This window comes from Rhinichthys klamathensis, unplaced genomic scaffold (assembly GCF_029890125.1).
Source record: "Rhinichthys klamathensis goyatoka isolate OS25496 unplaced genomic scaffold, OSU_Roscu_1.1 h1tg000530l_1, whole genome shotgun sequence".
In the NCBI taxonomy this organism is placed as follows: domain Eukaryota; kingdom Metazoa; phylum Chordata; class Actinopteri; order Cypriniformes; family Leuciscidae; genus Rhinichthys; species Rhinichthys klamathensis.
The window spans coordinates 554,425-626,513 of record NW_026607006.1 but is presented as its reverse complement, the minus strand read 5'-3'; the positions used below and the strand labels follow the sequence as shown (position 1 = coordinate 626,513).

Sequence of the window (72,089 nt, the reverse complement as noted above, 5' to 3'; positions counted from 1 at the left end):
TGGTTTGTTTTGTGTGCTTTGTGGTTTATTCCTGTTTGCCTTGTGTGTATGGTTAAACCTAGATCTTGTTGTGATATTATTGATCTTTCTAGCTCTAGTGTATCATTTTCCCTTTTTCCCTTCCAGTCTTGTTCTAGTTAGTTTTAGTCTTTTGTTTTTCCTCTTTTGATTTTATTTCTACTCTAGATTATCATTCTACTTTAAATTATCATTGTAGTTCTCTGTCAGTTTATTCTTTTGTTTTATTTTTGGATTGCAAGTTTCAGTAACTTTATTCCTAGTTTTCTTTTGTTTTGCTTCACTAGTCATAGTTCTGTTTCAGTCTTTATTTTCATATTTCCTATTAATTATTATATTGTCTTGCCCTGTTATCTTGTGTCTTGTCTTGTTCATTGTGAGTCTTGTGTTTGTCCCTTCCCTGCATCCTGAGAATTCCTGACCACTGACATTCACTGCATTGCAGCTAGACTGGTGCTACAGCGAAGAGATCAAGGCTCTGGTTCATTGTGTTCCTGCCTGGTCTTCCTCACCATCATTCCATCTGGTGCTGCCTCTACTTCTGCACTCTACAAGCCCGTTTTCACCTAGGACTGATTTCAGTGGTCACCCTCCTTGCCTGTCATCGTGTCGTCAGCCCTACTCTTCGAACTGTTTCACACCTCACTCTCCTTGTTGTGCCCTGTCTACAGTCTTGTTAATAAAACTCCCCTTCACAGCTATTCTGCGCCTGGGTCCTCTTTCAGATTCTGACAGTACCTGACAGATCATGTCCACAAATATGCAGAGGATTACATATATATACGTACTCTGCAGTGATTTCGGAAAGGATGCATCCGTGTGTTCATGGCCCATTAGGCCATCCTTAAAAATATTCTTGTTTGCCGTAACCCGACCGACCCTGTCAATTTAGGACCGACCCAATTTTTTTATTTTTTTTCCCTTTTAGTCCGACCGACTTGCCGGTTGTAAACTTGCATTAAGACCGACCGATTTTTTTTTTTTTTTTTACTCCTCAAACAACTAATACAAATGCAATCAAATATCAATTATATTATAGTAAGTATTGTGAATATAAATTGCATAGGCTACGTTCTTTCGTTTAAATAAAAACCCGTGGCGTCATCTATGATGATTGTTTACACCATTGGTTTACGCATGTCACACTATGGTCTGTGCGTTCGCTTCGTTTCATTCACGGTCAATGGTTCGCGCTCGGTGATGATGGCTGCGGCGCGGCTGCTTGTGAAATACGTCTGTATGAGCCTGCTCATCACGATATGGCCGCCGCGAACGCGCGTCACACAGCAACGGCAGGCTCTGACAAACACACATAAGTATGGGAAGCCAAACACACCGAAAGTGGGACGAAACGGCACGGTGTTACAGAGTTCGCGCAGCGCGGACATGTAATCTGTGCGGCTCAATGGACCGAGACGCGACAGACTCGACAGCGCAGGGAGGAAGTGTTTGCTTGCGCGACCTAATCTCACCAGCGCCGCGCTGACCAATAAAACAGCACATCCCATACCGAAATGTACTAAATTACACTAAAGAAAATCGACCATTCCGTAATGTCAGGACTACTTAATATAGTTTCTACAATGCGCCTAGCCATTTGACCTCACTGATTTCCGTTAATAATAGCAGATGTTTATGGGTCCAATTTAAACGAATAGTGCCAAATGCGCTGTTTTATTGGTCGGCGCGGCGCTGGTGAGATTAGTCATTTTAATTTATTTGTTTCCCTCTGAAAATCCACTCTTTTTCCCCAAATGAATGCAGCTGGAATTAATGCAATAAACATGTTTTTTGACAAAGATTTCAAATTGTTTGTTGTCTATAACCTATTGTCTATTCCATTGAACTTTGAAAAAAAAAATATATAGAGCTACCTACCGACCCCCTTTTTTTTTTTTTTTGCTGTTACTGCAAACCAAAATATTTTTAAGGATGGCCTTACCGAGACGAGAGTGAGCATTTAGAATACTACGATTTAAAATGTATGTTTCAATGGAAGGAATTACCCGTGCTGGAAGAAATTTTTTCTAAAATACATAAGCTTTTTCAATGGTCCGACGCTTATGAGAGGTACAAAAATATCAAAGTCAAACTGTTTCACCCTGAATGGTGCACGCCCAGCAGGAGGGGTGTTCATATAGCTCCTCCCACACTCTACAAACATTAAATACCTCCCCATTCTGACAGTCTGGCTCACACTCACAACATGTCTCAGGAAGATGTCACCTCATCATACTCACCTCTTGGAACTATTGATGGATACCCACCAATAGGATTATCACCGGTTTTGGGGCTATCAGATGCATCGAATGGATGTACACAGAGAAACATCGACTGGCTGAATAAATTTTGTACAGATTTTGGATACCACAACCTTGCATTCCTCACAAGTCATGGTTCTGGTGCATCCTCTGCGGCTCCACCCCCAGCAGTCTGCGAGAGCCCTGGCGTCACGTCCGGTGACGAACCGGATGCGTGTATAGGAGATGTCGGTCATAGGATTATTAAGGCGGTTGTAGCCGTCATATTGGAATTTTTAATAGACAAGCGGATGAAGCAAGCATGCGACGGATGCACTGTGGATCATCCGTCCCAGACAAGACATTCCTGTTTATTTGAGCCGTGTCCCTATTACTTCTATGGATGTTTTGACGAGATCAGACAGGAGGTCCTCAGGCATGGGTTAAAAAATATCCTGGCGCATGCTCTGACTCTGTATGGAACTACTCCGCACCTGCAAAGAATCCAGGGGTCTATCGAGACGATTTTGTTCGAACTCCGGGATGAGATGTACATCGTGGAACACCTAGGATCTATCAGACAGAAACTTGTGGATGAAAGTTGCGAGGAGATTATCTACTCTGCTGTCGATAAGTGGAAACTCATCGCAGTCGAAAAACCTGAGTCTACCGCTGTGTGAAAATGTGGAATCTCTGCACATCCTGGATCACCAAGTATTTCTTTAAATTGCATGTTAAACACGGGGTATCAAGTCTGCTCTACAAGATTATCGATGATAATCATGCAATAAATGCCAACGCGACTATGGATGATACAGGTCTAGCGAAATTAATGAGTCATATGAACACTGCACGCAAGTCATCGAGCGACTGGAATAACATGGTGAACATATCCGTCAGCCATAACTGCAATCCGTACACGACTGTCAAAAACATTCTCGAACTAATGCCTGAATGTCAGAACTCTCTTAGAATAGGAAACTATTGTATGTTTTTGTGCGTATGTAACTGATGTCTGCAGATTGTTAAGAAAGAGGGGGGCGGATGCCCCCCAAATTATTGACCTGCTACTTGAACACATTCTGGAGAGAAATTTTGAAATGTGTGTGAAATTTATTTAGCTGTTTGGATGATCGACATATAATTCATTATGTATGCTTGTAACCGCTGTGTTTTGTTTTTTTATTCCCCCCCCCCCCCCAAAAAAAATTTTAAATAAATGAATGTATGGTTTGTAAAATTAATTAGTAAATCCTGGGGAAAAAAATTTATGTTTTTTGTAAAAATTTATTGATATTCCTGAAATAAAAAAATGTACACGAAAACATATGCAAAAAATCCTTCATTGTTTGATGATATATACATGCGTGTGATTGCAAAAAAAATAAAAATCTTGACAACTTCGCCACCTGACTCATTATTCTCTGAAAACTCACAGTGACGACATGGCTAATCAGGATCTTATGAAAAAGATTTACTATGACCCTGCAAATTCCGGTGCTTTGGGGGGTAAAAACAGATTAAAACAGGCTGTTTTACAGGAATACGGTGTAAAATTATCTGATAAAGAGGTGACCGAATGGCTTTCAAGTCAGGACACATACACGCTCCATCGAACGGCACCAATAAAATATAAGCGGAACCGCGTAGTGGTGTATGGGAAAGACCAGCAATTTCAGATGGATTTAGTTGATATGATCTCTTTCTCTAAACACAATCAGGGTATTAAATATATAATTACGGTTATAGATGTTTTTAGTAAGTACGCATGGACCAGACCTTTGAAAAATAAGACTGGACCGGAAGTGGTTAAAGCTTTTACGTCTATTTTGAGAGAGGGCCGGAGACCAGTCAAGTTACAGACAGATAAGGGTACAGAATTTTTTAATAAACATTTTCAGCAGCTGATAAAAAAATATAACATACATCATTTTGCAACAGCCAGCGATTTAAAAGCGAGTGTGGTCGAAAGATTTAATAGAACTTTAAAAGGACGAATGTGGCGTTATTTGACAGCTGTAAATTCCAAACGCTACTGTGACATATTGCAAGACCTGACAGAAGGGTATAATTCAAGCTACCACAAATCAATTAAAATGAGACCAGTGGATGTGAATAAAGAAAATGAAAATGTGGTGTTTAATAATTTATATGGGAAAAAACGTAAAGAGACTAGTTTAAATTCTCGATTGGAGACGTTGTACGAGTATCTAAAACCCGTAATATTTTCGCAAAGGGGTACGAACAGAATTATACTGAAGAATACTTCACCATAACGGCATGTATACCCCGAAATCCGGTCGTGTATCGGATACAGGACTATGATGGGAACTTGATTCAAGGTTGTTTTTATGAACAAGAATTACAGAGGATTATAGTTAGTAATAATTCGGCTTTCAAAGTTGAAAAAATACTGGACAAGCAACGTCGTGGAAAAGTCATGTACGTTCTCGTCAAGTGGCTTGGGACCCGTATGAGAAAGGGGCGTGGTCATGGCATAAAGAAAAGTAGGAGCGTCACCAAAAAACGCTCAGTCGCAAAAATCAAAAGAAGAACTCGTGTGAAGCGTGTGAAAAGAACCACAAAATTAAAAAGACGAGTCAATACTATATTCAAAAAAAAAAAAAAAAAACATGTCTCTGTTACATTGCATGTCTGACGAATGCGTTAAATCCGAGCTGGATCTGTTTACCGTCCCTTTGACACAAACAGCTATTGAGAAGAACACTTACATCGAATACCCACCGATTTCTGCTATTTTTGATTTATCTCCGATTGAATTCTTCATAGCGGGGACGGGTGAAGATTACACAGATTTGAATAACACATTATTATTTACCCGTGTCAAAATAACTATGCCGGTATTTTAAGCTCCAGTGACGGTTCTCAACTACCCGGCAGCGACAATCTTCTCACAGGTTGATGTGTCTTTGGCAGAGCCGGACAGTAACGGAGTACATTTACTTGAGTACAGTACTTAAGTACAATTTTGAGGGATCTGTACTTTACACGAGTATCATTTTTGGGGAGTACTCATGACTTTACTCAAGCATAGGTTAAATTGGGGCGGAGCGCATCGGAGCGCAGCTCCGCCTCCTTGGGTCCACAACACACCCTGCCGGAGCTCAGCTCCGTCTCCTTCAGCACCAAATATATAATTTTCGTTGAGTGTATAATGAAAGTTATGAAATAATTGGCTAATATTAACTCGAATTTGGGGCTGCAATGATTCGCCCATCGCAACGATGACCTTCTCGTCTGAGCTGCTTCAGCACTCACCCGCTCGTCAATGTCAAAATATTTGAGTCCAATCAAAGCAAGTGAGATTTATGTTCACAGAAGCGCAGGCCAAACGCGAATTCCAACGCGACGCTTCACGCTTCAGTTAACGGGCATACCGTGCGAGATAAGATGCAAGTAATCTAAACAGCTGTTTGTCGATAAAAGTTTTAAATGATCGACAGAAATACTCATTTTGATCAAAGACAGTGGATACTATAAGCTCAATTTAACAACACAAGCACCCTATTAAATATATTGCCATTATTATTGTAATATATTTGTATAACGTTACCTCGAATGTGTTCGACTTTTCACTGTTTGTATCACTCCGCTTGTTCGTGTTTGCGCAACTTGCATCTTAAGCCAGAAGGGGGCGACAAGTGACTGTCTTTATGAGTGAACAATTGAACCATTGATTAAATGAACAGATTAGCTAGTCCAAAAATATTGATTAATTTAGGAAAGAAAAGTAGCTGAAACTGATCTTTGATGCTCATACTAATTGCTCATATGCCTCTGGGCACAGAATGATTGAATTGGCGTTTGTTTGAAATGTAACATCTACAAAATATGTTCCCGTTTAGAATGTGTGATTGATTGTGTATTGTCAACAATATTCATAAACATTCTGCATTTCCATTTTATAGTGTGGATCACTCATTGCGACATTTGAACTGATTCTCATGTTAAAGAATCTGTTATCTGATAAAATAGGCCTACTTCATGCTGACCACTGACATGCTTTTAGTAGCCTACTGTTGTCCTTTTTTTTTTTTTTTTTGGCCTTCAAAACACCTTAAAATGGACACGTTGAGATCAGGAAAACCACAATTTTCTTGGGGGGGGGGGGGGGGGGGCATGCCCCCAAACCCACCTAGCAAGATAATTTTTGGGAACTTTTATTTATAAAACCGCCCATACGGCCCTTCGTGTCGGTGTGATTAAATCAAACAACAAATTGCCAAAGAAATTGGCCCTGATTCTTTTAAATAAACATTTTTTTCTTGTTTTTAAAAGATATTTGCCAAACAATATTTTCAAACATGTTCAAATTCATACATTTCCTGAGGGTGAAATCCGTTGCTGTCTGTTAACATTAAAGGTAAAAAATAAAAAATAAAAAAAGTGAATTGTAAAGTATTTCTGTTTGTTTAAATACGTACTCAACCCTACCTTACACATTAATACTGGAAAAGGAGCCTCTTTGGTGTAAAAACACATTAAGTCATTTTACGGCGCGATTTTGATTAATGACCATTCACCGTAAATAAGGGCTCCCCCTCCCTATAAAAGCCAATTTAACCACTGTACTCAAGTACATTTGAGAGGCAAATATTGTACTCTTTACTCCAATACATTTCTATCCATAACCGTGAGTACCCGAGTAAAAAAAAAAAAAAAAAGTAAAGAAAAATCTCGGAAACCCTCAATTTGTTGTTTCCCTCTCAAACGTGATTGGATTGTGCAGGCGCCACTGATTGGGACAGCCTATCAGCAATCACTTTCAGCTTTCCGCCAAAGTCAACTCCATGGTCAGAATTTATATTACACATTAATGTAAGCCAAGCATTTGGTTTGATGTTCTTGAGTATGTGGTGTGTTTAACACAGTCAGGTTCAAATAGTGGCAGTGGCGTAGCCACGAGGGATTTCTGATTTCTTAAAAACAAAACTTTAGGAGGCAAAATATATTTTTACTGATTATGTGAATTACACTGCGCAAACCAAAGTAGGCTACTACCCAGCGAATGAAGAAGGGTTGGCGCTCAGTCTCCACAGTACATAAAATATTAATTTTGTTTATTTTATTTTTCGGGTTTGCATTTATGAGGAAAAAACAATGTTATGGACGTGTTCTCCATTACGGACGTGAGCGCTCTGGAAGCGGCATGAAAAATGCTTTAAAACTTTCACAGAGACCTCAAACAGAAAACACAAAACCTTTCTTTAACCTGAATTTCGTTTTGCATTAATTGTATCTTAATTTGAATCAATGTTTCATCAACCAATTGCCTGGGTTTAATAAATAAGAAGTAAATAGCAGACGATAGATAAGAAACGGAGGCGCCGGCACGTGAACTGGATCTCGCCTCATAAATGAACCGAAACACAGTGTATAATCTAGCCTACTTGCCTCTCACAGACATGTCTACTTTTAAACAGAAAAATTAAAAACGAAAGAAAACAGACTACAGACTGCTCTCTGCTTATGTAATCCGTATGAAATGTGCATTTCTCTCTGGCGCGTTCACTACTGAAGATCGCGAGTCAGCATCGTCAACTTCATCTAGCCGACACTGACAAAGAAAACACTTGTTTATTAACAAACAATTAAAATATCTCCTTGCTATATTTTACATATTCATAATCATTCCTTTTGCCAGTTCTTTGTGACAGCTTTTAGGTGCTTTATTGGCAGCGCCACCCTTACATGTGGTGTGTGTGTGTGTGTGTGTGTGTGTGTGTTGTCCCCGCATTTAAAGATGGGACCCCCAAAAAATGTAATTAAATTAAATAAAGCAACATGGTAAAAAGATGAAAATGACTTGATTTTACTTTCAATTCCTTTTACATTCTCCAAGGTATTAACATTAACATTTTTCATAACTCCATGTAGGACGTTTCTGTGCATAAATGTAAGCACTGTGGCAGTAGATTAGTAAAGCAATATTTAGAAAATCTACTCTTGTACTCTTGATACTCAAGTACTTTTAAAAACAAGTACTTTAGTACTTTTACTTAAGTAGACATCTGAATGTAGTACTTTTACTTGTACTTGAGTAAAATTTAGCAAGGGGTATCTGTACTTTTACTCAAGTAACAAAGCTCTGTACTCTGTCCGCCTCTGGTCTTTGGGGGACCGTCTAGTTTCACAACCGTCCAGCACTTTCCCTTATAGATGTATTATCGAAACGCTCGATAATTATGGGAGAGACGCGTTAGAAAGCAACTTTTCAGCAGGCCTCTTTTTTAAGGATACGGCCGGGAGTATGGATTCGACAATTCCTGGAGCCGGTAACGAAGGTTTGACAAAAAGAGCCGCGTTCACCAATGCCAGTAATGTGGTGGAGTTATTAGCACCGATACACTGTGATATGTTCTTTCAACCGAAACTATTATTGAACGGGGTTGATATCCGTATTCGCTTAACCAGAGCAAAAGACGTATTCTGCTTGATGAGCGGCGACGCAATCGATTATAAACTAAAAATTCTCTCAGCTTCACTCTTTGTCAAGCGTGTCAGCGTGTCACCGGCTGTACGATTGGGGCACGCACAAGCGCTTCTCTCGGCCACAGCCAAATACCCCATAGACCGTGTCTGTGTGAAAAATTTCTCCATACCGGCAGGGGCGCGTGTCTCAAACCACGAGAATCTCTTCCTCGGCACTCTTCCAAAATCTATCATTTTAGCTATGACTGATAACTCGGCGTTCACAGGGGCTTATGACAAAAACCCTTTTGCTTTTAAGCACTTTAATTTAGAGTATCTCAATCTCACCTCAGATGGAGTCTCGAATCCTAATAGGCCTCTTCAACCGCAATATAATTTAGGTAACGCCGTTAGGGAATTTTACCAGCTGGTGTCTGCGACCGGTACACATTTGAAGAATCAGCCGCTGGCCATAGACAGAGAGGATTTTCTCAACGGATACACGCTCTACGCTTTCAATCTTACGACCGATGACGAGAGCGTTTTCTTATAACGGTTTTCTATGGGAAGAAAATGCTTAACGTGTAATTAAACGCGTTGCGTTCATATTTTGGACTCCTCTTATTTTTTTTATACATAGTATGGTTTATTAATATGATGTGTACTGAGTTTGGTCTTTCAATATCACTGTCTTAGTACAGTAAGCCACGTTAAGCGTTTTCTTAAAATGGTTTTCTATGGGAAGAAAATGCTTAACGTGTAATTAAACGCGTTGCGTTCATATTTTGTACTCCTCTTATTTTTTATACATAGTATGGTTTAATAATATGATGTGTACTGAGTTTGGTCTTTCAATATCACTGTCTTAGTACAGTAAGCCACGTTAAGCGTTTTCTTATAATGGTTTTCTATGGGAAGAAAATGCTTAACGTGTAATTAAACGCGTTGCGTTCATATTTTGGACTCCTCTTATTTTTTTTATACATAGTATGGTTTATTAATATGATGTGTACTGAGTTTGGTCTTTCAATGTCTTAGTACAGTAAGCCACGTTAAGCGTTTTCTTATAATGGTTTTCTATGGGAAGAAAATGCTTAACGTGTAATTAAACGCGTTGCGTTCATATTTTGTACTCCTCTTATTTTTTTATACATAGTATGGTTTATTAATATGATGTGTACTGAGTTTGGTCTTTCAATATCACTGTCTTAGTAGAGTAAGCCACGTTAAGCGTTTTCTTATAATGGTTTTCTATGGGAAGAAAATGCTTAACGTGTAATTAAACGCGTTGCGTTCATATTTTGGACTCCTCTTATTTTTTATACATAGTATGGTTTATTAATATGATGTGTACTGAGTTTGGTCTTTTAATATCACTGTCTTAGAGCAGTAAGCCACGTTAAGCGTTTTTCACATTAAGCGTTTTAGAATGTCCCCGTGAGATCGCTCTGGCTCAGCTCAGCTCAAGAGAAGCAGCAGCGCGGAGCGCACATGATCTTCTCTTCCGGCTTAATAATGCCAGTTACAGCGCGAAATAAACATGAACGAGCATCTGAAAGTGTGTTAACCCTCTGGGGTTCTTCGTTTTCCAGTCACACTCAGGACCTTCGCGGTCAAAAGTGACCGGACCCCTGAAATCAATGTTTATTTTTTTTCAGTAAAATCAATGAAATTTATGTTTGTTCAATAATATTTTTTCTTTTTTTTGTGGTGTTTTGAGAGAATTTTATGAAAATAATGAATATTTATGCAATAATTATGATACATTTTTTCCCATTGAATATAATAGAAAATGTATATATATAAATTATTTTTTTTATTTTTTAATTAATGCTGTAGTTCAGGTTAAAGTGGATCCTTGGCCTATAGAAAACATTTTTTTTTAATCACATTGGAGCCATCTGGTGGATGTAGTGAGCTTAATTATCATGCAATATCATATTTTAGATTTACAGCCTCTGTAGAAAGGCTTGTGAATTCTAGTTGTCTTTGCACATATTTGCCTATTTTTTTCAGGTTGTGGATTTTAATTTATAATAAGTGATTCTCAAAGACTATTTTTGTCAAGTTTTTTTTTTTTTTTTTTTTTTTTTTTTTATAAAATAAAAATTATATTATTTCCGCATAGACATGAAAATCACTATCCAAACTTAAATGGTTGTAAGTCAAGAATGCTTTGGAATATAGACCTATGGTTGGTCTTGTTTTAAAGAAGACATTTGCCAGATTATTGTAGAAGTGAAATAAATTATGAAAGTGAAACAGAAAAAAAGTTATGTAAGTTTGAGTTAATGAAAATGAACAATGTAAAAATTTAATTATTTATATTTTATATAATATATATATATTACAAAATATATTTTACCCTAAAACTGCAAGAAAATGAAAGCCAAAAATCTTAAGAAGTTGTGTTCCAAATTTTAGGTTGATATCTCAAAAAATAAGCTTTCAGTCAAGATTTTATTTTGGCGCATACCAAACTTTTTCACTAGATGGAAAGCCAAGCTTCCTTACTGACCATATAAGGGCCCCTCCATTTTCATATATGTTGTGAGTGATCTGAACCATGTATTTCCATAATTTTCATACAACTTATGAAGTAGACATCCTATTCAGAAGTAGTATGGGTGGTTTGACAGAATTTGATTTGAATTCAACCTCTAATAAACACATAAAAAGAGCACATATGTGCTGCAATAGGCCTGGAGGTTACTAAGGAAGATTTCCATCGTTTGATCTTACACTGTGTGTGTGTGTGTGTGTTCAAGAGAGAGAGACATAGTGTGTGACCTTTGCATTTTGGACCCAATGTCTCCCCTTTATTTGATTCATTGATTTTATTTCACATATTCTCACATTTCTCTGTTACAGTTTCACCAGTCTCATATTTCCCTATGTGTGTGTGTGTTTGTGTGTGTGTGTGTGTGCGTGTGTGTGTGTGTATTTTGCAACCTTGATTGTTTACAGTCTCATGCGTTCATTGCTGCGCGCTTTATTTCTTACATTGATGAATAATTGCTTTTATTTCACACGTTTCCCAAAATTAGCTTTTGCAATGACACGCGTTCATTTGTGTACATGCGTGTGTTTTTGTGTGTATAAGTGTGTGTGTGTGAGTGTATTTGTCTGTTTTGCACTCTTGATGTTTTAGAGATTCCCCCCTTCACTGTTGTGTGCTTTTTTCCTGCATCGTGGCTGATTTGTAGATTGTACGCACAAATAAACTCTATTTTCTTTTTTTTTGCCAATTTCCCATTCATTTCCTATGGCCGGTCATTTTTGACCGAAGGTCCTGAGTGTGACTATTTTTTTTATGACCACTTAGACTTTTCAAATCCTGTCCCCAATTTTTTTGTGTGTTCGTATACCAAGTACCATAAAAGTCACCAAGTTTCGTACCATTCCGACGAAGCTACGATTTTTAACTTTTTTTTATTTAAAATAATCCGGTCAGAAATGACCGAAGTACCCCAGAGGAGTACAACTTATCGAAATCCATATGATGTCACATGGAAGCGCTCAATCAGTGTTTCAACCGTGGAAAGACGTCAGTAAAACGCTTGTAAACAATGTAATGTAATGTCACATTTACCTCAGAAAAAACATATCCAGTGACCATAAACTCGTTAGCTAGCTAGAAAAATTAACTCTAGGGAGGAGCATTTTGCCAAATATATGCAGCATATTACATATTCATTATATTTTTTCATGTTTTTCAATATTTGATGCATGTTGTTTGAAACAATCTGGCAAGTTTTTATGCAGCCACCATTTAAATGTTTATATTTCATATAACTTTATTATTATAAAAATAAATAAAAGTGTAATGTAAGTGTTTGTGTACAAATCAGGTAATTTTTACCTTCAATATTATAGTAGGCTAATGAAGCAGTGGGCTACAACTGACTCCCAGTTTACAGCATTAGTTAAGAGATTTGTTTTCCTTGAGAAAATTTGCCATGTACTGTACCTGATATCCAATATAATCAATATTGAATCGAATTGTGAAATTTGTGTCAATATCCTGCCCTAACTTGAACAATGTAAAAACAGCACTTTAAATTTTTTTTTTTTTTAAAGATTTAAAATTTTAAATACAGTATAATTGTGCTTCAAATGAAAAAAAACCCCACCTTATTCTTGTTTAAAAACATTTACATAATATATATGAATGTATATGCAGCGTGATAAAAAGGTAACCTTGAAATTGTGGCGTTAAAGGCGACGCGAGACGAGGAAAAATTTTAGTGCACCTACATTTTGTGCTGGTGCACCTAAATAAAAAAGTTAGGCGCACCAGTGCAACCAAGGCAAAAAGTTAGTCTGGAGCCCTGATATGAACATTTGTTTGGTCAGCCAGGCTCCTGAGCAAGAATAATTAAAAGTTTCAGTTATGAAGCAAAGGTTTCCTATAATGGGGTTTGCTTCTCAAACTTATTGAAATAAATAAATAAACATAAAAGTTGACTCTTTTCTTAACTCTTTCGAGCGGATTCATAGAGACGCATTAATGTGTGGTACTAAACTAGTAAAAGTATCCATTGCTCAACGAATCAGTTCCTCAGTGAAACAAAACATTAATAAAAAATAATAATAAAAAAATTTTAATCGAAATATTAAGTGAAATAGTCTAGAATAGATGGTGAGGTACTAATTTTCTTACCGGTATTTTTATATTTCGAAACAAAACAAGATAAGATATCCTTGCTGCATCGTCACGTGCCTATAGAACACCCCGTGACGTCACAGAGCAGAACACACACTCAAAGTGCGAGAGCAGTGAGAGAGTTGACCTAGAGCGATACTAACTACTGACTTTAGATACTTTTAGATACTGATTTTGACTTAGCATTTGCACACAGAGCTAACACGCACATTTAACAGCATCATCACACACATCTTCATTGTTGTTCACTGAGTGCCGTGAAGTTGAGAGGAGCTCCGGGTGACCAGCTTCCCCTCAGACATTCTCTCTGATTCTGTCAGCATCGCGGAGTTGACAGCTGAGACCATGGAGAACAGCTCAACAGGTGAGATGGAAAATGTATAATTTATACATTTATTAAAAATAAAGTTATTGCCAGGGCTTGACATTAACACCCGCCAAATGCAGGCGTATATTTCATCAGTGGCGTGTAACGCACTCCTACTGTAACTGGCCACTTCGGCGGGTTGAATTACATTTTTCAATAGTAGTCTTTTAAAAAGGCATCTGAAATAATAAACTTAGTGCAATGTAGTGTTATCAATTTTTCGATACGATACTGAAATAGACTATCTGAACGAACGAACAACCCACACAAAAATGTACGTTACTGTTTGGTTATCCACAGCAGGAGGGTCAGGTCTTCAGTTCAGAGGAATGAATTATGAATTATTTATGGAATGTTATTATTTACTATGAGAAAGGAAAAGATAAAGATGTATCAATATTATTTTAATTTAAAAACATCAAAACTTAATTTACAGAAGGTATTTTTTGTTTATTGTATGATAAATAAGTGACTGCAGTCTAATGTGTCTAGCTTAAAATAGTTTTTATGAAACTTTCTTTTTCTTTACTACATTGCAAAACATAATACCAGACTTTTTCATCCACTTCATATCGGGGAAGCATGCTGTTCCTTGTTATTTAAAGTGAAGAAGTATTTTATGTGACTAATCTTTGTAGTGTTCTTGTAATTTTCAATCTTGCACTGGTCCTTCGTGAGCTCATGGCTTAGGCCAAGTCCAGGAATATGAACTTGCAAAAGTGCAATTTATTTTTTCTTTAATGAATTTATCAGATAAAAGCCACGTTTATGTTCGTTTATGGAATATGTTTGTTTTTCATCTGTAGTCATTTGGTTTTATAATCATTTTTCTTTGTTTTAGGAAACCCTAAAAAACGTAGCAAGGGGAAAGTAGTCCGTGCTTTCTTTCGGGAAATATGGACGACTGTAAAGTCCACTTTCATTCGCGACGACCCGAACAGAGTGGTGTGTCTTAAACCACAGCCAGATCTAGAGGATCCCGAGCTGATGCATGTTTCAAGTCCTGCGAGGAACATGCCAACGCTGGACACAGATCCTGAGCTGGTGTGTTTGCCAGGCCAGGTGTGTGAAGATCTGGAGTCCCCGTGTGTGTCAGGTTTCTCCAGGATCGAGCAAACGCTGAACACAGACCCTGTCGTTCCTGAGCTGGTGTGTTTGCCAGGCCAGGTGTGTGAAGATCTGGAGTCCCCGTGTGTGTCAGGTTTCTCCAGGATCGAGCAAACGCTGAACACAGACCCTGTCGTTCCTGAGCTGGTGTGTGTGCCAGGCCAGGTGTGTGAAGATCTGGAGTCCCCGTGTGTGTCAGGTTTCTCCAGGATCGAGCAAACGCCGGACACAGATCCTGCCGTTCCTGAGCTGGTGTGTGTGCCAGGCCAGGTGTGTGAAGATCTGGAGTCCCCATGTGTGTCAGGTTTCTCCAGGATCGAGCAAACGCTGAACACAGATCCTGCCGTTCCTGAGCTGGTGTGTGTGCCAGGCCAGGTGTGTGAAGATCTGGAGTCCCCATGTGTGTCAGGTTTCTCCAGGATCGAGCAAACGCCGGACACAGATCCTGCCGTTCCTGAGCTGGTGTGTTTGCCAGGCCAGGTGTGTGAAGATCTGGAGTCCCCGTGTGTGTCAGGTTTCTCCAGGATCGAGCAAACGCTGAACACAGATCCTGCCGTTCCTGAGCTGGTGTGTTTGCCAGGCCAGGTGTGTGAAGATCTGGAGTCCCCGTGTGTGTCAGGTTTCTCCAGGATCGAGCAAACGCCGGACACAGATCCTGCCGTTCCTGAGCTGGTGTGTTTGCCAGGCCAGGTGTGTGAAGATCTGGAGTCCCCGTGTGTGTCAGGTTTCTCCAGGATCGAGCAAACGCTGAACACAGATCCTGGTGATTCTGAGCTGCCGCCTGCTTCATATCCCTCCAGTTTTAATCTGGATGACAGTGAGTCATTATTACTTTGTTCATGTTATTTCTGCCTTCTGTTATTTTCTCTGATCGATTCTTTTTATTATTACTTTCAGTTATAATTCTGATTTGACATCGCTTGAGTTAAAAATCTGTAAATGATGTTTGTTGTAGTATTTTCATCTTTAATTGCATTGATTAGTACTTGCAGCTCTAATCATCATTCTCAGAGATGTTTATATGTTACCAATTTTGGTAACACTTTACAATAAGGTTCATTAGTTTACATTAGTTAACTACCTTAGTTAACATGAACTAAGAATGAACAATACTTCTACAGCATTTATTAATCTTTGTTTTTACTAATACATTATTAAAATCAAAGGTTGTATTTGTAAAACATTAGTTAATGCACTGTGAACTAACATGAACAAACAATGAACAGCTGGATTTTTATTAACTAACATTAACAAAGATTAATAAATACAGTAACAAATGTATTGCTCATTGTTAATGTAATGTTTCCTAATGAACCTTATTGTAAAGTGTTACCATAATTTTCTATGAATTTTTCTTCATTTTAGAAAAATCTAAGAAAGGAAGGAAGAGGAGAGCAGTCTGTGCCTTCTTCCGGAGATTAGGCACGGCTGCAAAGCATCTCTTCCTCTGCCACGACCCGGACAGTGTCCAGCATCTTACGCCACAGTCGGATCTGGCCAACTCCGAGCTGATGCTTTTCCAGGTTTCATCCGAGATCAAGTCTGTGCCTGAGCCGGAGTCAGTGCCGGAGCCGGAGCCGGAGTCGGGTCAGGTCTGTGAGGATCTCCCGTCGTCAATGCAAGTGGAGCCAGACGATCCAGAGGCGTTGCCTGACGGACTGCAATACGGTGAGGCATTATTATCTTTGCTTCTTGATATTTCTGCCCTGTTGTTTCCTACTTATAATTATTTAGGCTATAATTCTGATACTCTGACATCACATAAAGAAACTTATTGTAGCTGATTTGCTACATATATCCGAAATCAAAAGATAGAAGTATTTTAAGATTCTTCAAATGAATCTTATTTGAGTTAATATCAGACAATCAAAGGAAACTGCCTCACATATGTCTATGTTCTTTGTCCTGTGTGTTTTTCAGGAACTAGGATGTCTGTTTTTTTTCTAGTGGGAGAAATTATAGGATCAGGAAGTTTTGCCCAGGTGTATGAAGGAACCCACATATTTTGTGAGAGAATCAAGGTAGAGCACTCTTATTGAATTCAACCAATGTTTTGCTCCTGATGTAGAGATGTGTGTCGTCTTTCTTAATTTAAAAACGAACAGATTGTAACTTGTGCAGATCAGGCACTTTAATATGCTTGAAATAACTAACAGTTTGTTTTGCCATTCACAGGTTGCCATCAAGCATATACGCAAGCGTGGACACGACCGTTATCTTGACACTGTAAGTTGACTAACCTAAATGAGATTTGGTTAAGTGATGAGTATTGTCAATTCCTGTTGCTAAAATGAAGCAGTAAGTCAAGAAGATGTAAATGTAAATACAATTACATAAAAATACGAGTTGAGTTTTGCTACTGTGACATTCTCTACTGTGTTTGTTTATTTGCGTGTATCCTGACATTGTTAAGCTCTTTGGTCAACTGTGGGTGTTTTTAAATGTGCTATACAAATAAACTTGATCTTGAACAATCTTCAAAAAAAATTCAAGGCCAACTAACTGTTTGTTTTTTTCTCTAGCCCGATCACTCCAAACCTGTGCTTGCAGAAGTGGCACTGATGCTGCGTTTGGGACAAGCTCCCTCATGCCCCAACATCATCGAATTACACCACTGGATTGAGGACGAGAGCAGCTTCAATCTCATTATGGAGAAACCTGATCCATGCCAGAACTTGCGGCATTACATCATTTATTCAGACGACATTAACGAAGCAAAAGCACGCTGGATGATACGTCAGTTAGTCCAAGCTGTAAAACACTGTGTTGACCGTGGAGTTTTCCATGGTGATATCCACTCGGGGAACATCCTGGTGGTGGCCGACGAGAGTCTGAAGCTCAAATTGATTGACTTCGGACATGGTCGTCTAATTAGTAGTGAGGGCTTTAACAGCAGTGAATATCAAGGTGTGTTAGCAGTTTGTGTTAGCATAGCAGAGTTTGGGAATTGGAAATAGTACATTGATCACTGTATTATTGACACTAAAAAAGTCTCTCTTTTAGGAGCAGACCTGTACACCCCACCTGAGGTCTTGAGGGACACCGTGTTCTACGCCGAGCCAGCATACGTCTGGGCTGTAGGTGTTGTGCTGTTTGAGATCCTGCACAGACATCTGCCCTTTAAAACCTTGAACGGCATACTGCGTGACTATCTTGACACGAGTCTGACCTTATCCTCAGGTAAACACAACAGACACCTCTGCACAATCTCACACAGACAGCAACATAGGGTCGGCCCAGATCCGGCCCACATCTGGACCGTGTGATCCATGTGTACCAGATCTGGGCCGACACTAATGCTGTCTCAATTCGCCTACTTATACTACGCACTAAAAGTATGTACTCTTTTGGTGAAGAAAAAGTAGATACTTTTGAGTGTGTAGCAGAAGAGTAGACAAGCTTTGGGATACTATCACGGCATACAATCACATCTTTAACGGTTGCTCTCTGTCTAAGCAAACTGGCCTGGCAATCATCTTGTCAAAGATAAAATCCTCCACATTTCATTTCCTACCGTATCGGAGAGAAATTAAAAAAGTTAATGGCCAAACGGATCTTTATAAAAGTCCACATTGTTATTACAGATGGAATATAATACGGATAACAGTAAATAAATACTTTCCTATCAGGTTAAACTTTGATTAGTCACTTAAACCTTTATCTAAACGTTGAAGTTCTGATTTTTTTTAACACTTTTTAATCGTGTTTACTAGATTATTATTTGATTCAGGATATTTACATAATCAAATAATGACATTTTATATGGCAAAATATGGAAATATTTTACATTATTTCACGTATTTCAACATTAGTGATCCTCTAAGACTAACCCGCGCCCTCTCTGAAAACTTCACAGCATGCCGAGACCTGATTTTCTGGTGTTTGGTGCGTGATCCAGCTGAGCGACTGACGCTAGAGCAGCTGGAGAAGCACAGCTGGTTTGATAAGTAGAACCAGATCCCGTGCATCAGTCAGACGAGAAGAGGTAGTGTAACACAGAGAAGTAGGAAACTACATTTGCAGTGCAAAGCAGTTATTTTTCAATTCTGTATTGTGTAGTATGACCAGGATGTAGATGATGTACAAAAAAACAGAGGACAGCTCTATCAAAAGAAAAAACGACAGGACTGAAGTGAATGAAAAATGACAAGCGTTTACATGCACATCAAGGCTAGATTATAGTAATGCTCTACTGGGTGGTTGCCCTGCATGCTTAATAAACAAACTACAGCTAGTTTAATAAGCAGCAGCTCGAGTTCTTACCAGAACCAGGAAGTATGACCATATTAGCCCGGTTCTGTCTACACAGCATTGGCTGCCTATTAAACATCGTATACATTTTTAAACATTGCTGATTACTTACAAAGCACTAAATGGTTTAGCTCCCCAGTACTTGAGCGAGCTCTTAACCAGTGTTGTGCTAGTTACTAAGAAATAGTAACTAGTTACAGTTACTAGTTACTTCATTCAAAAAGTAACTCAATTACTTTGTTGATTACTTACACCAAAAAGTAATGCATTACTGTTAAAAGTAACTTTTTAGTTACTTTAAAGAAAAAAATTATATAATGTTCCCATTAATGCCCTTTTATGCGTTACGATCTATACAAACACAAAACTGACTTAAACAGAAAGTAATTTTTAAACACTTTTATTTAAGTCAGACCAGCACAAACTGAATATATCACAAGGATTTCTGAGGTGACTCGCTATGCTGACTCGCGATCTTCGCAGTAGATGAAGAACCGGGTTTGGCCGGGTACTCGGTACCACCGGTACTTGGTACCGTGACGTTTAAAAAAATGTAGTACCGACTTGGTACCGAAGTACCGAATATTTTGACAACACTAGTGTGGGCCTTATGTAAAATACGGGACAAATCGCGTCCTTCATTGATTTGATACGGACGCATCATTTTACTTGTAAATACGAGACAATTCCGTATTTTAACGGAATGGCAACCCTTCCACCAATCCTACAATGCGTCGCTGCTGTAAACAGGTTAGGCTGTAGGCTACACTTCAGCCAAAATGAATTAATTAAAAAAAGTAACGGACAACGCACCATATGGTAACGGTAACGGAGTTAATTTATTTAAAAAGTAATGCATTACAGTACGAGTTACTGTCAAAAGTTATAATTCAATGTTAGGCTGCATAGTTTAGATCAGCCGAAACCGGGAACACGTCCCGTAAATCCAATGTACTTGGTACATCATAAGAAGGATGGCGTCTACGCTAATATTAGTCTCTCTGTTTATCCCGAGGTTTACCGCAGTCCGCCGGATCCAGGCTGTATCCAGATCTGATGAAGGATCAGCAGCTGGTCACGACGACAACGCAGTCCTGAAGTGTCACCTAGTCTCTCCTCTATGGTGGACCTGCGCCTGAACCCATCCCAACGCATCCTGAAGTGCCAGCCTCATCAGCCCTGTGAAGGCCTCATCGACACGACAGCCATCGGCACTGATCCTCAACAACTCGTCTCCATACCGGCGTGATTACTTCGACTTCCAACCAGTCGAAGTAATCGTTGGACGTTGATGCAATTTTCTTCTAGAAGCAAACTTTGTTGTATTATTTTCATGTTATCACTGTGAAGCTGCTTTGATACAATCTGTATTGTAAAAAGCGCTATATAAATAAAGGTGACTTGACTTGACTTAAGCTATCAAAGTTGAATGCACTGTTCAAGAAATGTGTCCATGAAACAGAAGGAAATCTCCTCTTACAAATCTGGTTTCTTAAAAAGACTGGTTGTGATGTTGAGGATTTGTCTAACTATAGGCCTATTGCCCATCTACCTTTTCTGGCTAAGGTCCTGGAACGAGTTGTAGTGGGCCAGCTACAGCAATACCTGTCCAAAACAATCTCCTAGAACCATTTCAGTCTGGATTTAGATCAGGTCAAAGTACTGAGACTGCTCTTGTCCGGGTTACAAATGATCTTCTCATCTCTGCTGCTATGGGTGCCTGTAGTATTTTAGTCTTGTTAGACATCACTGCTGCTTTTGACACAATATCTCATGCTGTCCTTCTTGACAGATTGTCTGAACGGCTAGGAATCTATGATACTGCGTTTGAATCCTTTACATCCTATCTCACTAATCGATTCCAGTTTGTGTCTTTGGGGAAAAACAAATCTATTAGGGGTGGCACGGTACATGAAAAAACATCCGAACCGTTTGGTCCGCTTGTCTCGGTTCGGAGCATGTGTGTGTGTCTCATGGTTTGACGCATGCGCAATGTAGCCTCGTGCCCGTATGTGACCTCAGACGTGTGTTTCCTTTTCGCGCGAAATAAGACGTGTGTGGACATACATATGAGGCTTGTTCGAGTTGAATCGGCGCTGCACAGAGCGATCGGCGAATGACATCAAAGTACCGCGAGCGCGACGGCTCCGTATGCTTTTCAATCACTCTCGCGGTTCTTTGATGTCATAAACCGATCGCTCTGTGCAGCGCCGGTGTTCTGTCGATCTGTCCTACCTTGTCAGTTTTCCTACCGTAGCGCAAAATTATAGCCATATCTATCGGTTCATCCTACCACATCGTAAAATCCTACTGCGCGTTTCTGCTTCGCGTCTGTGACTACATAAAATGTCACAGGGTGGGTGATTTTACAGTGCAAAGTAACGTTACCTCATCAGATTGTCCTATGAAATAAACGGGTAGGATGATTTTACGGTGCAAAATACCTCATCAGATTGTCCTACCAGTATGAAATAAATGGGTAGGATGATTTTACAGTGCAAATACCTCATCAGATTGTCCAACCAGTATGAAATAAACAGATAGGATGATTTGACAGTCTAAATTTTTAATCCGTATAGTCCCTGGACAGATGTTACAAATTTACTCTAAACCAGATGATAATGTAAATTGAAATAAGATTAGTTATTGAGATAATTTATAATCAAGCAGATCAATTTTGAACGGAGATTATTAATCAAATTCATTTCAAAATTCAAAATCATGCAACAGAGAGGCACAATACAAAACAAGTAAAACAATAAGTTCTTAATATAAATATGAACTAAGACCACACTGTGCTGCAGACTGTTATCAATGCAAATGATAAAGGTACATACACTCAAACTATACTACACACTTTTTGCACATAAACACATTTAGGCTACTGAAGTTGCAACATTTAAAATGTGCCCATCTATTGCAGCTCTCTCACACTGTACCTGAAAATAAAAGAGATGAATATATATGTAAATTAGTACATTTAAAACAATATAGAATCTGAAAACATGAAAAGAAAAATTACCTTTTCATTTAAATAACAAAATTCTACAAAAAAACATGGCACATAAAGTTAAACTAGCTTTTTGGGTGTGTGTATTATAAGTTGTATACCATTTCAATCATGCTTTCGTTGGGGTCGTCTTCCAGCATGCTGCAAAGCACACAGTACTCCTCTGCATTACCTATACATTTGTTAACATTAAAAAAAAGATAAATATGAATTCATTGGACAATCATATAGTGTACTAAATGTCAACATAAACGCCATGAAAAAAAAATTCTCAGACCTGTTCCGAAATTACATTAAATCAAATCATTCTTGCATTACTTTTTGCATCCTTCAAGTTATTTTCTATATAATTTTCTTCTCTATCCCCTCTGTATATTTGGATATTCTTACTTGATTAAATACATTTTTCAGAGTGAAGATAGCATCTACAGAGGTGTACTACATGACACACTGTACATTACAATACATACATTACTACGGTATTACAGAATTAAAACAGCACTCATCTCGACATCCAAGAAGTGTGCAGGCTACTTTCATGCGTGCTGAGCTGACCGCTTCAGGTGTAGTCTGAACATTGCTGATCGTTCCTGTCAGCAGGTATTGTTCAGCAATCTGAAACATTAATTGACAGATGACTTAATTAAATTCATTATAACATATCCAGACCTGAAGCCACTCTTGAAAATATATGAACACATGCATTCAATACTCCACAACTGCTGGAATCCATCTGCAGGTCGTGCTTCAGGGTCCGTAATTGCCACTGGGCTGTTTGCTCATCACACCTCAGTTAAAAAAAATTCCTAGATGTCGTCGAGACATTTGTACTGTTTAGAATCGAATAGCATAAAAAAAAAAATAGATGAAACAGTTCTAACAAGGTTACCTCCAGTTCCGCAGAATTTTATGTTCATAAGAACGTTCATTTCCCATTGGGTCAATCACAAGGAGTGTTTTTTCAGGCATGTTGATAATCTGGAATATAATGTCATGTAATCATAAATAAGGTTTTTAAATATTTTTAGATCACTACTAACAACTACAGGAAGCTGCTTAAATAAACCTTTAAATTATTGACCTAAAGCATTAAAAAATGTCTGCAGATTATGGAGAAAGTGTCAACACAGTGATTTAGTTATTTGCAGGTGAATATAACACATAAGAATATAAGTGAATGGTAGCAATATACTGAGGGAAAATTCCAAACGGAAGTGAGCATCCCTATGCCCTACTCCCTTCGAAGGGCAGAGCCCTTGAAGTGGGGACTTTGGAGTGAGCAGGGCACTTGCGTGACATTATGTAGCCGTTTGGAACGCACTTGGTGAAGGGAGCGATGAAAGACAATGTAATTTCCTCATTATCTACACATGGGAATGTTCCCACTCTAAAAATAAAAAAAAATGTATAGACAGGAGATAAAGATAACAAAGGCTCTTTGCCTTCGTCATATATAGCCTTATTTGTGTGTGTAGCCTACTTCTCTGCTCACAACTTTAAAACTTGCAGTGTGTCATCTTTGACCCTGCATTACCTAACACATTTCGGTAACACTTTAGATTACAGCCCGGAAAGTACTGCGTAATTAAAGCGATTTTACAGCGTAACCTTCGGTAATTATAGTGTACCTATAACGTACTTACAATATAAGTATAAGGGAACAATATTTTAAGTTTGGGGAATAAAGGGGTAACATATAAAAAATATTTATACTGTAAGTATTATAGAACTAAGGGGTTCTTATTCTACTTTTATGATATAACAATCTTACATTTGGAAGCAGTTTAGCAAGAACATACCTTTTTGAAATAATGGTGAACCAGTACATACTTTATAGGCTTTTTAAAAATTACAGGGTACATATCTATGCATTTATAAAGTAATCTTTTTAACAAAAGTGCACTGAAAACGAAAACTATTGCAACTTTTGCTTAAATATTGTGGAAAGATACTCTTGTTTCATGTAGTGGTTCTTGTGACCCTCTTGCTCCATGTAGTTACAGGGTAAGTGTGACATTGCGGGCTGTAAATTAAAGTGGTTCTTGTTACCCTCTTGTTCCATGTAGTTACAGGGTAAGTACAATAAAAATGCATACACAATCTTATATCACTGACTCGGAAACCTTTATTTATTATACAAGCACCACTTACCCTGTAACCATGAAACCAGATATATTTCCCAGTATATTAAAAAAAAATTGCAATAGTCTTAGCTTTTCTTGCATTGAAACATGTTAGCCCAAACTTAAACATATGCACTTTTGCTATCAAAAAAAAGAAAATAGATATGTACCCTGTCATTTTTAAAAAGCCTATACAGTATGTATTGCCTTGGTACACAATTATTACAAAAAGGTACGCAGTGTTTGTTCTCGCTAAATTGCTCCCAAATGTAAGATTGTTGTATCATAATAGTAGAATAAGTACCCCTTAGTTCTATAATACTTACAGTATAAATATTTGTTTATTTCTCCTGGTTGTTATCCCTTTATTCCCCAAACTTTACATATTGTTCCCTTATAGTTACATGTAAGTACTTTATAGGTACACTATAATTACCGAAAGTTACTCTGTAAATTCCTCTTAATTACACAGTACTTTCCGGGCTGTAATCTAAAGCGTTACCAACAAAACAACTTGAATTGCTCTGTTGGTTAGTTAAAGGAACACTCCGACTTTTTGGGACTTTAGCCTATTCACCTTATCCCCCAGAGTTAGATAAGTCCATACATACCTTTTTCATCTCCGTGCGTGCTATAAGTCTGTTTGACGCACCCACCGCTAGCCTAGCTTAGCACAAAGACTGGATGTAAATGGTTGCAGCTAGCATACTAATCCAAATAAGTGACAAAATAACGCAAACATTTTCCTATTTACATGTTGTGATTTGTATAGTCACAGAGTGTACAAAAAACAAAGTCACATGAGACACAGACATATTTTGGAAACCATTAAGGGAAAGACCCTCAGATGCAGGTAAAATTATTTGATGGGGTTAGGGTTATTTGATTTTGGGGTACCAATTGGCATTTTTTGTGTGTGTGCTTCCCTTTCTATGATACACATTTCTGACGGGATTGCCATGCTTTGTGTGTATGTTTACATTTTTAATCATGTAATAACTAACAGTCTCAAAGATGACATTACTCAAAGATAAATTTTTTACAATTTAAATAAATTTCATATATACATAATATATATATTTATGTTTCCTCACAATGTCAAATGTGCTTGTTAAGTGCGGCAGCTTTTATACATTTTACAATTTTAATATGCAAGTTAACATTATGTCGAGTCACCAGGGCTAACGTTAAAACTCGCCGTTTGTTACATTATGTATTAACCTTATAAAAGTCTGTCTAGCTTTAGCAAATGTAACATTATGCTGGTCCTAATAAAGTTAAACCGTTATTAACGTTAGCCCTGAATGTGAAACATGCATCAGCCATCATAACATTAACGTTAAATACCTTTGGTTGACTAACATTAATTTAATAACGTTAACTTAAGGTTACATCTTACAAGTTACTGTTGCCTCTTGCAAACACGTAACAGTAGGGGTGTGAAGGTTATTATATAACCGTGAGACCGACGGTTATAGTTGAACACCGTCATTAGAACTCTATTACCGCCAAAACCGTTATTAAAATATTTTTTACAAACATAAAACACGCATATATCATAGAGAATGTTAAAATACTATTATCAGGTTACGAGGGAAACAGAGGTGTAGAGTTAGTGGTGCTTCGGAGGCTGCTACTGCTGGAGATGATTCGGGAGAGGTCTGTGCACCTTTACCGATCAGAGCGCGCGCTGACACGGAGTAAAGCCTTGTTTATACTCGACGCGTCCGTTTCTTTTACTGTCTATGGTCCGCGCGCACCTTGCAAAAATGACGCGTTGGGTGCGCAAGACCCCATTTCGCTTGGCTGTGTGCACGGGGCTTTTTGTAACAGTGCGCACGGCGCCGCATCCGAGGATGAACGACTTCGACTTCATTGCAAAGTTTTTTTTTTGTTAAGGTTTTGTTTACTGTGCAATGAACGTGCTTTGTTTTAAATAAATCACACAAAGTTTTTTTTTTTCTTAAAGGGCATATTGCAGGTTAGAGGACCCAACGAGTCAATGTATAGAAAAACAATGTAGTAATTAGATTTTCTTTAAAATATACGTATGAATACGTTACATTGGCTTCTGGAGTCGTTTTTGTGAGAGAATTTTACTTCCGCATCTGAAAATGGGCGTGACGTAACGGGCGGGAGAGCGGTCGATTCAAACCATTCAAACAACAGGAAAACAATGGATCGCAATGACATTTCGGACTTACTCGTATGACAGACCACGGACCACAGCCTTACAATTATGAGCCTGCTATGCTCAGTGGTGGACGAAGTACACAGACCATGTACTTAAGTAAAAGTTGAGATACCTAGTGTAAATATTACTCCAGTAAAAGTGGAAGTGCTCCCTTTAAACGTCGACTTGAGTAAAAGTATAAAAGTACTTGGCTTCAAATGTACTTAAGTATCAAAAGTAAAAGTAATTTGGTGTAATGTAGTTCCAATGTCTTGTTATGTCCTTTATACACTCAATCAAGTCATTTAAGGTTAAAAAAAAGCCCACTAACACCACTCTGAAAATACTATGTTCTGTATTTGTGATATCTGGTACTGATATCTTTTGAAATTATCATAAGCACATCATACTAAATGGAAACCACATGATTAGGAATAAATAGGGTTGGGGGAAACCACATTAGACATGTATTTCTTTAACAATTTATTGTTTGAAGTAATGTAGAAATCTTACTCCTTTATCACATGGCACATTGCTCCTTTACTATTTCACAGCTGTGCAATAACTTGCAAAAACATATTTACTCAAGTTTACACAGGGTCTTTTTTCCAATTTACTAAACATGACTCCTTACAACACTGTATGTCCACTCTAAAAACAAATGTTAGTGTTTGCATAAATCACACAAAAACAGAAACTAACACACCACCAGATTTCCCTGAAGACTTGCGTAGTATGTAGAACTACTAACTAGTAGTGATGTGCTATAACAGAAGAATAACAGAAATAGTAGTGTTAACTGTATGACCTACCTAAAGCTAAAATATTTTTTGTTTAGTTTGAGAAGGAGCTGATTTTCAAAATTTCTGGCATCCAATCTTGCCCTTCTTGGGCTGAAAATCAGTCCAGCAGTGCTAAAGAGACGTTCGCATGCAGCAGAAGCTGGTAAGGCAGTGTTGATTTTAAGAGACAATTTGCAAACCGCAGGATAAGATTGCAGTATCTCTTTGTTGTCTACTTTAGAGGCAAGGTACCCTTCTAGCTGTTTAACACTTTCCTGCCCATGAGTTGTCTTCATGCTTGAAAAGAAGTCATCATCATCTGAAGCACTCGATCCATTGGCTGGTGGTGACTGATGTGAACGTTCTTCCTCCAGATGGTCCTTGATGTAGGCAAGTCCTAATATACAACATATATTGGGACAGATGCCAGAAATCATGTTATATAAATGATAGGGCAATTCCGGTGTACAGTACAGAGGAAAAAGAATGAACTACTTTGGAGCAATATGCATAGTTATGGATAGGCAGCTAAAGCTGACATATGAGGGCAAAGATCAGTTCTATGCCACATTAGATCAGCTTTACTTCCCTGGCCACAACTCAGTCTAGGTTGAGTCAAACTTGACTTTTAGGCATATATATGAATCCAGGTCACAACCCCCCACCCTTTTAAGTAAATAAACTTATATAAATGTGCTTGTTTAGTTTTTTTTGTTTACTTTTGTTTTGTGAACTAAGCGCATGACATCTGTAATTAAAATGCAACAAAACATATGTACATACGTAGTAACATACCTAGGTTTAATAGGTCCTCATCAGATGTCCACGCTGTTTTAAATTTTGGGAGTAGGATGGCAGCAGCAATAAACTCTGGTTCAGCCATCATGTCTTTAAAGCGCTTTTGTAGTCCCTCTAGGACTGCATCCACCAAAGGTTTGCAGTACCTGTAAGGTGGGGGAGAGAAACTGATACAGTACAATATCACAACATTTACAGCATGCATTTATACTGAGACAATGACAATAACAACAAGCATCCCAATACTTAATTGTTAAATATGATTTGACGGTCTTACATCTATTGTGTTCTTGGTCAATGTGTTCATAAAGGCCTCTTTTTAATCATTTTACTAATGGCACACATTAACTTCCTACACGTATGCTATATGAAGTTTTAAGGGAGTTGAATTGTGTATGATAAGGAATACACCTTAATAACATGGGGTGAAAGAATCTCTACCTGGAATTTGTGTGGATTCGTTCAAGCTTATTGATGAGGAGCGTCAGAGTTGGCAGAAGCCATCCCATCTGAACATCCGTCTCAGCTTGAAGGATGTTGAGGGCTTTGGCGAGAGGACCCATGGTTCTGGCAAATTCCTCCAGAAAGGAAATTTCAACTGAACTCAACCTAACAAACATAAAGAACACTTAAGTCTTGTGTGTGTGTGTGTGTGTGTGTCTGTCTGTGAGAGAGTGTGTGTTTGTGTGTCTGTCTGTGAGTGAGTGATTGTGTGTGTGTGTCTGTGAGAGAGTGTGTGTTTGTGTGTCTGTCTGTGAGTGTGTGATTGTGTGTGTGTGTGTCTGTGAGAGAGTGTGTGTTTGTGTGTCTGTCTGTGAGTGAGTGAGTGATTGTGTGTGTGTGTCTGTGAGAGAGTGTGTGTTTGTGTGTCTGTCTGTGAGTGAGTGAGTGATTGTGTGTGTGTGTCTGTGAGAGAGTGTGTGTTTGTGTGTCTGTCTGTGAGTGAGTGAGTGAGTGATTGTGTGTGTGTGTGTCTGTGAGAGAGTGTGTGTTTGTGTGTCTGTCTGTGAGTGATTGTGTGTGTGTGTGTGTGTGATGAGTGGTGACGCTGCTCGGACTATAATTGTACTCCATTTCCCCTTACTTAAAGCAACTGAATAGTTAAGCAATATTTTCCAATATTACATATTGGAATGAAAGGTATATTTAAAAAAAGTTACACTTACATTGGCAACTTCAGTGCAGTGCATACAGTTCTCAGGGCCCCTTCTCCTTCATCTTTGATTATTCTCACGATTCTTTCAACAGAGAGCAATAATGAGTTCCATCGTGTGTCGTTTGGCCGGATCAGTTGTATTTTGCATGTTTCCTCTACGATGTCTGAAGCAGTGGAGGATCGAGATGTCTTGTTCCATAAGCCACTGCATTTCGCAAAAGCTGATCGTGACAGTCTTTTATAGGAGTCACTGGAATTGGCCTTGGCTGCATCAACTGTGGCAACAAGGTTTAATAGATGACATGCACAGCGATGATGCTTTGGAAGCTGAAATTGTAGGCCATCATCTTCCATTAAGATCGGTGTTACCTCAATGAAGTCAACATCAACACCTTCCTCTTCCTGTTCATCATCATCACTGCAAGCATCCTCTTCAGTCTCACTGGAGGCACAGTTATTGTTCTCATCTTGTTGTTGCTCTCCATATTCTCTAAATGCCTTTATGAAATTGGACCCATTGTCTGTGGTGGTTCTAACAATTTTTTTCTCTATGCCAAATTCGGAATGGATGTCATTCAATGCACTGCCCAACACATCAAAAGTGTGTGGCCCTTTAATCCGCCGGCAAGCAAGTGCCACAGAGCACCTCTTCAATGAATCTCGATCCACCCAGTGGGCAGTGACCCCGAGAAATCCTCTCCTTCTTGCACTCCAACAGTCAGTCGTTGTGGCAATGAATTCAATGGAGGACATTGCTTGTTTAATATTTCTCTTCATTTCTTGGGCACCCTCTTCTATTTTCCGGCGCAATGTAGTTCTGGACATCACACGTGAATTAGGCTGTAGCTCTTGCACTAAAGCATGAAACGCAGGCTGTTCTACCACAGTAAATGGTTGAAGACTCTGAATTACAAAATTTATGACTACGTTGTCTATCTTTGTTTGATTCACAATCTTCGTTTCTCCTAATTTCAGTTGTCTGGAAGTGGAGAGAACTGGGTTTTCAGCTTTTCTTTTTCGAGGGGCTGTCAGGGCATTGTATCTTTCCAAGTGATTTGAATGCTTTCTCTGGACAGAAAGGGGGACAACACATGATGAACATCATATCTTCACAGCAATATATTTCAATTTCATAATTTTGAAAATAGTTTTTTTTGCATGTACAGTAGGCTGCCGAGAAGGCTGAATAACTAGCTAGCCTACATCAATCGCAGGCTACTGTTCAAGTAGCTACCAATCAATCATACCTTGCATGTAAACCTAGTCAAATAGAAGCCAAAATGCCTAAATGCATTTTCATCATTTTACATTGAATTTCTTTAGACATACTACACATTCTATGAATGAGCTTGTCAAGTAACTGGCATTTTTAGGGGGTAACGTTAGGCTATTTGTATTTCTAGCCAAGTGCCTTGGTGTTAATGAGCTTTGCTAATGTTACTAGTCTGCAGTTTCCTAGCTTAACCTTGCACAATGCAACTGATGTCCACGTTTATTACTAACACAACGTATGAGCGTATTATATCCAGTTTGGGTAAAACGACAGGTATATTAGCCTTTAATTAATTTCACAGTCAAACTGAAAATTACTTACCTCTATGTGTTTCTTTAGATTGGACGGCGAATTCTTGAAAGAAGAAATCGTATGCTTCTGAGGCAGACAGAGAAGGCACTTAAAAATGAACGATTCGTTCTTCCTTTCCACTACTTCAAATAGTTCGCTTAAATATGGCCATGGGTGCTCAATTTCAATATCTGGCGCTTTTTCCATTATTGCGTTGGCTATAACAACCGTGACGGCGAAAATTCGGCAAATGAATAGACAGTAAAGCGCAGGCGCAGCCAGCAGCAGCGCCCAAACTGCACGACACACGATGTGTTCTGATTGGTACACTTGAGGAGCACGTGCACTTATTTGGACCTGTCACTGGTCACGCATGTATGTCGTGGAAAGGAACGTAAAAAGAAACGACAGGTTTTAGGAAAGTAGTGGAGTAAAAAGTAAGGTTTTTCACTTCGAAATGTAGTTGAGTCAAAGTATAAAGTCTCACAAAACAATGATACTCAAGTAAAGTACAGATACGCTAAAAAGTTACTTAAGTACGGTAACGAATTACTTGTACTTCGTTACTGTCCACCACTGGCTATGCTGCCGAGAGAGCAGGGACAGGCCAGGATTAATGTTAGACAGAACAATGGTCAGAGGAGACACACATTATTGCAAAAGTATTATTATAAAAAAACTTGTGTGGAGCAGAGTATGTGAGCGGTGCGGAGCGGAAAGAATTTGCGCTCCACGCTCAAAGCATTTCATAATTACTCCGCTCAAGCTCCGCTCTGGGTATTCAAATTTCCGCTCCTCGCTCACTCCGTCCTTAATATGTCTCGCTCCGTTTTCGCTCCATGGTAAAACAAGTTTTTTTTCTTTTTTAAATAACACCAACCTCTGGCTCTGATCAGAAGATGCATGTAAGTAAACGAATACGCATTACTAAGAGAAGAACATCCACAGACTTTATTGGAATTTTGAACACGCCCAAAGTCAAACCAATAAATTAGGCTATCCTTTAGCTCACTTTTAAATAAAGCAAAATAAAAAATAAGTTTGGAATGAGGCTAAATAAAATAAATTATCAAATGAAAAACATTAAATAAAAAATATCAAATGCAAAACATTACATTAAATAAATAAAATAAATCCCAAAACGAAAATATAAAGTAAAACAAATTTCCAAAACGAAAAAATATAGATATCTTTAAGCCAACTTTTATATTAGGCTATGCTAATATTGAGAAATAGCCTAATATGAACAGGAAAAAAATGCTGGCTGGTTGAACATTTTTTTTATTAGCAAAGCTATATCTTCTCCAGTGTATCGTTAACTTTAAAAAAAACGAGCTTTTGCAGAGTTGCAGGTGCCAAGCACATGCGATTATTGCTGGACATCAGACCAGCAATAGAAAACACCCTTTCCACACTGGCCGAGCCGCTGGGAATGCTAAATATGCGTCTTGCAATTTGTGAAAGTTGTGGGAGTACATTAGAATTTTCTTTCCAGAAGCGAAGGACGTCGTCAACTTCGGTGTTCAATCTCGGCATTCCAAGGTATTGCTCGACTTCTCCTTTTACGTCTAGTGTTGTAGAAGACGAACAGGTCGCAGTTGCGTATGACTGGAACATTGACTTGACTTTTTTTGCGCTCGATGGCTCAGGGTCAGGGACAGTCACAGGGTCAGCATCAGCGACAAGGGAAGGGGATGTTACTCTTTTATTTACGCTGCAGAGAAGTTCTGTTTGACGAACTAACAACTCCCGGATCTCAATCTGTTTGCCTTGAACCTACAAGAACAATACAATTATTATTATTTTGCCCTTCTGTATTAGCCTATTATTATTATTTATAATAATATTAATAATAATGAGTTTTCATACAGGCCTACTGTATTATTTTATCATTATTGTTAATTTGCTACTACTCTTTTCTTTTAATAAACCATGGTTCATTTCTGAATTCTATGCCTTTGTGTGAATTACTTGCCTTTTCATCTCTTGCAATCCACTCGTTCTTGAAGCGTGGATCTAATAATGCAGCCAGAATAACGTGGGTGTCGTCATAAAACCTTTGATAACGAGTCGAAAGGTTCTCAGCTAGAGTTTCTGCGAATGCGGCTATTTCCAGTGGAGTGTCACTGGAAACATCAGACATCACTCTGTGTATTTCTGCAACTGCCGGTAGGATCATGCCCAGGTTTCCCAGTTCCTTTTGTAAACTGTCTGTCAGTTCAGCAAATGGTGTGAGTATTCTCACTAAGCTTTGAAGAATCAGGACATCATTGCATGTGAGTTTCCCATCATCTGTGATTGACGTCATCCTGTTTTGCCACAGCGTGTCCTTCTCAAACATTTTCAGCACCGACTCGATCATCCGCAACTGACTGTTCCATCTGGTTGCGCATGCAGTTGTGGGACGAACAGCTAATTTGTCGATTTCCTCTGTGTTCAGTGTGCTTTTTCTAACTGTTTTAACTACTTTTCCAACCTTGTTGATTATTGAATTGATTGCATTGTGCTTCGCGATTGCGTTTTTAATTGCCAGTTGGAGTAAGTGGATCGGACATCTCAAGTGAAGATTTGATTTTGTGACGTAGTGATCTACCATCATGTTCAATTGGATGGCCAGCTGGTCTGCATGGAGCTGCAGGAGTGCAACATCTGGATCATCACCCTCACAAACTGTCTCCCTGTCCCCGACATCTTGGTCCAGCTGATCCCCGAATTCGCAAAAACCCGGCAGATTGAAGGCTTTTTTCATATTGCTGGCACTATCAGTTACTACTCTGATCACACCACGCTGCTGAATATTCCAGCGTCTCAGGACGTCTTCATATATGGCATAAATGTGATTCGCTGTGTGGTGTCCCTGAATGTGTTCACAACTCAGCAGAACATTGTGGCCTTGAAAGTTTTCATCTAAAAAACTGCCCACGATACCCAGAAAACTGTGACCTCGTCGGCTCGTCCAAATATCAAGGCCCAATGAGAGTCCATTGCAGTTCTCTAGCAGAATGCGCAATTTATTCTCCAACTCTAATAAAGCATGTGGCATGAGTGTGTCACGGACCGTGCTGTAGCAAGGTGGGGTGTAGCCAGGCTGTGCAATGTTCGCAAAATAGCACATCCCTTCTCTTTCTCCTTTGGTGAGTGGCTCATAGTCCATGTAGATCATTTTAAAGAAAGCCTGGTCTTGTTCACTCTTCCTCTCCTGTGAAATATGCGCTTTTGTCGTTCTTTGTTGAAAGAAGCCTTTAAATGTACTGCTCTGTGTCTCTTTACACGTTTGCTGTAATTTTTTCTCTGCAAATAAATGTAAATTGAACATATTATGGCGCTAAAATTAAATGCAAATAATAAGTACCTAAATGCTGCAAAATATTTACAAATGTATTCATTCTGCCTGGGTGGTTTAGGTTGTTCAAGCTGAATAATACCGACCTTCAGATTTTTTTTCCTCGTGTGAGCGAAAAACGTGATCGTGTTTCCTTGACACATGCCTTTTAAGATTCCACAAGGAATCTTTTGACGTTGTAATCACCTCCCCGCACTCACGTTCTCCTTTGTCATCACTACCTTTTACAATAAATTTATATTTTTTCCCCCCTTCTTCACGGTAATATTTCAGAAACTCCATCTTTCTGTTTTTCTTTAACTGTGTTTAACAAATTATACAATCGTCCTTCATATGGAGTTGCACAGGCGGAAATCGCGAGGGGTTCAGTGAAAATATCATTAACAGCATGGGTAAAATTAAGTACATGATATATACTTCATATAAATGTTTGTGAAAGTACTAGTAAATCAATTCAAATGCAAACAAATGCAAAATATGATTAGAAACATTTTGAGCACCCCTCCGTCACCGCCTCACAGTGGTTTGGTCCTGTCTCGTGATTCGTAATTGAGCGATAGTGGAGCGTTTTCGGAGCGGGAGAAAATCACAACGCTCCGACATTTAAAAAATCCGCTCTTCGCTCCTGGCAAAATCACGCAACTCCGCTCCCACTCCGCACCGCTCACATACTCTGGTGTGGAGTGAGTGTGCGCAGCCGCAGTTTATTGCATCACTTAATCGCGTATTTTTGATTAGCCTAGCTGTCAGATACTGAGTAAACATTAAAAGATCAGGCCTATTCAATCTTCCCTGGATGTTTTTTTAACGAAGAAATTAAATAATAGCAATCAGGAGAATGGAAGCAGCAATAAAAAAATAAGGACTGTAGTGCTGTCGGCAAAACATTATAGCTACCACTGCAATAAAAACTGCACTGCAACAAAAAGGTAAGGCATATGTGTTTTTATATTTAATGCTGTTCACTGTGAGTTTTAATTAATAGTGTAATAGAGTTAATAGTGCATCGTTCATTCTGTTTGGTAAAATGTGGTGTATATCGTTCGATAATGTCGTTGTTCTACATGCACAGAGGGGAATGCTATAGGTAGCACGCACTAGGCCTATTTAAAACGCCGCCACGGCAGGTGTTGTGGTGAGAGACCACCGCTAACTTATAGATATAGCCTATACACGTTCGCTAACGATACACATTCTGCTCACAATATTGTACAGATTATTACCATCGTATATCAGTTAATAGCAAAGCTATTATTGGTCATCTAGGAGTATTGAAAATTACCAATAACAGATAAACTATAAGCTTTGATCAGGTGCGTATGTCATGCTCATTAATATCCGTCCAGACTAACGTTACGTGATATCTTAGCGTTTTCTCATCGAGAGACAGATAGATATTTTTATTCCTGATACACGTTTTTGTTCCTCCGATCTGGTGTACGCTACACACGATTGCGTTTTTCGAAGCCGATGCAGAAGAGAAATCCTGTCTCTTCAGCTACACACACCGCACACAGGCACTATAGACAGCACCGTCCCTTTTCTTGTTAGGAAACCTGTGGACTCGATGTCCTGACAGGCCGGAGTTTTTGCAACCTCCACAAACACAATAGTTTACCATGACGATGATAAATTAAAATACAAACTATTCACGACCGCTCTTACTGACTTTTTTTTTCAATTCGATGCCACAAGAACGAGGTTTTACATATTCACAATATCACATTAACATTAGCTGCCAGGAAATAAAAAATCCAAAAAAAGTTTTACATAAAATCCAGTGCTTTCAAAGCATTACATGTTTTCATTGCTCTTTTGTTTTTAGTTTGTTCCAAGAGATGTAGCCTACATAATGTGAAGTCATTTATAAAATGTGGGAAAAAAGCCCAATTCTTTTTATCTATATGGTATTTTCCAAATAAAACAAATGTTGTTCTTTACATTCCAAATTGTCATTCTGAGTATAAAAAAGCAAACTTACCCGCTCGTACATACAAACCTATCTGCGCTACTGAGGCTCCCTCCCTCTGGTGACGTAAAATGACGCGATGTTGAAAAAAAAACAACGGTTTTTACGAGCAGTCAAAGAAATGCTCACTTTATCTACTAAATTCGTGCCCTTATGTCGTTTTAAAACATTTTAAATCCTGCATTACCTTTTCATATGGTATTTTCATACAAGGTTATATATTAATTTAGATAAAAAAATTTTACCTGCAATATGCTCTTTAAGGATTTGTTTACTGTGTGTGATTAATTTAATGGAAAGCACATTCACTTCTAGTCGTCTTGCTGTTAATTTTAAAGGGGTCATGAACTGGCTTTTTAAATTGTTTTATATTGTTGTCTGAGGTCAACGTATGACGTTCGCTTGGTTTTTACATTCAAAAACATCAAAATGAATAAGTAATAGGCTATTTTCTACCCTAGTTTTGAGCCTAGCTCAAAAACGCTCGGTTTTTATGGGCGTCTCGCATTGAAGACTTGGAAGTAAACGCCCACTGCTGTGAGTGGATAATAGTTTTGCATATTATAATGAGTTTCGTCTAATGCGCGAATCGGTGGGCGGGGCTAAACCGGCCGTGTTGAAGTAGGCGTTGATCTTCTTCTGCGGGGGTGGTGTTTTATCCTCTTTGTCGTCATAGTTCCCCACTTTGAAAAACGAGTCGTTTGCTGAGCCTGGTGTCAATAAAAGCTTTTATTGGACTAACAAGGACGTTTTCAGTTCTGAAACTTACAGGATATTCTTATAATTTGATGACCTCTTAGATGTCAAAAGCTCAAGGAAAATTTGATTTCTCAGTTCATCACCCCTTTAAATAAACGTAGGGCAAGTAGCTAATCAGTGTCTGCTCGTTTATTCAAACTAAGTTGTCCTATAACAGACGAACGTCGCAACACATACAGTTCAATTTTCATTCAAGCTCCAAACTGCAATTATTATTATTAAGGGGCAACCTAATGGCTCTGCTCTGGCGATTTTTACAAGCATGATGCATCTTATCTATTTTTCAGGACAATGCCTGGTGAGAGCCACTAAAGAGGATCATAGCCATCGTTGGAATTTTGAAAGGACGTGGGTGAATATCAATCTGCCAAATGAACTTTTTTAGCATGCACATTCACATCTGTATATTAATACTGATTATATATTAACTTTGTTTGTAACTGGAAAGAACTAAGCTTCTGAACTAAGAACAAAGAACTTTTTGACTGAAGGACTTGACCGTGTTTTATGTGCATTTTAGCCTATGTGCATTTTAAAGTAAACCCCATGCCGTAATGGAAAAAGTATGTACATATATTGGACAGTTGCTTGTAATTGCTATCAAATATTGTTTACATAAAATAAACATGTGTATTTTTACATATATTGGAGAAATGCTTGTAAATTAATTACTGTCTATTAATGTGTATATAAAGTGAACCCATACATTGAGTAAATGTCATGTTGATATATTGGAAAGTTGATTTTAATTAGTATAAAGCAATGTTTATATAAAGTATACCTCATACATTGATGTTAAAAGTATATAGAAGGTAAAGCCCCATACATTAAAGGTACAAATATGTAGAAATATTGGAGAGTTGCCTGTAATTATTGTCAAATAATGTTTATATAAAGTAAACCCCCTTATTTAAATGGTAAACATGTAGTCTTTGTTTTAATTATGTAATTTTAAGGTATTTCTGCAATATTTGTAAGTTTTTATACAGATTTATACATTCGTTTAACATTCAAGATATTTTTTTATGAGATTTATTTTTCTTTCTACAGCTGTTTGACTGTAAAAATACAGAATGTTTACGGTAAATATCCGTTTTCAAAAAACAAAATTTTTCTGTAAAATAATTAAAGTTTTTTTTACTGTAATTTGACGGTAAGTGGTTGGCAACTTTGCTGCCAGACTTTTTACCATTATTTTATGAAAAAAAATTTACAGTGTAGGGTGATGGTCTTGTTGAGCTATAATAGAAGATTATACTACATAACAGTTTTGCCAGCTGGGATGTAAAAACTTTGATGCTCAATATCTCAGAACTACCCTAAACGGAGATAGAACCTTATAATTCTAAGCTGAATCAACTGTATTGACTAGGCACACCATTTTATTATCTGCTTACCTTGATTGTCATCTAAACTTTCAAACGCGAAACGCGCATCAGTGGCTCCGAATCCGAACCATGCCGAACCTATGATCTGAAGTGAACTCTCTCTGAACTTTTCACACGCAACTGACGTATCAGGTGCAAGGTTTTCAGCGAATCAACGATCAGAGAATACTGCAGTGAGAACGTTGTAGGCAGATGTTACAGCTGTTGGCCTTAAACTCCTCTCCTGTCATTATACACTGTGGTCTAGTCTACTAGTCTAGTCATCAAGAGAAAATTAACGTATTGAGAAAAATTAATCTTGGCGTGACATTTCTTGCGTGTGCGTGAGAGCGTGAGATTGATGCTGAAAGCGTGAGTGTCATGCCAGATGCGTGAGAGTTAGTAACCCTGCTTGATGTCATGAACGCATTAACTAATTGTTCTGCATTTGTCAATGAGAGCATATGGCGTAATTTAGATATGTTTTTAAGATGGAAAAAGCAGTTTTACATATACTAGACACGTGACTTTCAAATGAAAGATTGGTATCAAATAGCACACCCAGGTTCCTAACCGTGACGAAGACTTAACAGAGCAGCCATCAAGTGTTAGACAGTATTCTAGGTTATTACGTGTGGAAGTTTTTTGTCCAATAATTAGAATCTGTCTTTTCAGAATTTAGTAGTAGGAAATTACTAGTCATCCAATTTTTTATATAAGCTATGTATTCCGTTAATTTTGTGAATTGGTAAGTTTCGTTAGGTTTTGAAGAAATATACAGCTGAGTATCATCGGCATAACAGTGAAAACTAATTCCATGTTCCCTAATGATATCTCTTAATGGTAGCATGTACAGAGTGAACAGCTGCGGTCCTAGTACTGAGCCTTGTGGCACGCCATACTGGACTTGTGCTCGATAAGACATATCTTCATTTATTGATACAAACTGATAACGGTCAGATAAGTATGATTTAAACCATGCTAATGCAGTTCCACTAATGCCAACATAATTTTCGAGTCTATTTAAAAGAATGTTGTGGTCAAAAGCAGCACTAAGATCAAGTAAAACTAATAGAGAGATACAACCGCAATCGGATGATAAGAGCAAATCATTTGTGACTCTGATGAGAGCTGTCTCGGTACTATGGTACGGTCTGAATCCTGACTGAAAATCCTCGCAGATATCATTTCTTTCAAGAAAGGAACACAGTTGTGAGGATACTGCTTTTTCTAATATCTTTGATAGAAAAGGCAGTTTCGAGATCGGCCTGTAATTGACTAATTCTGTATGAGCAAGTTTCAGGTTTTTAACAAGCGGTTTTATCATAGCCAGTTTAAAGGTTTTTGGTACATTTCCTAGAGACAAAGATGAATTAATGATATTAAGAAGAGGATATATGACCTCTGGAAACATCTCTTTCAGTAGCTTAATCGGTATAGGGTCTAACATACAAGTTGTCGATTTAGATGAATTAACGAGTTTAGAAAATTCTTCCTCTCCTATGGCAACAAATAAATCAAATTTTTCCTCAGGGAGACTACAATGCACTGCCTTAGTTATAATTAGTTATAATTTTGTACCTGATATTATCGATCTTATAAGTAAAGAAGTTCATAAAGTCATTACTGCTGTGTTGCTTGGACACTTCTGGGGTTGAAGCTTTCTTTTTCATTAGTTTAGCCACTGTTTCAAATAAATACCTAGGATTATGGGGGGTTTTTTCTAATAGGGTTGAAAAATAAGCAGATCTAGCAGCTTTTAAGGCCTCTCTGTAAGCAATCGAGCTCTCTTTCCATGAAATCCGAAATACCTCTAGTTTAGTTTTCTTCCAGTTGCGCTCCATTTTTCTGGCTGCTCTCTTAAGGGCCTCGGTGTGCTCGTTGTACCACAGCGTTGGACTATTTTCTTTAATCTTCTTTAAGCGCAACGGAGCAACTGCGTCTAAAGTGCTGGAAAAGAGAGAGTTAAAAGTTTCTGTCGCAATATCGAGTTCTTCTAAGCTATCTGGGATGCTGAGATGATGAAACTGATTAGGAAGATTATTGATAAAGCAATCTTTAGCGGCAGAAGTTATAGGTCTAACGTATTTATAACACGTAGTCGGCTTTGCAGCCTTGGCTAAATGTAATTTACATGAGACTAGATAATGATCTGAGATGTCATCGCTCTGCTGCATAATTTCAACGGCATCAATATCTATTCCAAGTGATAATATTAGATCTAGAGTATGATTACGACAATGAGTAGGTCCTGACACGTGTTGTCTAACTCCAATTGAGTTTACAATGTCTTTAAATGCCAATCCCAATGAATCTTTTTCATTATCTACATGTATATTAAAATCACCAACGATTAGTACTTTATCTGCAGCCAATACTAATTCTGATAGAAAGTCCGCAAATTCTTTGATAAAATCTTTATGGTGCCCTGGTGGCCTGTATACAGTAGCCAGCAGAATTCTCAAATGTGATTTATCGTTTACACTATATATTTTTACATTAAGGACCAACACTTCAAAAGAAGTATATTTAAAACTAGATTTCTTAGTGGTTTTGAAAATATTACTATAAATTACAGCAACACCTCCCCCTTTGCCTTTCAGACGAGGTTCATGTTTATAACTGTAATCTTGTGGGGTTGACTCATTTAAAGTAATATAATCGTTTGGTTTTAACCAGGTTTCTGTCAACCACAGCAAATCTAGATTATAATTTGAAATCATATCATTAACTATGAGTGATTTTGGAATAAGGGATCGAATATTCAGCAACCCAAGCTTTATCATTTGCTCATCTGTATTATATCTGTTTTTTATTTGTTGAACATCAATTAAATTTTTAATCTGACGTTTTTTGGATTTCCAAATTCGGGGAACAGACACAGTCTCTATATGATGATATCTAGGTGGAAGAGGCTCTATGTGATGGGATTTATCTGACCTTGGGGACGTGAGGCCGCTAGCAGACGGTCGGTTTAGCCAGTCTGTCTGCTTTCTGACCTGAGCCCCAGATTGTCACGTTTTAGCTCTAAGACTATGAGCCAAATTACTAGAGAGAAGAGCAGCACCAGCCCAGGAGGGATGGATACCATCCCTTTTCAACAGGTCAGGCTTGCCCCAAAAACGTTTCCAATCGTCTATGAATTCTACATTATTTTGCGGACACCACTCAGACAGCCATCGATTCAGTGAGGCCAATCTGATAACTATCTCATCACTCGTGCGAACAGGAAGGGGGCCAGAGCAAATTACAGTGCCTGACATCGTACTTGCGAGTTCACACACCTCTTTAACATTAATTTAGGTGATCTCTGACTGGCGGAGTCGAACATCATTAGTGCCGACATGAATAAGGATCTTAGAGAATTTACGATTAGCATTAGCCAGCACTTTTAAATTTGCTTTGATGTCAGGCGCTCTGGCTCCCGGCAAACATGTGACTATGGTGGCTGGTGTCTCATTTACATATAAATGCTAAATAAGATGGGACCAAGCACAGACCCTTGTGGGACACCCTGCTAAACTAGTGTTGGTATAGATTTTAGGGGGGGCACGGTTCACAAAACCCTCGGTTCGGTTTGTATCACGGTTTTAGGGTCACGGTTTTCGGTTCTGTACGGTTCTTGTTGTTATTTTTTCTTTTAATCTTTAACACTCCAGATATGTACTTCAGCATATGATATATAGCTTAATTATCCACAATTTAGGATACAGTATTAACAAAAATGTTATATCATGCACAAACTGAATTTGACTTGACTTTAAGCACATTATTGGGACCATCTCCGAGGAAAGCTAGGTGAGATTTTGATACAGCAAGAGAGAAGACATTGATGACATGCTTTTCGTTTATTTGGCAAAAAAAAGTGTATCACTATCTCTACAGGAACTTATGTGCATTTTTAGCACAAAGATTGAAATTAACTTGCATTTATCAAACTGCCAAAAGTGTAGCTCTTACAAAAATGTTATCTTTTAAATAAGTCAAAATACATTAAACATAATTGCCTATAATTAGGCTATAGCAATAGCAAAGGCCATGATCATAAAGTGAAACATAAGTTCAACCTCAACACAAAAACAGTATCAACAATGCTTCTATTCCCTGAGAGTGAGGATACACTTTTTTCACTTGAAATTAAAGTGCAGTATTTGGAAACATATGACTGGAGTCATATGGAAACTTAAAGTGCCACTGTAGCTGCTATATATTTAAATATCATAACATGAAATCCAAAATGTTCCCACACACCGGACTTATACGACGCTGGCGCATCCTCCAACTCTGGTTAGCCTTCCTCATCTCTCCCACTTGCCACTTCTTTGTAAGTATTGTAAGTACGTTATAGGTACACTATAATTTGTTACGCTGTAAACGCTGTAAAATCGCTTTAATTACGCAGTACTTTCCGGGCTGTAATCTAAAGTGTTACCGAAATGTGTTAGGTAATGCAGGGTCAAAGATGACACACTGCAAGTTTTAAAGTTGTGAGCAGAGAAGTAGGCTACACATACAAATAGGCTATATATGACGAAGGCAAAGAGCCTTTGTTATCTTTATCTCCTGTCTATACATTTTTTTTTATTTTTAGAGTGGGAACATTCCCATGTGTAGATAATGAGGAAATTACATTGTCTTTCATCGCTCCCTTCACCAAGTGCGTTCCAAACGGCTACATAATGTCACGCAAGTGCCCTGCTCACTCCAAAGTCCCCACTTCAAGGGCTCTGCCCTTCGAAGGGAGTAGGGCATAGGGATGCTCACTTCCGTTTGGAATTTTCCCTCAGTATATTGCTACCATTCACTTATATTCTTATGTGTTATATTCACCTGCAAATAACTAAATCACTGTGTTGACACTTTCTCCATAATCTGCAGACATTTTTTAATGCTTTAGGTCAATAATTTAAAGGTTTATTTAAGCAGCTTCCTGTAGTTGTTAGTAGTGATCTAAAAATATTTAAAAACCTTATTTATGATTACATGACATTATATTCCAGATTATCAACATGCCTGAAAAAACACTCCTTGTGATTGACCCAATGGGAAATGAACGTTCTTATGAACATAAAATTCTGCGGAACTGGAGGTAACCTTGTTAGAACTGTTTCATCTATTTTTTTTTTTATGCTATTCGATTCTAAACAGTACAAATGTCTCGACGACATCTAGGAATTTTTTTTAACTGAGGTGTGATGAGCAAACAGCCCAGTGGCAATTACGGACCCTGAAGCACGACCTGCAGATGGATTCCAGCAGTTGTGGAGTATTGAATGCATGTGTTCATATATTTTCAAGAGTGGCTTCAGGTCTGGATATGTTATAATGAATTTAATTAAGTCATCTGTCAATTAATGTTTCAGATTGCTGAACAATACCTGCTGACAGGAACGATCAGCAATGTTCAGACTACGCCTGAAGCGGTCAGCTCAGCACGCATGAAAGTAGCCTGCACACTTCTTGGATGTCGAGATGAGTGCTGTTTTAATTCTGTAATACCGTAGTAATGTATGTATTGTAATGTACAGTGTGTCATGTAGTACACCTCTGTAGATGCTATCTTCACTCTGAAAAATGTATTTAATCAAGTAAGAATATCCAAATATACAGAGGGGATAGAGAAGAAAATTATATAGAAAATAACTTGAAGGATGCAAAAAGTAATGCAAGAATGATTTGATTTAATGTAATTTCGGAACAGGTCTGAGAATTTTTTTTTCATGGTGTTTATGTTGACATTTAGTACACTATGATTGTCCAATGAATTCATATTTATCTTTTTTTTAATGTTAACAAATGTATAGGTAATGCAGAGGAGTACTGTGTGCTTTGCAGCATGCTGGAAGACGACCCCAACGAAAGCATGATTGAAATGGTATACAACTTATAATACACACACCCAAAAAGCTAGTTTAACTTTATGTGCCATGTTTTTTTGTAGAATTTTGTTATTTAAATGAAAAGGTAATTTTTCTTTTCATGTTTTCAGATTCTATATTGTTTTAAATGTACTAATTTACATATATATTCATCTCTTTTATTTTCAGGTACAGTGTGAGAGAGCTGCAATAGATGGGCACATTTTAAATGTTGTAACTTCAGTAGCCTAAATGTGTTTATGTGCAAAAAAGTGTGTAGTATAGTTTGAGTGTATGTACCTTTATCATTTGCATTGATAACAGTCTGCAGCACAGTGTGGTCTTAGTTCATATTTATATTAAGAACTTATTGTTTTACTTGTTTTGTATTGTGCCTCTCTGTTGCATGATTTTGAATTTTGAAATGAATTTGATTAATAATCTCCGTTCAAAATTGATCTGCTTGATTATAAATTATCTCAATAACTAATCTTATTTCAATTTACATTATCATCTGGTTTAGAGTAAATTTGTAACATCTGTCCAGGGACTATACGGATTAAAAACTTAGACTGTCAAATCATCCTATCTGTTTATTTTTCTAGGACAATCTGATGAGGTATTTGCACTGTAAAATCATCCTACCCATTTATTTCATACTGGTAGGACAATCTGATGAGGTATTTTGCACCGTAAAATCATCCTACCCGTTTATTTCATACTGGTAGGACAATCTGATGAGGTATTTGCACTGTAAAATCATCCTACCCATTTATTTCATACTGGTTGGACAATCTGATGAGGTATTTTGCACCGTAAAATCATCCTACCCGTTTATTTCATAGGACAATCTGATGAGGTAACGTTACTTTGCACTGTAAAATCACCCACCCTGTGACATTTTATGTAGTCACAGACGCGAAGCAGAAACGCGCAGTAGGATTTTACGATGTGGTAGGATGAACCGATAGATATGGCTATAATTTTGCGCTACGGTAGGAAAACTGACAAGGTAGGACAGATCGACAGAACACCGGCGCTGCACAGAGCGATCGGTTTATGACATCAAAGAACCGCGAGAGTGATTGAAAAGCATACGGAGCCGTCGCGCTCGCGGTACTTTGATGTCATTCGCCGATCGCTCTGTGCAGCGCCGATTCAACTCGAACAAGCCTCATATGTATGTCCACACACGTCTTATTTCGCGCGAAAAGGAAACACACGTCTGAGGTCACATACGGGCACGAGGCTACATTGCGCATGCGTCAAACCATGAGACACACACACATGCTCCGAACCGAGACAAGCGGACCAAACGGTTCGGATGTTTTTTCATGTACCGTGCCACCCCTAATAGATTTGTTTTTCCCCAAAGACACAAACTGGAATCGATTAGTGAGATAGGATGTAAAGGATTCAAACGCAGTATCATAGATTCCTAGCCGTTCAGACAATCTGTCAAGAAGGACAGCATGAGATATTGTGTCAAAAGCAGCAGTGATGTCTAACAAGACTAAAATACTACAGGCACCCATAGCAGCAGAGATGAGAAGATCATTTGTAACCCGGACAAGAGCAGTCTCAGTACTTTGACCTGATCTAAATCCAGACTGAAATGGTTCTAGGAGATTGTTTTGGACAGGTATTGCTGTAGCTGGCCCACTACAACTCGTTCCAGGACCTTAGCCAGAAAAGGTAGATGGGCAATAGGCCTATAGTTAGACAAATCCTCAACATCACAACCTGTCTTTTTAAGAAACCAGATTTGTAAGAGGAGATTTCCTTCTGTTTCATGGACACATTTCTTGAACAGTGCATTCAACTTTGATAGCTTAAGTCAAGTCAAGTCACCTTTATTTATATAGCGCTTTTTACAATACAGATTGTATCAAAGCAGCTTCACAGTGATAACATGAAAATAATACAACAAAGTTTGCTTCTAGAAGAAAATTGCATCAACGTCCAACGATTACTTCGACTGGTTGGAAGTCGAAGTAATCACGCCGGTATGGAGACGAGTTGTTGAGGATCAGTGCCGATGGCTGTCGTGTCGATGAGGCCTTCACAGGGCTGATGAGGCTGGCACTTCAGGATGCGTTGGGATGGGTTCAGGCGCAGGTCCACCATAGAGGAGAGACTAGGTGACACTTCAGGACTGCGTTGTCGTCGTGACCAGCTGCTGATCCTTCATCAGATCTGGATACAGCCTGGATCCGGCGGACTGCGGTAAACCTCGGGATAAACAGAGAGACTAATATTAGCGTAGACGCCATCCTTCTTATGATGTACCAAGTACATTGGATTTACGGGACGTGTTCCCGGTTTCGGCTGATCTAAACTATGCAGCCTAACATTGAATTATAACTTTTGACAGTAACTCGTACTGTAATGCATTACTTTTTAAATAAATTAACTCCGTTACCGTTACCATATGGTGCGTTGTCCGTTACTTTTTTTAATTAATTCATTTTGGCTGAAGTGTAGCCTACAGCCTAACCTGTTTACAGCAGCGACGCATTGTAGGATTGGTGGAAGGGTTGCCATTCCGTTAAAATACGGAATTGTCTCGTATTTACAAGTAAAATGATGCGTCCGTATCAAATCAATGAAGGACGCGATTTGTCCCGTATTTTACATAAGGCCCACACTAGTGTTGTCAAAATATTCGGTACTTCGGTACCAAGTCGGTACTACATTTTTTTAAACGTCACGGTACCAAGTACCGGTGGTACCGAGTACCCGGCCAAACCCGGTTCTTCATCTACTGCGAAGATCGCGAGTCAGCATAGCGAGTCACCTCAGAAATCCTTGTGATATATTCAGTTTGTGCTGGTCTGACTTAAATAAAAGTGTTTAAAAATTACTTTCTGTTTAAGTCAGTTTTGTGTTTGTATAGATCGTAACGCATAAAAGGGCATTAATGGGAACATTATATAATTTTTTTCTTTAAAGTAACTAAAAAGTTACTTTTAACAGTAATGCATTACTTTTTGGTGTAAGTAATCAACAAAGTAATTGAGTTACTTTTTGAATGAAGTAACTAGTAACTGTAACTAGTTACTATTTCTTAGTAACTAGCACAACACTGGTTAAGAGCTCGCTCAAGTACTGGGGAGCTAAACCATTTAGTGCTTTGTAAGTAATCAGCAATGTTTAAAAATGTATACGATGTTTAATAGGCAGCCAATGCTGTGTAGACAGAACCGGGCTAATATGGTCATACTTCCTGGTTCTGGTAAGAACTCGAGCTGCTGCTTATTAAACTAGCTGTAGTTTGTTTATTAAGCATGCAGGGCAACCACCCAGTAGAGCATTACTATAATCTAGCCTTGATGTGCATGTAAACGCTTGTCATTTTTCATTCACTTCAGTCCTGTCGTTTTTTCTTTTGATAGAGCTGTCCTCTGTTTTTTTGTACATCATCTACATCCTGGTCATACTACACAATACAGAATTGAAAAATAACTGCTTTGCACTGCAAATGTAGTTTCCTACTTCTCTGTGTTACACTACCTCTTCTCGTCTGACTGATGCACGGGATCTGGTTCTACTTATCAAACCAGCTGTGCTTCTCCAGCTGCTCTAGCGTCAGTCGCTCAGCTGGATCACGCACCAAACACCAGAAAATCAGGTCTCGGCATGCTGTGAAGTTTTCAGAGAGGGCGCGGGTTAGTCTTAGAGGATCACTAATGTTGAAATACGTGAAATAATGTAAAATATTTCCATATTTTGCCATATAAAATGTCATTATTTGATTATGTAAATATCCTGAATCAAATAATAATCTAGTAAACACGATTAAAAAGTGTTAAAAAAAATCAGAACTTCAACGTTTAGATAAAGGTTTAAGTGACTAATCAAAGTTTAACCTGATAGGAAAGTATTTATTTACTGTTATCCGTATTATATTCCATCTGTAATAACAATGTGGACTTTTATAAAGATCCGTTTGGCCATTAACTTTTTTAATTTCTCTCCGATACGGTAGGAAATGAAATGTGGAGGATTTTATCTTTGACAAGATGATTGCCAGGCCAGTTTGCTTAGACAGAGAGCAACCGTTAAAGATGTGATTGTATGCCGTGATAGTATCCCAAAGCTTGTCTACTCTTCTGCTACACACTCAAAAGTATCTACTTTTTCTTCACCAAAAGAGTACATACTTTTAGTGCGTAGTATAAGTAGGCGAATTGAGACAGCATTAGTGTCGGCCCAGATCTGGTACACATGGATCACACGGTCCAGATGTGGGCCGGATCTGGGCCGACCCTATGTTGCTGTCTGTGTGAGATTGTGCAGAGGTGTCTGTTGTGTTTACCTGAGGATAAGGTCAGACTCGTGTCAAGATAGTCACGCAGTATGCCGTTCAAGGTTTTAAAGGGCAGATGTCTGTGCAGGATCTCAAACAGCACAACACCTACAGCCCAGACGTATGCTGGCTCGGCGTAGAACACGGTGTCCCTCAAGACCTCAGGTGGGGTGTACAGGTCTGCTCCTAAAAGAGAGACTTTTTTAGTGTCAATAATACAGTGATCAATGTACTATTTCCAATTCCCAAACTCTGCTATGCTAACACAAACTGCTAACACACCTTGATATTCACTGCTGTTAAAGCCCTCACTACTAATTAGACGACCATGTCCGAAGTCAATCAATTTGAGCTTCAGACTCTCGTCGGCCACCACCAGGATGTTCCCCGAGTGGATATCACCATGGAAAACTCCACGGTCAACACAGTGTTTTACAGCTTGGACTAACTGACGTATCATCCAGCGTGCTTTTGCTTCGTTAATGTCGTCTGAATAAATGATGTAATGCCGCAAGTTCTGGCATGGATCAGGTTTCTCCATAATGAGATTGAAGCTGCTCTCGTCCTCAATCCAGTGGTGTAATTCGATGATGTTGGGGCATGAGGGAGCTTGTCCCAAACGCAGCATCAGTGCCACTTCTGCAAGCACAGGTTTGGAGTGATCGGGCTAGAGAAAAAAACAAACAGTTAGTTGGCCTTGAATTTTTTTTGAAGATTGTTCAAGATCAAGTTTATTTGTATAGCACATTTAAAAACACCCACAGTTGACCAAAGAGCTTAACAATGTCAGGATACACGCAAATAAACAAACACAGTAGAGAATGTCACAGTAGCAAAACTCAACTCGTATTTTTATGTAATTGTATTTACATTTACATCTTCTTGACTTACTGCTTCATTTTAGCAACAGGAATTGACAATACTCATCACTTAACCAAATCTCATTTAGGTTAGTCAACTTACAGTGTCAAGATAACGGTCCTGTCCACCCTTGCGTATATGCTTGATGGCAACCTGTGAATGGCAAAACAAACTGTTAGTTATTTCAAGCATATTAAAGTGCCTGATCTGCACAAGTTACAATCTGTTCGTTTTTAAATTAAGAAAGACGACACACATCTCTACATCAGGAGCAAAACATTGGTTGAATTCAATAAGAGTGCTCTACCTTGATTCTCTCACAAAATATGTGGGTTCCTTCATACACCTGGGCAAAACTTCCTGATCCTATAATTTCTCCCACTAGAAAAAAAACAGACATCCTAGTTCCTGAAAAACACACAGGACAAAGAACATAGACATATGTGAGGCAGTTTCCTTTGATTGTCTGATATTAACTCAAATAAGATTCATTTGAAGAATCTTAAAATACTTCTATCTTTTGATTTCGGATATATGTAGCAAATCAGCTACAATAAGTTTCTTTATGTGATGTCAGAGTATCAGAATTATAGCCTAAATAATTATAAGTAGGAAACAACAGGGCAGAAATATCAAGAAGCAAAGATAATAATGCCTCACCGTATTGCAGTCCGTCAGGCAACGCCTCTGGATCGTCTGGCTCCACTTGCATTGACGACGGGAGATCCTCACAGACCTGACCCGACTCCGGCTCCGGCTCCGGCACTGACTCCGGCTCAGGCACAGACTTGATCTCGGATGAAACCTGGAAAAGCATCAGCTCGGAGTTGGCCAGATCCGACTGTGGCGTAAGATGCTGGACACTGTCCGGGTCGTGGCAGAGGAAGAGATGCTTTGCAGCCGTGCCTAATCTCCGGAAGAAGGCACAGACTGCTCTCCTCTTCCTTCCTTTCTTAGATTTTTCTAAAATGAAGAAAAATTCATAGAAAATTATGGTAACACTTTACAATAAGGTTCATTAGGAAACATTACATTAACAATGAGCAATACATTTGTTACTGTATTTATTAATCTTTGTTAATGTTAGTTAATAAAAATCCAGCTGTTCATTGTTTGTTCATGTTAGTTCACAGTGCATTAACTAATGTTTTACAAATACAACCTTTGATTTTAATAATGTATTAGTAAAAACAAAGATTAATAAATGCTGTAGAAGTATTGTTCATTCTTAGTTCATGTTAACTAAGGTAGTTAACTAATGTAAACTAATGAACCTTATTGTAAAGTGTTACCAAAATTGGTAACATATAAACATCTCTGAGAATGATGATTAGAGCTGCAAGTACTAATCAATGCAATTAAAGATGAAAATACTACAACAAACATCATTTACAGATTTTTAACTCAAGCGATGTCAAATCAGAATTATAACTGAAAGTAATAATAAAAAGAATCGATCAGAGAAAATAACAGAAGGCAGAAATAACATGAACAAAGTAATAATGACTCACTGTCATCCAGATCAAAACTGGAGGGATATGAAGCAGGCGGCAGCTCAGAATCACCAGGATCTGTGTCCGGCGTTTGCTCGATCCTGGAGAAACCTGACACACACGGGGACTCCAGATCTTCACACACCTGGCCTGGCAAACACACCAGCTCAGGAACGGCAGGATCTGTGTTCAGCGTTTGCTCGATCCTGGAGAAACCTGACACACACGGGGACTCCAGATCTTCACACACCTGGCCTGGCAAACACACCAGCTCAGGAACGGCAGGATCTGTGTTCAGCGTTTGCTCGATCCTGGAGAAACCTGACACACACGGGGACTCCAGATCTTCACACACCTGGCCTGGCAAACACACCAGCTCAGGAACAGCAGGATCTGTGTTCAGCGTTTGCTCGATCCTGGAGAAACCTGACACACACGGGGACTCCAGATCTTCACACACCTGGCCTGGCAAACACACCAGCTCAGGAACGGCAGGATCTGTGTTCAGCGTTTGCTCGATCCTGGAGAAACCTGACACACACGGGGACTCCAGATCTTCACACACCTGGCCTGGCACACACACCAGCTCAGGAACGGCAGGATCTGTGTCCGGCGTTTGCTCGATCCTGGAGAAACCTGACACACACGGGGACTCCAGATCTTCACACACCTGGCCTGGCAAACACACCAGCTCAGGATCTGCGTCCAGCGTTGGCATGTTCCTCGCAGGACTTGAAACATGCATCAGCTCGGGATCCTCTAGATCTGGCTGTGGTTTAAGACACACCACTCTGTTCGGGTCGTCGCGAATGAAAGTGGACTTTACAGTCGTCCATATTTCCCGAAAGAAAGCACGGACTACTTTCCCCTTGCTACGTTTTTTAGGGTTTCCTAAAACAAAGAAAAATGATTATAAAACCAAATGACTACAGATGAAAAACAAACATATTCCATAAACGAACATAAACGTGGCTTTTATCTGATAAATTCATTAAAGAAAAAATAAATTGCACTTTTGCAAGTTCATATTCCTGGACTTGGCCTAAGCCATGAGCTCACGAAGGACCAGTGCAAGATTGAAAATTACAAGAACACTACAAAGATAAGTCACATAAAATACTTCTTCACTTTAAATAACAAGGAACAGCATGCTTCGCCGATATGAAGTGGATGAAAAAGTCTGGTATTATGTTTTGCAATGTAGTAAAGAAAAAGAAAGTTTCATAAAAACTATTTTAAGCTAGACACATTAGACTGCAGTCACTTATTTATCATAAACACCAAAAAAAAATATTAGTTTAGTTATTTAATTATTTATTAGTATAGTTTTGATGTTTTTAAATTAAAATAATACTGATACATCTTTATCTTTTCCTTTCTCATAGTAAATAATAACATTCCATAAATAATTCATAATTCATTCCTCTGAACTGAAGACCTGACCCTCCTGCTGTGGATAACCAAACAGTAACAGTATCGTATCGAAAAATTGATAACACTACATTGCACTAAGTTTATTATTTCAGATGCCTTTTTAAAAGTCTACTATTGAAAAATGTAATTCAACCCGCCGAAGTGGCCAGTTACAGTAGGAGTGCGTTACACGCCACTGATGAAATATACGCCTGCATTTGGCGGGTGTTAATGTCAAGCCCTGAACATGGCAATAACTTTATTTTTAATAAATGTATAAATTATAAATTTTCAATCTAACCTGTTGAGCTGTTCTCCATGGTCTCAGCTGTCAACTCCGCGATGCTGACAGAATCAGAGAGAATGTCTGAGGGGAAGCTGGTCACCCGGAGCTCCTCTCAACTTCACGGCACTCAATGAACAACACAGATGTGTGTGATGATGCTGTTAAATGTGCGTGTTAGCTCTGTGTGCAAATGCTAAGTCAAAATCAGTATCTAAAAGTATCTAAAGTCAGTAGTTAGTATCGCTCTAGGTCAACTCTCTCACTGCTCTCGCACTTTGAGTGTGTGTTCTGCTCTGTGACGTCACGGGGTGTTCTATAGGCACGTGACGATGCAGCAAGGATATCTTATCTTGTTTTGTTTCGAAATATAAAAATACCGGTAAGAAAATTAGTATCTCACCATCTATTCTAGACTATTTCACTTAATATTTCGATTTAATTTTTTAATTTTTAATTATTTTATTAATGTTTTACTTCTCTGAGGAGCTGATTCGTTGAGCAATGGATACATTTACTAGTTTACTACCTACCACACATTAATGCGTCTCTATGAATCCGCTCGAAAGAGTTAAGAAGTTAGGAGTCAACTTTTATGTTTATTTATTTATTTCAATAAGTTTGAGAAGCAAACCCCATTATAGGAAACCTTTGCTTCTTAACTGAAACTTTTAATTATTCTAGCTCAGGAGCCTGGCTGACCAAACAAATGTTCATATGGTAGCTTTTAAGAAATTTAAAGGGAAAGTAAACTCAAATTACATTATAACACATTATATACAGTTTAAACTGTCATTAGAAGAAAAAAAAACACCCTTAATAGGTGACATACATTTTTTTATGGATTGCTGTTCAGGAATCAGGATTACCATGACCATGTCCCCTTTAAACTTCATGTGATTGACCATAGGCTACAACTTTTTGTCTTTTTTGGGGAGGAAAATTCAAGGGAAAATTTTCTCAAATTATATAATATACCTCCCCGAGTAGCATGTTTAGATAGACCGATATCCCCTATTAAATAATGCTCCCAGTGCAATCTCACTTTATTATACAGCACTGCTCACTCTATATGCATTGTATGGATTCTCTTATTCTCTTAACATAAAAGGTGTGACGAGGGCACAAATAAAGTTATTTTAAGTGGCTAAAATATAAGAGCCAACACCACTGTTGCTATAAAAGTAGCCGACTACGCCACCTGGATTTATCCCTGAGACCCAGGACTCAGTTTCACCCCAATTCATCTATTAAATCTTATTCCACTGATAGGGCTGGACATCAACACCACTGACACCCAAGGGGTGAATCGAATTACAACATCTTTTATTACCATAAAAGGATATAAACTTAAAAATAGTAAACAAGAGGAAACATTCTGGTAAATGCCCAGTCCATTAGGCAGTCTGGTTATGATGGTTGTCTGGCCAGAAGCAGCAGTCTAGGTTTAGCCCCACAGCAGCAGCGGTCTCCACAGATCTTGTCAGTAGCTCACTGGAGAAAGATAAGAACAAACTGCCAGTATCTCCAGTCTAAAAATCAAGCATTAAAGCAAACCTAATCTACTCACTCGTGCACACAAATGCTCAGACAAAACACAATCTACACCCAAAGACCCAATATCACAGCACTAAATGAAAACAAAGAAAAGAAAATAATAAAGAAAGTGATTACTGGCTAAAACACTGGCAATTAGTTATCATCACAGTCCCTACCAGTTAAAAGTTAGATGTAGAGTGAACACAAAAAGTCTTTCTCCATTGATCTGCTCTTGAAACTCTGAGAGTTTTACTCACAATATGATCTGGTAGCAGTTCCCACTACCCAGTGTAGTTGACTGTCAGCGTTGTGCACGTGATTTCTCTGCGCCGCCGTCGTGTTCACTGTAACAAATTAACTCTATGGAATATTAATGATCAATAATAACTGGTTATGATTATGAATATTTGGGTCAGTTAATATAATTAACTTAATGTAGTAAAATTAATATTACAATCAACCCACCTGTTCGTCATGAAGACTCGGCGTTAATAGTTTATCAATTCTAAGAAATATTAATTTCCGGGGAAGGGAAATGTCTTTCTTACTGTACAGTCCCTTGTGAAAAAGATGTGTGCTTAATTGTATTGAAAGCGTACTTTTTGTGTGCTTAAACTCATAAAAGTATACTTTTTGATAAGTGTACTTGCAGATAATATAATATAATTAAAATTAAAGACCACTTAAGTGTACTTAAGTGAGTTAATAAATATTGTCATTAAAGTGTATTCCCTTTAAGTGCACTTTTTACAAATGCACTTTGTAATAATATCTAATTAAGTTTAACTTAAAGTAAGTACACTTGCATGACAATATTTCTAAACACACTTAAGTGTACTTTTTAAAAATACACTTTGTAATAATGTCTAATTAAGTTTTACTTAAAGAAAGTACACATTCATCACAATATTTCTAAACACACTTAAGTGCATGTTTTAAAAAAATCACTTTTTAATTGAGTCTACTTAAGTTTTACTTAAACATACATTTTAAATAATTATGATTTTATAGTGTTTTAAAGTTATTAAAGTTATAAGTTATTAAATTAAATTTATTTTGATGTATTGACTAATATACTAAATAAAATTTAGTATATTAGCGCGCTCAAACTTCGAGCAACGAGCTAGGTGAATACTAGTTGAGTAAAAGTCAGTGTAACGAGAGTGATTCAGCTGACTTCAACGCTTTAGATACTCGATAGATACTTCATTCTCGAGAGTTTACACCCGTGTCCAGTATAATCGAGCATCTGTGGTCAGTGCAGTGAGATGGTCGATATACAGGAGGTCACCAGCTTCACCTCAGACATGATCAGGGCCGTATTAAGACAGTGTGGTCGTGTCTTATACCTCAATAAGGAAATCTGGAATCCTTTCTTATTCTTTCTTGAACATGGTGGAAATGACGTACCAGTGGCTGATTGAGAAGCGGTGTCAAATAGTATGAGAAGAGAAGCTTTTAGTTATTTTTTATTTTATTATTTATTATTATTATTATTATAAAACAAAAATATTCACATTCAGAATACAGGTGTGAACATTTTCTACGATTGCAAATTTAAATTTACAAGTTCAGTTTTTTTTACAAGCTCTCATTTGTTTTGTTTTTCTCTCTGTCACTTCAAATTCAGATCACGTGAGTGTGAATATTTTTGTTTTTCATCAATATTGTTATTGAGTTCATAATCAATGTACTTGCATATAAAACATGCTTGACACTTAAGGAAAACATAAATGTAAAAGGACAGAGTCATTAAGAATAATAATTTTATCATTTTATCATACATGTTCAGATGTTTTGTTCTGCAAGGTCTCACATCGTGTTCTACAAGCTCTCACATTTTGCACCATATTTACCTCCATTAATGTCCTCTTCCTCACCCGAGTCTTCCTCGCTCCTGTCTCCCCCAAGAAGAATATCCTCATTCGCCTGGCGGTCATAGCCGACACCTAAGCTGTGTCTGAAATCGCTCCCTATCCACTACATAGTGCACTATATCGGGTGTCGGCCATTTTGTAGTGGTGTCCGAATTCTGAGTGAACGACATCATTCCCTACATTCATTCACTACTTTTACCCACAATCCTCTCTGAATTCGAGTGTACATTCGATGTACACTTGCTGGAGCACTATTTTCCACAATCCAATGCGGAGAGAACTGAGAGAGCAAGTTTAAACCAGAGATTACATTACAGCTTTCTTATTCCTGCTTTAACATTTATTTCATGCTAGTTTTATTTTTATATTAATCATTACTTGAATAGAACATATTAAAACATTGAGACAATATTATATAGATGAATTGTAAAATTAAACTATATTTATATCGTTTTTTTTTAATTAAAATCTATTATTTAGGCATTAACACAATTTAATGTGTTTTACTAATGTGTTTTGATAATTTATGGCATTGTTGTTAACTCGTTAAACTGTAAAGGGAGAGATGATTATTTGGTGGATGATTTGAAAAATATCCGTTTATCATATGTAGGAAGCGTATTCATTCGAATATAATAACGGTCGCCTGAGGACTCTCGACCACCACTTCACGAGTTCACATTTACATCAATTAAACAGAGTAAAGATTATGCGTATTTGGCGTGCTGTCCAGGGGGAGGGCTCCGAGCTCGGAAATTTTTGCCCGAACCCAGAGTGCTCCCCCTTGTTGTAAGAGTATTTAGGAGAAGAAGTGAGGAGATGGGGTGGTGGAGGGATGCTGTTAGACTGTCAAAGAACTGAGTTAAGTTTGCTGAATATATACCTCTTACCTCATTGATTGGGAGTGTGCTCCACTCGTGTCTAATTAGGCTTGATTACCTGAATGTGCTCCACATGTGTTTAATTATCTGAACATGCTCCTCCCGAACTTTGTTAGGAAACATCATTTCACGAGTTCACATTTACATCAATTAAACAGAGTAAAGATTATGCGTATTTGGCGTGCTGTCCAGGGGGAGGGCTCCGAGCTCGGAAATTTTTGCCCGAACCCAGAGTGCTCCCCCAAAAGCAAAGAGCAAAGGACAGCCGCCAGACTAAAGACCCCCCAAAACGCAGAGAATTTGGCGGGCTGGCGTTTTGAGAATAAGCCTGGTTGCTTGACCAGGAGGGCCTGCTGGCTCACGAACGGGGAGCAGTCGTAATTTGGAACAACAGTTGGGAGGGCTCGCACCGTTTCTCGACGGGAGCAGCTCACAGCGTCAGACAGGCGAGCTCTACCGGCCGATGAACAGCGTGATTTATGCCGCCTGACCAGGAGGGCCCGTGTTGCCTCTGGCGGGAGCAGCTCACTGCGCTGGGCGGACGGGCCCTACTGGTTGACAAGATTTGGGAATGCCCAACCAGGAGGGCCCATGTAGCTTCCGACGGGAGCAGCTCACAGCGTCGGGCTGATGGGCCCTACCGGCTGACGGTGGAGTGGCGCGTTTTTTGGAAGCCCGGACTGGAGATTTCCTGCTGTCCGCTGGGAAATCGATACCTGTTGGATGGGAAAGAGAAAACATAGATGCATGCAAAGTCCGCTGGGAGACCAATGCTCGCTGGACAGAAAAAGAGAAAACATAGATGCATGCAAAGTCCGCTGGGAGACCAATGCTCGCTGGACAGAAAAAGAGGAAACATAGATGCTTGCAATGTCCGCTGGGAGACCAATGCTCGCTGGACAGAATTATGCAATGTCCGCTGGGAGACCAATGCTCGCTGGACAGAATTATGCAATGTCCGCTGGGAGACCAATGCTCGCTGGACAGAATTATGCAATGTCCGCTGGGAGACCAATGCTCGCTGGACAGAATTATGCAATGTCCGCTGGGAGACCAATGCTCGCTGGACAGAATTATGCAATGTCCGCTGGGAGACCAATGCTCGCTGGACAGAAAAGAGGAAACATAGATGCTTGCAATGTCCGCTGGGAGACCAATGCTCGCTGGACAGAATTATGCAATGTCCGCTGGGAGACCAATGCTCGCTGGACAGAATTATGCAATGTCCGCTGGGAGACCAATGCTCGCTGGACAGAATTATGCAATGTCCGCTGGGAGACCAATGCTCGCTGGACAGAATTATGCAATGTCCGCTGGGAGACCAATGCTCGCTGGACAGAATTATGCAATGTCCGCTGGGAGACCAATGCTCGCTGGACAGGAAAAGGAGAAAACATAGATGCTTTGCAATGTCCGCTGGGAGACCAATGCTCGCTGGACAGAATTATGCAATGTCCGCTGGGAGAGTTTTTGCTTTGTCAGTTGGGAATTTAGATCACTGGAAGAAGGAAGAACACCCAGGTGGACGACCCGGAGGGTTTTATTCGATGAGGGTTTGGTGGGCTTTTTTAATGTGGAACCGGTTGGTCCTGATGTAGCTTTGGAAAGCGTCTGAGGACCATCTTCCGAGAGCTTGTATCTGCTGCTGGGAGAGGCCTTTTTGGGCAGCTGAAGTTGCTGCTCCGATGCGGAAAGAGTGACTGGAGAAGTGTTTTGCTTGGATGCCTGACTGTTGAAGAACGGATTTGAGATGTTTCTGGAACCAAAAGCGTGTCACAGGTTTGTTGGAGTCATCTATAAATAGGGGATCAAGGTGGGATTTAGCCTGGGAGCTTCTCCAATGAAGATATGCCTGAATGGATTGGTATGGTTGGATTGGCGATGAGAGTTTGAAGATGTAGATGAAATGGCCTTTTTTGGATTGGTCTGTCTTGCTTTGCTTAATCAAGTATGAGATGGTTTCACTATCCAGTACTGATAAGTCTGAGATGGTGGGGTGGACTCTTGGGTCGAATTTGGAAGTGATGGCGAGTTCCGAGCATCTAAGAAAGCCGAAAAATGCTAGAATAAACATAGCATCGAGTGTACGGGCTGTCTCGAGAGGCTGGTAGACTGTGCGGAGGGCATGAATACATTTTGTGAGAATATCTAGTGTTATGGGTTGTCTGGTGTCGGGATGGGTGGGATGAGATCGTTGAATTCCTTTGACCAGAAGGGAGGTTTGTGAATTATTTATCTCTGGGGAGGGAGCGCCGTACATCAATTTGTGGAAAAACTGGATGCCGCTCAGGTAACCTTTGATGGTTCCAACTTGGAGGCCCTTAATGCTGTTAAGGTAGGAGATGAATGAGGTGATTGAAAGGAGAGAAAAATCAGGGAATGGCAAGGTGTATGAGAAGTGGAATGCTTTAAAACACCTCCAAGCTGTCACATAAGATTGGAGGGTCCTGGGAGAAACTGCTTGGAGGATGGTGTCCAGTGATGTGTCGAGGAGTTGTTTTAGAGGGTGGGTTACGGGAATATTAGTTCTGAATAGTGAGGTACTGGAGTTGGGAATTGGTCTGCCTCTGGAGCCAGCATCCTGAATTTCTGACAGGATCTGTGCTCGGATGTTGTGGGACACTGGGGGCGGCTCCGCGGCAACGGCGTTCGATGGGACAGGCATCTGAGTTGCTGTGAAGAGAGAGTGGAGAGATTTTGCCTGGAGAAGAGAGCTGAAAGGAGCCGAGGCCGGGGCTGCAATTGTCGGCGGAGGCAGCCTCACGCTTGAATTGGCCTCTGGGGCTTGGGGAAGAGGATTAAAAGTATGAGAAGGAAAGGAAGGTTGAAACTGAGAAAAGTGGGCTTGTGCTGCAAGCGGAGGCAGCCTCATGCTAGCTTGAGCTACTGGAGCTGCTGGCCACTGAAAAGAAGAGGGATTAGTAGCTGTTGTAAAGGTAGGTTGAAATGATTGGGCCTCCAATGCTAGCGGAGGCAGCCTCGCGCTAGCATCTGGGACAGGTGCTGGAGGCCACTGAAAAGAAAAAGGATTATTAGAAACAGCAGGAGCCATGTTCTGATATGCTGAGGGAAGGTCGGCGGGCCTGGTTTCAACCAAAGCTGCAGCCTGCTGGCGAGGTCTGACAGCAGAAGGAACTGGGGCGCGGCCCAAGCTTGCTGAAGGCCTTCTGCTGCGGTTTGATGCTGAAAGAGAACTGGATTTGGTACGCTGCGATGGTGGTGTTGTCGAGCGAGGTGAATCCTGAGCTTTGCTTTGCCTGCTGGTCCTTTTCGGGGCCGGCATGGACTTCGGAGAGAGGTTAGTTGATTGCAAGGATACATACAAGGCGTATAGTTCCGCTTTGTTCATCCTTCGCGAGAACTGAACATCTGAATTGATCAGCGCTTGCCTCAATCCTAAAACTGTCCACTTTCCAATTGGTGGAATTGTTGGGACGGCCGAGCGATAGGAAGAAGCAGGGGAGGGATTGTGATGTCTCGCTGGTGGAGGCGAGGGCTGGCCTCTGCGTCTAGGCGAGCGTGTAGCTGTTCGGGCAGGCAGGCGGCCGCGTGGAGAAGCCTGAGGATCAGTTGAAATGTTGGGTAGAGAAGGAGTTGTCCTTGGGTCAGCTGATTGTGGCTGAGGATCCGGTGAGAAGTTAGATTCCTCATCGGATGGGAAGAGCTGGAGTTGAGACATGGTAGCAAGAAGGTCAAACCAATATGCTGTTAGACTGTCAAAGAACTGAGTTAAGTTTGCTGAATATATACCTCTTACCTCATTGATTGGGAGTGTGCTCCACTCGTGTCTAATTAGGCTTGATTACCTGAATGTGCTCCACATGTGTTTAATTATCTGAACATGCTCCTCCCGAACTTTGTTAGGAAACATCATGTCATCTGTGAGCGTGAGAGTTACAATTTCAGTCGATGAAACTACAAAGCTGGCACGGAGGTATATACAATTACAAAATAAAGTCATTATGATTGTGATTGTTGTTAATATTATTTTATAAAGTAAGTAACATAAGATAAAAGGAGTTTTATCAGTACGTGTGACGAAGCCTTTTCTGCGACAGCTCCAACTCTCCGACGCACAGTGTAAACGTCAGTGTCCGAATTCACTCACTTCATTTCGTTCACTCCTTGCAGATATAGTGCACTCAAATGCCATACACTATATAGGGATTAGTGAATGAGTGAACGAGTGAGCGGTTTCGGACACAGCTCTAGGCTAACATTCTGTATCATAGCAACGAAACGTCTCAACGGAAAAAAACGCTGCGCTGCCAGAACGCTCTCAAGCGCCCAAAGCTAGGGCCGTGTGTCCACCAAAGCGTTTTTCCACGCGCCTGGCGTATGTTTTCAATTGGTTTCAATGGGAGCACCGCGTTTATAAAACGGCATGAGCGTAACGAGGCGCTGAGCGTTTTTTTCACGCTGGACCGCTGAGCGCCCGGCGTTTTTTTTACTGGTCGCCGAGAGTTGAAAAATGCTCAACTTTGGGTAAAACGCAGCGCTCATCACTGTCACTTTTTACCCAGCCGTCCAATCACAGTGGAGGTGGGGCGGGACTAATACCACACCGACCAACTGTCACAACATTATTTCTGTACAACGACATCAACCAGCAGAGCTAACCAAACAACATGGATGAAAAAAAAAGTAGTGCAGCTGTGCATAAAGTCAATTGACGTCTGTCCATTTTGGATTTAGATCACTGATCTATATAATGACTGGATAGCTCATGACGTTCTAAACTGCCACCAGGCCCTGCGAAAATGGGCGTGGTGGGCGTGACGTAATGGGCGGGAGAGTGGTCGATTCAAACAACAGGAAAACAATGGATCGCTATGACATTTCGGACGCTGAGGAAATTGTTCATACTTACACGTATGATGGACCACAGCCATACAATTATGAGCCTGCTATGCTGCCAAGAGAGCAGGGACAGGCCAGGACTAATGTCAGACAGAACGGTCAGAGACAAATTGAGTTGTGGTGTGAGGAGAACCAGTGGAGAACAGGACAGGTGTCTTGGTGAGAGACGTGCTTATACACTCACCTAAAGGATTATTAGGAACACCTGTTCAATTTCTCATTAAAGCAATTATCTAATCAACCAATCACATGGCAGTTGCTTCAATGCATTTGGGGGTGTGGTCCTGGTCAAGACAATCTCCTGAACTCCAAACTGAATGTCAGAATGGGAAAGAAAGGTGATTTAAGCAATTTTGAGCGTGGCATGGTTGTTGGTGCCAGACTAGCCGGTCTGAGTATTTCACAATCTGCTCAGTTACTGGGATTTTCACGCACAACCATTTCTAGGGTTTACAAAGAATGGTGTGAAAAGGGAAAAACATCCAGTATGCGGCAGTCCTGTGGGCGAAAATGCCTTGTTGATGCTAGAGGTAAGAGGAGAATGGGCCGACTGATTCAAGCTGATAGAAGAGCAACTTTGACTGAAATAACCACTCGTTACAACCGAGGTATGCAGCAAAGCATTTGTGAAGCCACAACATGCACAACCTTGAGGCGGATGGGCTACAACAGCAGAAGACCCCACCGGGTACCACTCATCTCCACTACAAATAGGAAAAAGAGGCTACAATTTGCAAGAGCTCACCAAAATTAGACAGTTGAAGACTGGAAAAATGTTGCCTGGTCTGATTAGTCTCGATTTCTGTTGAGACATTCAGATGTTAGAGTCAGAATTTGGCTTAAACAGAATGAGAACATGGATCCATCATGCCTTGTTACCACTGTGCAGGCTGGTGGTGGTGGTGTAATGGTGTGGGGGATGTTTTCTTGGCACACTTTAGGCCCCTTAGTGCCAATTGGGCATCGTTTAAATGCCACGGCCTACCTGAGCATTGTTTCTGACCATGTCCATCCCTTTATGGCCACCATGTACCCATCCTCTGATGGCTACTTCCAGTAGGATAATGCACCATGTCACAAAGCTCGAATCATTTCAAATTGTTTTCTTGAACATGACAATGAGTTCACTGTACTAAAATGGCCCCCACAGTCACCAGATCTCAACCCAAAAGAGCATCTTTGGGATGTGGTGGAACGGGAGCTTCGTGCCCTGGATGTGCATCCCACAAATCTCCATCAACTGCAAGATGTTATCCTATCAATATGGGCCAACATTTCTAAAGAATGCTTTCAGCACCTTGTTGAATCAATGCCACGTAGAATTAAGGCAGTTCTGAAGGCGAAAGGGGGTCAAACACAGTATTAGTATGGTGTTCCTAATAATCCTTTAGGTGAGTGTAGATTCACGTTCGCTAACGATATACACTGTTCTCACAATATTGTACAGATTATTACATCAGGCCAGCAGACATTAGTATGTTTAGGGTAGATTTATACTATTAAATGTATAAAAACTATACTTGAGTATATTTCTATTGTACTAAAAACATACTCAAGTACATTTTTAATACATATTTTTCACCTGGGTTCTAACATAAACAGAAAATTAAAGATTTGAAAATGTAAACAACCTAGTAAGTAATTTTGTTGTTCAATTACAAGTCGCCTCTATTTAGGGCATGACTACCTATATCACACTATTTGATGCCATTGGTACAGTATTAGACGATCAATAATCTTGCTTCGGCATCCCATGTTAAACTCCATCATATCGCCGGGATGATAATCCTCCGATCTGAAGTGAACGTTAACGTTACACACGACCGTGTTTTTCGAAGCCGATGCGGAAAAGAAATCCCGTCTCTTCACCTGCACAAACCGCACCAGGCACGAAAGATATAGGCTATAGCACCGGTACCGTCCCTTTTCTTGTTATGGAAACCTGTGCAGTAGCAGTATTAACATTAAGTTAATACTGCTACTGGCACATCCGGTGGCACATCTGGTCTTCATTGGCATGTGTCACTGACATTATCGCGACACACTGACACCTGACTGACAGCGAGTCGCGGAACATGTCACCGTGTGTTCTGACACCTCCAGTAGTGACTGACAGATTAACCGAGCACCTATCCTGACGTAATTGTGACACAAAACCCTAAATAAATAGCCTAATTTCGTGATATTTTAAATATCAATTAAACGCATTAAAGTCAGTAATATTTTTTCAAACGTGTTATTTGTGTCACGTCTGTATTCGATTGGTTTGTGCCACTGAATGTTTTGTAATACCAGTGCTACTTTATGTTGTTTATCTCGCAAAGTGACAAACTGTCCATTCTAGGAAAGACACAAAATAAATCTATCATGGGTCACTACGAATAACGTATTACAGTCACGTCCGTTACTGTAAACCTTTATTTTTGCGTGATGCTGCACGGACGCACGCCAGTAGGTGACAGTATGAGTGAGTGTAACACTGGCCAGTGCAAGATTCTGTGGCTTTAATATTTCAAAAATTATTTTATCGAATTATGTATAATAGCTAATGTTGTACACATTAACTCAGCGATGTAATAAATCATATGTTTGACAGCATAAAGCAAATTGTTATGCAAGTGACACATGACGGAATGCATTGGCACATCACACGTTTTAGTGACACATGCCAATATCCACTGGCACATGCCAGTTGGCCTGTGTTACTAAAACTCACATGTCTCTTTATGTTGTGGCAACTCCAGTAGTGACACCTGCGGATGTCTGCCTAATGTAGATGTAACTTATGCACATAGTTAATTTGTACAAAAAAAATGGATTTTATTTATTAAATAATTCCATAAAATTATTTTTAAAATATTAAAGGTACTGAGGAAGGTCCTGCGTGACCGAAACGTTTGTTGAATATTTAAAATGCACTGAGCACTTTTTTTTTGCACTTGTATAAATAAAGAAGATTGCTAGTAGCTCTGTATGTAATCCTTTTCAGATACATAGCCTAACAAATTATTTTTAATAATTGATTTTTTTTGTACACTTTTTGGAAGGACTTGAAATATTAAAGCCACAGAATCTTGCGCTGGCCAGTGTTACACTCACTCATACTGACACCTACTGGGGTGCGTCCGTGCAGCATCACGCAAAAAGCACGTGACTGTAACACGTTTTTCGTAGTGACCCATGATAGATTTATTTTGTGTCTTTCCTAGAATGGACAGTTTGTCACTTTGCGAGATAAACAACATAAAGTAGCACTGGTATTACAAAACATTCAGTGGCACAAACCAATCGAATACAGACGTGTAAGGATTCAGGGCGGATCTAATCCGTGGGGAATTTGCATATCATAATTAATAATTGGTAATTAATAATTATTCATACATGTTTGGATTAGATCAGTCTTACATGTTAATAAATCTCCCGATAAGGGAGGATCTGTCATTCTACCTGCATGCGTGCATGTGAATCCCTGAAATTAACCACAAGTTGATTGCAGTTAATTACACGGACCACGTTTCACAAACAGGTAAAATGAATTAGCTCAATTGTCAGGATAATATTTGTGGGATCCACAATATCATCTTACTTTATAGGATTTCAGGAAACGCAATTCTCTGGCCAGAAGAATTGGGTTTCCCGCCCTATCAACACATACTCTTTAAAGTATCTTTAATTCGTAAAGCTTGTAGCATAAGTTAGGTCTTTGGCACTTAAGGGACTTGAAATTGAGCAAAGAGACAGCACATCAATCAAATGAATATATAATTAATTTAATAGAGGCATGACTACTTATGTATTTACTACGGTTACACGGGATATATGTATTTACAAACACATAGACATCAATGAACAATACAAAAAGAAATCAATGAACGATACAAAAAGACATCAATGAACGAGAAATGCGTAAAGTTTGGACAATGGATAACTTACACGCGTGAGCGAGTAAGAGAGAGAGGAAAGGGGATGGGGAGAGAGAAAACAGAGAAATTGGGAGAATTTCATTGGCAGGAAGACATTCACCTCTCCGATTACAACACGAAACATCATCTTAAAACTTCTTAGAAGCTCTATAAAGAGATTATACTTGCACAAGTTATGTTATGATCTCCCTGTATGTCGAGGCATTCCTGTACGGCCCTGTCTGGCCGCGTGAGCTGAGTCCTTTGTGTGTGAGGAAGCGTCACGTGGGCTGCACGGTGTGTTGAACGGAGGTTTAAAGTCTTTAGTGTAACATTTCCAAAGGGAAATAAAGATCTCTACGGGGAAATCACGCGGAGTTAACGTTACATCTTTGCATGGCTGGCGAAGAAGCGCGTGCTTCGCTCGGTCCGGCGCGTCACGCGGTCACGTGCGCGTGTTTCTCCTTCAAAGCGAGCGCGCTCGTTTAAAGGTCCCTTGTAGATGGATTTGCTGAAGAGATATGTCACGGGGTTTTCTTTTCAATCGTCGATTGGAATTAAACACAGAGACTTATCTACAACTAAAAAACACAAACTAAACTAGAAACAAATAAAAGAAAGGCGAAGAGCTTGCCCGGAGGCGAGACGTTACATTATGAGGACAAGGGAGGAAGAGAGCGAGCGAAGGGGAGAAGCGTCATTTATCACTTTTGGAGAAATCCAGCCTCTTCCTGTTGGCTTGGCCAATTAGAGGGTTGGAAGTTTACAGGCGGGACTTTGGGTTTATGGCCCTTTGTCTCCAGAGAGAGACATTCGAAACCCTAATTTTGTCGGTTGTTTAAGAGAAGAATCTTCACAATTCTTATAATACTAATGTGTCACAAAGTTTAGCAAACTGTAATGTCAATTAACAAATGGGGAACGAAGATTGGAGTTTATCGAGACCAAACTTGCCACAAATGGATTTGGTTAAACATTAGTTGGCAAAGTTTGAAACATTATCCAATTAGAGTTGTCGAGAAACATAGACCAAACCACAGAAAGGCAACTCATGAAATAGGGAACTTAGATACATCGTTCATACAATTCTCAAGTGGATATATAATAGCATATATATATGAATACAGGATTCATTTCTCCTCCTTGGTTAGAATTCAGAGAGAGAGAGAGAGAGACACACTTCTCTGACATTCCTGGTGAGGTCGTAAATGCTGTTATCTAAGAACCCCAGGCTCTGACAGTATGTTAAGTTTTGGTTCTTACTGTCCCAAAAAGCTGGTGCACATAGAATCATAACTTTTACTGTAATTTCTTGTATCTGATTAATTCCGCTGGATCATGAGAATTAAAACAAGACCAAGAACGATGTATAACAATACTGGGAATAGACAGTTAAATGTAAAAATGCATAATGATAAAGTCACAGTTATTCCAATGTGACATGGGCAAATGGACACACATAAAAACACATCAAATATATCTGGTTGAATGTCTTTTAAAGAAAAGAAGTTTCTTTTCGCTGTAGGATTCACTTCCTTTGGGACATTCCAAAAATGTCATAAAATGTCTTAATGTCTTGTAAGCGGACACCACGCTCTGTCCTGAGTGTGGGTGTCAGCTGTGGGGGAGGTGTGTGTGTGTGTGTGTGTGTGTTTGTGTGTGTTTTTTCAAGTTCCAGGCCTTTTGGGGCTAAAGGCTTTGGGATTTTAGCACGAAGGTATTTAGTTATTCAGATTCACCCTCGCCCAGTCCTTACAGACGTGACACAAATAACACGTTTGAAAAAATATTACTGACTTTAATGCGTTTAATTGATATTTAAAATATCACAAAATTAGGCTATTTATTTAGGATTTTGTGTCACAATTACGTCAGGATAGGTGCTCGGTTAATCTGTCAGTCACTACTGGAGGTGTCAGAACATACGGTGACATGTTCCGCGACTCGCTGTCAGTCAGGTGTCAGTGTGTCGCGATAATGTACGTAAAATGATGTGATGTTTAAAAAAAAAGCCGTTTTTACGAGCAGTCCAAGAAACGCTCACTTTATCTACTAAATTAGTGTCGTTTTAAAACATTTTAAATCCTGCATTAACTTTTCATATGGTATTTTCATACAAGGTTTATAATAATTTAGATTTTTTTTTACCTGCAATATGCTCTTTAAATAAAAGTAAAGAGTAGTGAGAGAACGAGATGCATGAGATCCTGTCAGCAGCGGATCAGCGGATAATTCGCGCTCTTCACCGTTCAGGATCTCGGGAACCTGTGCGGCGACATCAAGAACACGAGCACCAGGAAAGCAGTGAGTGCACACCTTACCCTTACCTGAGGTAGCACGGACATGACGGACCAAGGAACTGCCGATGATCACGGCGTCGTCGCGTTCCGACTCGCGAAGGGGGGAGAAGCGGTTCCGGGTGGAGATCTCGAAGACCGGGAGGGGCGGAGAGGTTCTTGCTCTGGTCCTGGCTCGTGTCTTCCGCTGTGGGATCACCCAGGGTCCATGGTGTTGTGTCGGTGCCGGAGTAAATGATGCCAGAGATGATCGCGTCCTCCTGGGCAGAGAAACGCACGGAGTAGACGAAGTCGGAGTCAAAAAGTTACTAACCACTGACTTGTGAGCAGGGCCTGAAATTAACACCCGACCACCTGCCAAATGCGGGTGAATTTTGCTATTGGCGGGTAACACTGTCAATCTACCTGCCACATTGGCGGGTAGCCAATGAGAATTGAGTGATTCATTAGGTTTTTTTTTTACGTTTTCGTTTTCATTTTCATTGCGTTGGACCTTAGCTATAATGTGGCGGCACATTACTGGGGTAAAAAGGCCAGCTGAAACAAGCAACCAACAAAAAGATGAGGATGAGTCAAAGAAAAGTAAAAGAAGACATTTTAATACAAAGTGGTCAATTGGCGACAACGGCAAGGTTCGTGAGCGGCTGATTTATGACAGCGACTGTTGTTTCGTAACGTTCATGCGATCAGAAAGAAGATGAGGCCCTTTTCTGACTACGTTTGGATGTGCCCGTATTGAACTGTTGGTGAGAGGGGATGAGATAATGTAACGCTGACGTAGGCTCCAGAACAATGACAGTTGCACAGATGTGTGCGTGTGCAACTGTAGTACATGTTGGGAGTTGGGAACCGGTGAGAAAATGTCCGGTACCCGGTAACTTTACCAGTAATAATATTAATTTAGTTCTGCTTAACGGTTCCTGAACGCTGTAACTAAAAGCTGTCAGGACCTAGCTGTCTACGTGACTAAATCAGCCATCAACACAGCCGCGGGTGATTTGTTTAACGTTACATACGAGCTGCGGTAGGTCTATAGATCTGTTGTGCGTGTGTGTGTCAAAATCAATGAATAAAAAGATTTTTTTTAAATGTATATTCTAAGAGTTATTATTACTTATATTGATTTCGTTAATAACTTGACAGCACTTAAATGTGTACAAGTTAAAGAACAATATTGTGAAATTCCCGTTTTTCACCTATGAAAATGAGGCAAAAAAAAAAAAAAAAGGCTGGTAAAAAGTCTCTGTGGCAGGTGAATTTTGATATCCACCTGCCACAGTGGCTGGTGGCCAAAAAAGTTAACTTCAGGCCCTGCTTGTGAGCATCGGCGCGTGACGTTTCAAGCGCTGATCGCCGATCCCGCAGCTCGGCTTGTTTCTCCAGCAGACCACGGATCTGTTTCTCCACCGATTCCAGCTCCAATCGTACCGAAATCAGCTCGAGTGTGTTAGAGGTAACGTTAGGCACACATCCGATATGTTCGCCATTATAACAGATGAACAGTAAATTAGTAGTGATACTACCAATATCACTACCAATCTAGGACTGAAATGCTGGATACAACCTGTATTCAACTGGTGCATCTTCCCCAAGAGTACGTGACCCATGTGCTGCCAGAGACATTCATGCCGTAAATAACTCTGGAGCAGTGGGCAAAATGACAGCTTGACACTGATTATGCTTTAACATGCACATCTGACCATGCATGTTGCCAGAAATTGTTTCACGAGTTCACACTTACCAATGATCAGAGAATAAAAATGGTTATGCGTATTTGGCGTGCTGTCCGGGGGGAGGGCTCCGAGCTCGGAAATTGGGCCCGAACCCAGAGTACTCCCCAAAAGCAAAGTGAGTAAAGGACAGCCGCCTGCTTAAAGACCCCCCGAAAAGAGCGCAGAGATTGGCGGGCTGGCATTTCAAGGAGAGCCTGGTAGTTTGGCTGGGAGAGCTTGCGGTGTCCGACGAGAGTTCAATGCTTACGGTGTCGGACGGGTGAGTATGGATGTTCGAACGGGAGGGTTCTTGTGGCAATGGTCCCAGCCTCGGAAAGGGTAAGCCTCACCAGTCCTAGGGAGCTCTCGCGGAGTCCGCTGGGAGCAGAAAGAGGAGATATATATACTTGACCGGGAAGGCTGTCTCTGGGTCCGCTGGGAGATCAATACTCGCTGGACGGAGAGAAGACAGAAGCCCGACCGGGAAGGCTCTCGCTGTGTTCGCTGAGAGATCAATACTCGCTGGATGGAGAAAGAGGAGATATAAATACTCGACCGGGAAGGCCGTCTCTGGGTCCGCTGGGAGATCAATACTCACTGGACGGAGAAAGAAAATATATAAATATTTGACCGGGAAGGCTCTCGCTGTGTCCGCTGGGAGATCAATACTCGCTGGACGGAGAAAGAAGAGATATAAATACTCCACCGGGAAGGCTGTCTCTGGGTCCGCTGGGAGATCAATACTCGCTGGACGGAGAGAGAAGACATAGAAGCTCGACCGGGAAGGCTCTCGCTGTGTCCGCTGGGAGATCAATACTCGCTGGACGGAGAAAGAAGAGATATAAATACTCGACCGGGAAGGCTGTCTCTGGGTCCGCTGGGAGATCAATACTCGCTGGACGGAGAGAGAAGACATAGAAGCTCGACCGGGAAGGCTCTCGCTGTGTCTGCTGGGAGATCAATGTTTGCTGGACGGAGAAAAATAGAAGGCTTTTTTTTTTTTTTAACTAATGAGGATTTGGTGGGCTTTTTTGATATGGAAACGATTAGTTCTGATATAGGTTTGGAACGCGTCTGAGGACCATCTTCCAAGCGCTTGGATCTGTTGTTGAGAGAGGCCTTTTTGGGCTGCTGAGGTTGCTGCTCCGATGCGGAAGGAATGACTGGAGAAATTCTCTGCTGGGATGCCTGATAGTTGGAGAACAGATTTTAAGTGTTTTTGGAACCAAAAGCGTGTCACGGGTTTAGAGTCGTCGTCGATGAACAGGGGTTCGAGAGGGGATTTAGCATGAGAGATTCTCAGTTGGAGGTAAGCTAGTATAGTTTGGAATGGTTGAATTGGTGACGAGAGGTTGAAAATATATATGAAGTGGCCTTTTTTGGTTTGATCTGTTTTGCTTTGTTTAATCAGAAAAGATATTGTATCGCTGTCAAGCACTGAAAGATCTGAGATGTTTGGGTATATATATTTTTTTTTGGGGTCGAACCTGGAAGTGATAGCCAGTTCCGAGCATCTTAGGAAACCAAAAAAGGCTAAAATGAACATGGCGTCGAGTGTGCGAGAGGTATTAAGGGATCGGTAGCCTGTGCGGAGGGTATGAATGCATTTAGTAAGAATATCTAACGTTATGGGTTGTCTGGTATCCGGGCGGGTGGGCTGGGAACGTTGGATGCCTTTAATTAAGAGGGAGGTTTGTGAATTATTTCCGGAGAGGGGGCGCCGTGAATCAATTTGTGAAAAATTGGATGCCGCTTAAGTAGCTTTTGATGGACCCGACTTGGAGGCTTTTAACGCTGTTAAGGTAAGAGATGAAGGAGGTTATTGTAAGGAGGGAAAAATCAGGGAATGGCGTGTTATAAGAAAGGTGGAAGGCTTTAAAACATCTCCATGCGGTCACATAGGATTGGAGAGTTCTGGGGGAAACTGCTTGGAGAATGGTGTCGAGCGATATGTTGAGGAGGGAATTTTGCGGGTGGGTTATGGGAATATTAATTCCGAATAATTAGGTACTGGAGTTGGGAGCTTGTCTGCCTCTGGAGCCAGCATCCTGAATTTCTGAAACATAAAGCGAGACAGAGTCAGCAATTTGTTTTTTTTGACCCGGGGATGTGTTTAGCGATTACGATAAATTGATCACATGCGGAAATCCAGATTAGACGTCTTAAAAGTGGCATCAGTGCGGGTGAATGGGAACGGCCTTTATTAATGCACTGGACTGTAGCTTCATTGTCACAATGCACTACAATACTGCTAGCAGTCCATTCTTTCCCCCACAGGAAGGCTGCTACTACGAGAGGGTAGAGCTCAAATAATGCAGAGGGGACTGTAGCGTGTCCTGTATTTGGGGGGGGGGGGCACGTAGACGCGAACCAGCGTCCTTGGTAGAACCCTCCAAAGCCAACGGAGGGGGCTGCATCTGTAAATAGCTGGATGTCGATGGGGGAGGAAATTAGATCTTTATAAAAAAAAGATAGGCGGTTCCACTGTTTAAGGAAAGTTATCCATAGCCCGAGTTCGTCGTGGCATGTTGAAGTTATGGAAATTAGATCCTCTAGTGCGTGGACTGAAGACGCGAGGGAGAGGAGATGAGAAATGAAAGGGCGGCCTTGTGGAATAATGCGCATGGCGAAGTTTAAGTGGCCGAGCATGGATAGGAGTTTGCGTTTGGAACACTTTGG

General features: G+C 39.7%; 3 protein-coding genes and 1 pseudogene across 3 annotated transcripts; 1 reads left to right on the top strand and 3 right to left on the bottom strand.

Annotated features, from left to right (window-relative positions):
- Window positions 1–17,334: 17,334 nt before the first annotated feature.
- LOC130073196 (serine/threonine-protein kinase pim-2-like) lies at window positions 17,335–18,096 on the top strand. Its single transcript, XM_056238667.1, has 2 exons — window positions 17,335–17,737; window positions 17,834–18,096. Exons 1-2 carry the CDS (start codon window positions 17,392–17,394, stop codon window positions 18,094–18,096), a joined length of 609 nt encoding a protein of 202 aa, XP_056094642.1. The 5' UTR covers window positions 17,335–17,391.
- A 30,119-nt stretch (window positions 18,097–48,215) lies between these two features.
- Window positions 48,216–48,977, bottom strand: LOC130073195 (serine/threonine-protein kinase pim-2-like). The gene is made up of 2 exons (XM_056238666.1): window positions 48,575–48,977; window positions 48,216–48,478 (listed from the first exon to the last, which is right to left on the bottom strand). Exons 1-2 carry the CDS (start codon window positions 48,918–48,920, stop codon window positions 48,216–48,218), a joined length of 609 nt encoding a protein of 202 aa, XP_056094641.1. The 5' UTR covers window positions 48,921–48,977.
- Window positions 48,978–58,105: 9,128 nt separating this feature from the next.
- On the bottom strand, window positions 58,106–60,494 carry LOC130073221 (proline-rich protein 36-like). Its single transcript, XM_056238688.1, has one exon. The coding sequence runs from the start codon at window positions 60,316–60,318 to the stop codon at window positions 58,180–58,182; it is 2,139 nt and encodes a 712-aa protein (XP_056094663.1). The 5' UTR covers window positions 60,319–60,494; the 3' UTR covers window positions 58,106–58,179.
- Window positions 60,495–70,401: 9,907 nt separating this feature from the next.
- On the bottom strand, window positions 70,402–71,410 carry LOC130073194 (uncharacterized; annotated as a pseudogene).
- Between the last annotated feature and the right edge of the window lie 679 nt (window positions 71,411–72,089).

What these genes read in the sequence shown, in the direction of transcription:
- LOC130073196 (XM_056238667.1), top strand. Translation starts at nt 17,392, where the DNA reads ATGCTGCGTTTGGGACAAGCTCCCTCATGCCCCAACATCATCGAATTA. An exon ending in TAACAGCAGTGAATATCAAG is followed by an intron (nt 17,738 to 17,833) that starts GTGTGTTAGCAG and finishes TCTCTCTTTTAG; the next exon opens with GAGCAGACCTGTACACCCCA.
- LOC130073195 (XM_056238666.1), bottom strand. Translation starts at nt 48,920, where the DNA reads ATGCTGCGTTTGGGACAAGCTCCCTCATGCCCCAACATCATCGAATTA. An exon ending in TAACAGCAGTGAATATCAAG is followed by an intron (nt 48,479 to 48,574) that starts GTGTGTTAGCAG and finishes TCTCTCTTTTAG; the next exon opens with GAGCAGACCTGTACACCCCA.
- LOC130073221 (XM_056238688.1), bottom strand. Translation starts at nt 60,318, where the DNA reads ATGTCTCAACTCCAGCTCTTCCCATCCGATGAGGAATCTAACTTCTCA.